This window comes from Petromyzon marinus, chromosome 4 (genome assembly GCF_048934315.1).
Source record: "Petromyzon marinus isolate PM22_M1 ecotype Great Lakes invasive population chromosome 4, UKy_Petmar_22M1.pri1.0, whole genome shotgun sequence".
NCBI lineage: Eukaryota > Metazoa > Chordata > Hyperoartia > Petromyzontiformes > Petromyzontidae > Petromyzon > Petromyzon marinus.
The window spans coordinates 6,179,161-6,244,237 of NC_133670.1; the positions used below are offsets into that span (position 1 = coordinate 6,179,161).

The 65,077-nt window shown below is 42.2% G+C and overlaps 2 protein-coding genes across 5 annotated transcripts in view; both read left to right on the forward strand.

The window, feature by feature from the left end:
* The window catches only part of LOC116938809 (cAMP-responsive element modulator-like), a 19,641-nt gene extending 17,274 nt beyond the window's left edge, over positions 1–2,367 (forward strand). For all 4 annotated transcript variants that reach the window (XM_032946482.2, XM_032946481.2, XM_032946484.2 and 1 more), the window contains one exon: positions 1–2,367. This exon is cut by the window's left edge and continues 286 nt beyond it. The gene's annotated coding sequence lies outside the window, so the exon portion shown is untranslated.
* Positions 2,368–6,284: 3,917 nt separating this feature from the next.
* Positions 6,285–60,726, forward strand: LOC116938808 (cyclin-Y-like protein 1). The gene is made up of 10 exons (XM_032946480.2): positions 6,285–6,655; positions 19,648–19,722; positions 23,668–23,714; positions 24,057–24,157; positions 30,775–30,810; positions 32,083–32,137; positions 34,350–34,469; positions 34,730–34,896; positions 38,158–38,320; positions 39,571–60,726. Exons 1-10 carry the CDS (start codon positions 6,484–6,486, stop codon positions 39,685–39,687), a joined length of 1,053 nt encoding a protein of 350 aa, XP_032802371.2. The 5' UTR covers positions 6,285–6,483; the 3' UTR covers positions 39,688–60,726.
* The last annotated feature ends 4,351 nt before the right edge of the window (positions 60,727–65,077 follow it).

Sequence of the window (65,077 nt, forward strand, 5' to 3'; positions counted from 1 at the left end):
TACACATAGCAACGCCACTGCCTACTGGCAGACCGTGTCCGTCTGAATCATAGCGCCTTCACGATTGCCCTGCTCTCATAAGAATTGCGCGAATTCCAAATTAAATTATGATTATTATTACCGCCGCACTATAACCCACACAACTATTAATTGACAATCCTTCACATTGGTAGGCTGACAATTATAGTAAAACCATCAGTCAAGTATTTTGTATTGATATTTATTTGAAATATATTGATTGTCAAAGTAAGAGACAGCTACGACAATGTTAAAGTGAGGTAGTGTGCCTCACGTAACCTTACTTAAAGGGTACACATTCACACAGTAAACTGTTTAAAGAGTTAAATGTTTTTAAAGAACCTGTTTATGCCAAGAGAGTTTATATTTATTAAAGAATTGTTACCGTATTTTTTATTTACATTTTTCTTACATTTATACTGATTGTAAAATCTAACATAGCAGCAAAAGATGTCTGTTTTTGTGGCGTCATTCAATATTATGCTTCTTCTGTCAGCATAGGTGTTAGGAAATCAATCACAAACTTCCTCTTGTCGTAGTTTTATGATTTATAAAAGGGATGTCTCGGCATTTCCCCACATTTCAAATACCATTTATATTTTGACTATTAAGCAATCTGTTCACATTCACACATTTAAAGTGTCTGTCCCAGTTATAACTTGTTAAACAGTATGAATATTTTTTTTTATTAAAACCTAATAACATTCATGGCTTTTACACATTTATAAAGAGCTGGGACAATAACTCAGGTTACTCAATTGTCTGCTGATATTGGATTAACTCACTCGCTAGGCTCACGCATTGTTACTCTGTACATTTTGACATCACTGTGCCAGCATGCAGTCCAAATTTAGCAACTACAAATGTCTCAAAAAGTGCAGAGTCGATTGTGACATCTTTGGAAGTCACTGCCCTTCATTTGATGGGGCGGGGGAGGGAAGTCAATGAGCAAGTTTGCACAATTTGGCCAAATATATATAATTCACACATTGTTTAAATAAACATTCGAATTTGACGTGAATTTCTTATAACCCTCATAGTTACAAGTCTCGTTAATATTGTGTAGTGTATCGTCAGGCAGGGTAAGAGGCTTACATGGGTGAAAGGCCTATTCGTCCTGGTGCTAACATATGGGGTGTTGAACTGCAAACACGATCGGCAGGTGCCGCGAGAAGAAGGTGCAAATCTGCACCTCAAACTAATTACGGCTGATGACATTTATGTTTGCACCAGGGCAAAAAAAAGGCATTAACCCTTGTAGACCTTTTGCCTCAACCTACCCGATATAGTATATCAAGAATATTTGCCAACTGTGCATACCTGCATTAAATACAGTACACGGTAGCTGAGTACTCTAATAATAATCCATGGAAATAATTTGCCTAGCTCTCATTTCATTAATCTGTACACGTTTTAAAGTTAAACAATCAGAATAATAAACATATTTTTTTATTTCGGAGGACATTGTGAACAGAATTGTTTAATTGTGATACTGGTGACGTTTCTGTGAAAAGCCAGCATTTCCACGCGGTGTGTTATTACTCTGGAGACGTTTGGTACTGGTTGTAAATGTTACTATGCGTGCACACAGGTCGAGTAGAAGTTTGTGTTTAGTTCTCATTGTGTAGATGAATAGCACTGAAACTGTCAACACCACCAATTATCTCAAAAAATGTTTATCCTAGAACTTAGTGCACAGTGAATGTTCCACATTTATTTTTACGAGGAATATACATATGCAGAACTGTCTTAATTGACCTTAAGTTACATGAGCTAACATTGTCTGATCGCATAATATCTTTGCGTATGGTGGTGCTAGTAAACACAACACACCAGTGGTTTATTAGAGACCCTAACTAAGCATAGTACAGAAATTTATTTAGATGTTTTCACGTTTGGACATATTTCGTCCATGAACATTCATACATACTAAACAGTGCTTTTCTAATCGCATTAATGAACACTTTGATTTGGTGTTTAAGAGGAAATATAGGCTTGAAAAAAATCTATTTTTACAAATGAGAAATGTGTTTTGCATTTCCTTTTGCGTAAACATACACAGCCAAGACGTTTTCCAAATTAAATTGTGTGCAGATTTATAAGGAAGAGAGAAGCGTCTTCAACTACTCAGGAAGTTAAACGTATTTTTTTAAGCAAATAGGGTTTCAATGTTAGCCTTGTTAATGTTTTCCTTTCATAGTTTTTTATTATTGTGTTACATCAGTCCGTTGTAATTGCTGCTGTGCTTTGTGATTCCATTTATATTTCACGCCGTGTTAAGCATCTACAAATTTGTGACTGCCGTAATTGTGTTCAATTACACACGTTGAGAATACCAAAGTAAAATAATCCGTTGGTCTCCTTTTTTTATATATATTGGATGCAATTGTGAACAACTGCCATATCAGACATGATTACATCTAATCGGCATAATCATTGGTTCACTGCAGCTCAAAGAATCGGTCATACAAGGCGTGTGGTGAAGCTCGGAAATGTCCATGTGTGTGCTCAGCATTTGAAGGTTTAAAGACCAGTATCGGTGAATTCGCCGACAATCTGTTAAGACAGGCAGTTCCAAATCCGGACAGCAGAGTGAAGAAGAAGGGAGCTTCTATCCAGGGAGCATGTTCTGGTAACTGGGTGGTGGGGGCAAGGGCCTGGTGGCTTGGCAGGGGTTGTTCATAATCGGGTGGCACGGCGTCTTTCATATGAGGGTGGTAGCATGCCCTGAAGGTCTGGGGCAGTGGTTGGTGCGCATTTTGTTCTACTTAATTCATAACTGATCAGTATTCTTTGCCAAATGAACGCTGTTATGGTGTAACGATGAGCACACTTTACTTAGAATTTATATGACGCCAGTTCGATCTCCTGGCGTGGCAGTTTAAATAATGGCCACATTTTAGTTTTAATCCTACCACATCTAGATGACGCCAGTTCGATCTCCTGGCGTGGCAGTTGAAATAATGGCCACATTTTAGTTTTCATCCTACCACCTCTGAGTTAACAATCCGCAGGTCATGTTTGATCGAGTACAGTCTGGATATTCTTCACCTCTCCTAAAAACATCTGGCCAGTGTTGAAGAGTAGATGAGAATATCTCTATAGAGCAGTGGTTCTCAGTGTGGTCCCCAGACCACCGCGACGGTCCTCCAGGTGGTCCTCCAGGTTATGCAAACGCAGGTTGATTCGGAAATAATTACAAGGTTTTTTTGTTTGTTTCGGACGTTAATTTATATGTTACTCACTATGTTCAATTAAAATAAATTAGGTAAATAACCCTGCTTACACCATCCTAACCCTAAGATCTAAATGTCCCATCTTAAAAAAAACAAACGTATAGCTGTGTAAATTATTTTGTATATTCTGGTTAAATGAATCATGTATGAGTGGAATTTAGTGAGAATTGTTTGCGTTTTGTCACAAGGGGTGGGGGGGCTGGGTAGTCCGCGCAAGTGTTTGCATCGGCTGAGTGGTTTGCAGGCCAATACAGTTTGAGAAACGCTCAACTCGTGACTCCCTAGAGCTCCTTCTCTTGGAGGTTCTTACATCAGCAGTGGCAAGAACAAACAATTGAAGGGCTGCACTTTTACCTTTTCGAGTATTCTGTTTTTTTCCATGGAAGAGCACATTGTGATTATTTCTACTGCAAGAGAGTCCCCGGTAATACAAAATGTAAAACGAAGTGGAAAAAATGTATATCCTGCAATACGCACTGGTTCTCACTTTAGTCATAACCAGAAAAATGTTAATCGGTACATAGCAACTGCAATGACAGATCAGAAATGGTGACATTCATAAATTAAATGGAACAGAAACATGCAACGAAGCATGGGGAGATGAATGCTTGGAAATACATTGAGAGAACATATGCAAGTAAGCACGTATTTTTTTGTGTAATTAAAAGTAAAACACTTGATGACGATCGCTTGTGTTGTGATGACGATCGCTTGTGTTCGAAACGTAGTTTTTTGTTATTTTCTTTGAACCATCTACGTGGCTTTACCGAAAGACTCAAATAATATGAATTTAAACGTTTCTCTTTTTTTATCTTTCGGCAGCAGCAGCAGCCTTCACGTAACCTAATTTGCCTGCACGTACAGTGTCAGGTTTATTCAGCTTATCTGTTGCTTCCCTGTAAACGCTATTCCTGATACGCGACTGCGCTTGCACGGTTCCTCGGTCTCGTGCGTGGACATGCATTTGGACGCAGAGGCAAGCGTGCGTGCATTGCGTGGACGCTGTGAGCGAGTGTGGAGATGCGGTTCATGCGTTGGCATGGGCGATCAGAATGCTGCCTTGCCTGGAGGGGAGAGGCCGATTGTGGCGCGTTATCTTGAAGTACCCCACCCACCCAGTTCAACATCCAGTGAGTTAGCAGATAAAATTTGTTTAAATGTATCTCCTAACACTCAGCGTCGCTGTCAACTCTGCTTGCCGTAATTATAATTATGACTTGCCAGGGAGAAGTGGACGAGTTAAATTTGGAATTTTCCAACAATGTGTGTGGATGTGTCTTTTTTGTCTTTGTTGTTGCATTGGGGAGCGGCAGTGCAGTGGCGATCAGTGGCGATTCCCACTTACGGCTAACATCAGTAACGAATAATTGCACTGATCCAGGGTCTCCTACGGGTCGACATAGCCTTGAATCGCGACCTGGTGCGGTGCTGAAACATCGGGACTTGGGAGACAAAGGTGGGTGGGCGTGGTTCTGACCACACGACTGACCCCCTTGTGTGTCAAGGTGGCCTCCATAAGTGCTTGCTAAGAGCGCTTGCTCCAACAGCCAGTGTCTGCTATATGGTGGGCCTTTTACTTTGTGTTGTTGAAATTCCGCTATACAGTACTCCCCTGACAATTAAACGTGTGCACTTTTAGCTTTAATTTGCACGTTGATCAGGAATTGCATATATTAGGTCCATACATGCCGCTGCATCTCAAAACGCCTTAAAATACGAACAAAAGGTGGAACGTTATGCCAACGTTGGTCCAACGGGTCCAACCACATGCCAACATTGGCTCAACCTTGCATGTGTTACAAGCCACAGTGTCCACGATGAAGAGTTAGGGAGGAGAGGGTGTGCTGGTCGTGGGAGAGATGGGGGCGGCACCGCGGTGGCAAGATGTTAACTACCTCGCCTGGTACACAGGAGGTCGTGGGTGCGATCCAGACCCTAACGCCTGCTGTATATTTGGAGATTGCATATTCTCCCCGTGGCCGCGTGGATTTTTCTCCGGGTCCTCTGGGTTTTCTCCTCCACATTTAGAATCGGCATGCGTTTAAGAGTATGTGGCTGCCATAAATGTCCACATGATAAGCCACTTCGTTGGGCTATCATTTGTGGCCAGGTCGTTTCTTCAAAAAGAAGCTCATAGCTCAGTGGGCATTACCTGGGGGAATTTTTTTTATTTTTTTTTGTGATTAGCTTACCTTTCCTATAATTTGCACTCCTATCGTGTTTTTTTGCATTGTCTGTTGGTGTAACTTTCTGACCCACCCCTTACTACACATCCGTGACAAAAAAGAGCTTCACAGCTCATCGGATTCCTCCTCAAGTCTAAATAAAGATTCTGATTGACGGGCCACGTTTTGATCTATAGGGACTCCTTTACTTACGAAAATGTTAGGTTCAAGAGGTCTGTTCGTAAGTCGATTTGTTTGTAAGTCCAACTTTACTCCTGTCGATTCCAAACACGTACGGCATGTACACTAAACATGGGGAATGGCTTCAAAAGGTGTGTAATCTCCTGTAGATATAGATGCCACTGGTTCTTCATGTTCTGTAGATGTAGATTCCACTGGTTCATAATGTTCTGTAGATGTAGATGCCACTGATTATTCAAGTTCTGCAGATGTAGATGCCCCTGGTTCTTCACGTTCTGCAAATGTAGATGCCACTGGTTCTTCACGTTCTGCAAATGTAGATGCCACTGGTTCTTCACGTTCTGCAGATGTAGATGCCACTGGTTCTTAATGTTCTGCAGATGTAGATGCCACTGGTTCTTCAAGTTCTGCAGATGTAGATGCCCCTGGTTCTTCACGTTCTGCAAATGTAGATGCCACTGGTTCTTCATGTTCTGCAGATGTAGATGCCACCACCGCCATCTATTGCGCGGCGGTTGAACTTACGACTCTCAGACCGAACGGGCAACTGGACATAGGGACAGGTTTGTTCGTATCTCTGAATGTTCGTAAGTCGAACGTTCGCAAGTAGAGGAGTGCCTGTATGGGCTGGAGATGAGGGGGAGTGTCTCCGTCGCCGCCACGTGACATGCGCCGAGCCAATGCGCGCGCAGGTGTAAAGCGTGAATTCGGGGCCCGGCTCTCGCAGCAAGCGGGCGGGTCAACAAGCACCGCCGAGAGATATCGACAACAACAACAGCAGCAGCCAGCCAGCCAAAACAAACAAACAACAACAACAAGCCGCTACCGCCACAGAGCGCGGGAGCAAGACGCATGGCGTAGGCATGGGGAACGTGGCGTCGTGCTGCGTGCCCGAGAGCCCTCGCGAGGGCCCCGGTGCGCGCAGCTTGGACCGCGTTCGCATCTTCGACGCCGAGACGCGGAGCGAGGACAGCGGTGGCGGCGGCGGCGGCGCGGCCTCGCTGCAGCACATCAGAGACCGCGAGGCGGGCAGCGGTGAGTGCGTGCGTCTTGGGCGCTGCGCTCGCGCGGGGTAGATTTCGGACTCGACTTGGACGTCTGTGGCGGCAAGTGGTGGTGGGGAGAAACGCAGAACCTCGGACTCGTCCAGGAATAAATATTCTGATTGTGACACGACAGCTGACCCGATGCCACGCTGACATCCGTTGGGTGCTCCGACGGACAACCCAGACGAAGCGACCGCCAGAGCGGGTGACTCTTGATCATGGTCATCACCTGTGTTATCGATATTTCGATGTGAATGTGCCGTTGTGTTGAAGGGGTGGGGGGGGGCTACTGGCGGTGTTCTTCATTGGAAGGCCACCGCGGGCCACAGTGTGACCCCTGGTGACCTTTAGTGTGACCCCTGGTGGCCTTTAGTGTGACCCCTGGTGACCTTTAGTGCGGCCGCTGGTGGCCTTTAGTGTGACCCCTGGTGGCCTTTAGTGTGACCCCTGGTGGCCTTTGGTGCGACCCCTGGTGGCCTTTGGTGCGACCCCTTGTGGCCTTTGGTGCGGCCCCTGGTGGCCTTTAGTGTGACCCCTGGTGGCCTTTGGTGCGACCCCTGGTGGCCTTTGGTGTGACCCCTGGTGGCCTTTAGTGTGACCCCTGGTGGCCTTTGGTGCGGCCCCTTGTGGCCTTTGGTGCGGCCCCTGGTGGCCTTTAGTGTGACCCCTGGTGGCCTTTGGTGCGGCCCCTGGTGGCCTTTAGTGTGACCCCTGGTGGCCTTTAGCGTGACCCCTGGTGGCCTTTGGTGCGACCCCTGGTGGCCTTTAGTGTGACCCCTGGTGGCCTTTAGTGTGACCCCTGGTGGCCTTTAGTGTGACCCCTGGTGGCCTTTGGTGCGGCCCCTTGTGGCCTTTGGTGCGGCCCCTGGTGACCTTTAGTGTGACCCCTGGTGGCCTTTGGTGCGGCCCCTGGTGGCCTTTAGTGTGACCCCTGGTGGCCTTTGGTGCGGCCCCTTGTGGCCTTTAGTGTGACCCCTGGTGGCCTTTGGTGCGGCCCCTGGTGGCCTTTAGTGTGACCCCTGGTGGCCTTTAGTGTGACCCCTGGTGGCCTTTGGTGCGACCCCTGGTGGCCTTTAGTGTGACCCCTGGTGGCCTTTGGTGCGGCCCCTGGTGGCCTTTAGTGTGACCCCTGGTGGCCTTTGGTGCGACCCCTGGTGGCCTTTAGTGTGACCCCTGGTGGCCTTCAGTGTGACCCCTTGTGGCCTTTAGTGTGACCCCTGGTGGCCTTTAGTGTGACCCCTTGTGGCCTTTGGTGCAGCCCCTCTGTTGCCCTTTAGTGCAGCCGCTGGCGATAAACGAAATAACTCGAAAACAACGCCCCCACCCCATTCCCCCCCTCCATCATCATCATGATCATCGTCCATAATAGAGGGGTTTTTTTGGGATGGGGGGGTTAGAGCGCGTAAATATATAAATGTTAGATCGTTAAAACCCACCACCACCCGACACAGCCAACTAGTAAGGGTTGTCACGTAAACGGAACATGCCAATTCGTCACTAGTACAGCACTAACCGGTGTGTTGGAGAGCCAAGTCATATCGTGCTGCTGCTGTCAAACCCCCAATGGTTTCAAATATGTGGTGGTGCCTCACACAGCTGGCGATGTCTTATCGGCCAAAGTGGTGCCCCCCCCACCCCCCCTCTAGAACACGAGGGAAAAACCCTGCGCTTACTGCCTGTTATCTTGGCGTGATCTGCTCGAACTGTTGTTGGTTTTTTTCTGCTTCTGCCTTGCCAAATCTGGATAAATTTGACGTATATAATGAATGCATTTATTACCTCTTCGTATTTAGTGACTTTCTTACCGTTTTCTTTTACGTTGCACTCCTATCAGGTTTTTTTTGTTATATCGTTTGCTGTTGTAACTTGCTGACACACCCCATACCGGACGTCTGTGAAAAGAAAAGCTTCACAGCTCATCGGGTTTCTCCTGCAGTCTCAATAAAGGTTCTGGTGACCGCACAGTCAGTTGCACTGTACAGGTGCTGCATGGATTTTTTGCTGCATCGCAAGGTCGTATGGGGCAGGGGTGGATGCAGATGTGGGGGAGACCTTCATCCAGCAGTGGATTTCTGGATGCTGCAGCTGCTGATTATCTGGATGCTGCAGCTGCTGAATTATTTGACACTACAGCATTATATGGTGCCACGGTGGCGAGATGTTAACTACCTCGCCTGGTATGCAGGAGGCCGTGGGTTCGATCCCGACACCCGTTTATTTGGAGTTTGCACGTCTCTCTCCCCGTGGTCGCGAGGATTTTTCTCCGGGTCCTCCGGGTTTTCCCTCCCCAGTTAAGGAACATGCATTTAGAGTTATTTGGCTGCTATACATTTGCACGTGATAAGTCACTTCGTTGACCTTAACCATTTATGGCCAGGTCGATTCTGAAAATGAGCTAGAACGCTCATTGGGCCTTACCTGGTGAAAAAAAATATATAGTTTAGGTTATATACCGCCTGTAACACTGCCATGCACGGTGCAGCGTATACTGAACATTAAGGCCAACAGCGGTTACGGTACATTACTACTGTAAGTATGTTGAACCTCTTTCGCACCGTTAGTAGCCAAACGTGATAGTCGGAGTACTACTGTCCTGTGTGTATATAGATAGTGCATCACGTTGTGCACTGGTATACGTGTATACCACATTGTGGGGAAGTCGACAGTGGTTTCCCAATGGAGAAAATCCGCCCCCCCGCCCCCACCACAGCAACGTGCAATTCCCACGACTAGCTCAGGACTTTAAACTTGAGAACTGGAGATGAGAGCACCCGTCTCGATGCTCAGATATTAGCAGAAAATCACTTGCAGGAGAATCATAAAGCACCCCGCACTCGCTGCAGCACAGCAGTGGTGTGATCGCATTAAAATTATAACACATACATTAAATCCTTCATAAAACGCCATAGGGCGCGTTAAATCGAGATCATATACGCTTTACAAACGCATGCAATATACTGCGTATGGCATAATACGCATGTGCGCAGTCCCGTTGCCAATTCACTGCTGAATGAGGACTTCCCTACACCGTGTGGGTCGTGGGGGTTATTTGACCATACTTCACCACGCTGGTCAGTGTGTGTGTGTGTTTGTGAAGTCGAGCAGGATGTGAGCATAGTACTGTACAACTATACATTTTGCCGCACTGGCCTCTGCTGACCGCTTAGTTGCACAGCAGCCGTTAACACGTTTATGAACGATGATCACTCATCAAAACACTGTCCAGGCTCGACCCGACTTAGCTTCCGAGATTCAAGGAGATCGGGCACATTCCGAGTCATAGACGAATGTAAGATGCGTAGCACTATACCTACTATAATGACCCAGGAATGTCTGTCCTTAACGCTCGTGACGTCACTCCACATCGAACCGCCCCCCTCATTAATATTCATGAGCAGGTGACGTCCTCCAAATGGACCCCCCCCCCCCCATTATTACCTACTATAATGAGCCGTAAATTCCTATGTGCATTGCTCGTGACGTCACTCCACGTCGACCAGCCCCCCTCATTAATAATCATGAACAGGTTACATTCTCCACATGAACCCCACCCCCCTCATTAATAATCATGAGTAGGTGACGTAACTCCACATCGAACAGCCCCCCTCATTAATAATCATGAACAGGTGACGTCCTCCAAATGGACACCCCACCCCCCATTCATAATAATAATTAGCGGGTGACGTCACTCCACATGGGGGGGGTGAGGCGCCTCCTCCCCCCTCCTCGGCGTCAACTGACAACCCTCACGTCACAGGCAGAACCCTCACGTCACGTGATCTCCATAATGCTGTTGTTGAGACATCAAAGTAAAAAGGACGTCGTGATGAACAAGGGATTATAACTTTACAATGAAATAAGTCTGTGTCACCGCGCCTTACAAATCGCGCACGCATTGATGCAGTGAAATACACCCGTCCTTGGACGGGCAAAAGGCTAGTTGTTCAATATTTACACTGCAGCAAATCAGGGACAGGGAGTGGGCACTCGGCTGTTAATACAGTACTCTGTATACACACGCACGCGTAAGATTCACACAACACGTATGTGACATAAATATAGCACTGGACAGAGGTGGCGCTGGGTGAGATTGCGGTGCAGAAACACCACTTAGAGCATGTGCTTCACATGCATAATGTATAAACGCCGCGTGTTGGCGTCAGGGAGACTGTCTACGCATGATTAACACACGTCATTCACACAAGACATACTGAATATACGCAACCCGGACCAACAAGAGGACAATAAATGCTGATTATTATTGAACACCTGAGGAAGACGGCACGCACGGGGTAACTGCTTGTACAGAGAAACACAATTTGTCCATAATAGAGGGTTTTTTTGGGTTAGATCGTGTAAATATATAAATGTGTCGTTAAAACCCGCCACCACCCGACACAGCCAACTAGTAAGGGTTGTCACGTAAACGGAACATGCCAATTCGTCACTAGTACAGCACACACCGGTGTGTTTGTTGGAGAGCCAAGCCACAACATTTACAATCTGAGTACGACGTTTCGCCAGTAATTACAACTAGCTTCGTCAGGCGACAGCCAGATTTGTAGAGAAGTCTAAATGTTTCGTTCCTTATATAGAGGCGTAGATGTGGTGACCACGCTTCTGCGCTCTTGTGCAAAGTGGGGGGGGATTACACTGGTGTGCTGTACTAGTGACGAATTGGCATGAACACAATCTGTTTTACAGAATCTCATTCGATACGTCATGGCATGGCAATGTTACTACTTATTCATAATCTGGTTAAGGATGCATTGAAGAAGCTTATTTTCGTTTGCGTGCACAGGCCTTCTTTAGCTCCGAAATATTTATTATGACTATACAAAGCGCTAAATTGGCCGAAGAGGTGTTGGTGCACCTTGTGTCTGCCTTGCTGCACTTGATAGAATTCAACTTAAGGCAGTCCAATGAAGTCCCCTCGTTAATTATTCCACCATTGTGGAGTCATCGAGACTAAACTAGAAACTTTTTTATTTCACCAGGTAAGTCGCACTGAGCTATGTAGCTCTTTTTCAGAAGCGACCTGGCTCACAAATGATAGCTCAACAAAGTGGCTTATATGGAAATTTATAGCAGGAGGACCTGGACAAAAAGACCACGCTACCACACCATTATTACAGACCAGAGCACTCGTTTTCTGTCTTACCTCGCACTCCACGACTTGGGAATTCCCTCTCATCTCTTTTTTTCCCCATGTCCCTTACGCAGTTCAAGATACGCGTTCACAACTTTGAGAATGCCGTTGTCGCTGATGGCTGCTTGGAGTTTTGGGCCTTTGGGGCTGTTGCCCAGCAAGCTCTTTAAAAACAGCTGCACATCTTGTACAATCCATTATCTCTTTCAGTGGCATGTGTTGTCCAAGCCCACTTTAAAAAAAAATGTCAGTAAAAGTAAATCTATAACTTGGTGTGTGAAAGCATGCATATGCCCCTGAAAGTGCGTACAGGATATTACACACGGCATACACAACGCATAGAGTACATTCATAGAATACAGACATGGAAGCATGCTGAGTAAACAGATGGGCACAGTAAACAGCAAACACGTTTCACCCTCTGATTTTACTACACATAGTTATCAGGAAAAGCACACAGGCGTTTAACATATAATGAAGAATTAACAACCTACACGGAATATCGTAACATTGGCAATGCGGTCTGGGTGAGGAACAGTCAACACAGAGTGCATTTGCGCACACAGTGCACACGTGTACATGGTGCAGAGCAAAAGGTGGATGTGGAGGAGATGGAATACAGCACAACCTGCATGACATTTTAAGCATGCTGCACAAATAAACAAAAAACTGAACACGTGGTAGGTGCACACTTTTTAGTGAAACCTTTTTGTGAAACTCCCTAGAGCCGTAACCTAGTGTCCTTCAGTTGTCTTGTCTTACTCCGACTACTTTGCAGACAAGTAGGTGGTGTTCATTCTGTTACTGTGCCAAATAAGCTTTCAGAGTTGGAAAAGGTATGTTTAGTGCAATTCTTGTTTTTCATGGATTTTATTTCGGTACAGTCATTAGTGAATGAGATGGAAAAATCAAACCTGCTGCCCTTTAGAGGCTGCTGTATTCACTGGTGGCATTCCAGATTCAAACTTAGGTATGTCAGTTTTTTGATACAAGCATTACCCCACTAAGCAGCTCAGCCACCTCAGTGACCATCATAGAGTCCACAAAAAGGAAAAGACCCGGGCCCTCTTCATGGACACTTTTCACTTTCGATTTGGTACTGTACAGCACTTCCAGACGGTAAAGCGCCCATGGCCAAGTTGTACAGTGACAAAAAGTGTTCAACTCACCATCAGAATGTTACGAACTCAAATCTTGTTTGGGATTGACTCAGCCTGCCCATCAAGCTTCTTGAGTTAATGATAGTAAATGCCACCTTTGAAAATAAACTGTGGTTGTCTGATAGAGATTCTGGCTCATGCTATGGGAATGTAAAATTTCCACTCCTGGCTCAGGAACAATAAGTGAGCTTTTTTTAAACTTGACATTAAATAATAGCCCCTTCGAATTGATACTTCCGCATACCAGTTCCTGTCTGCAATATGGTACTACTAACTCATCTTACGGATAAAGTGTATATGATTTTACCTTAAAAATTAGATGGGCCTTAACAGACACCTGGTTCAAGGAGAGTAATGTAATTTAGTGGAATGATATACCCAGTTACAAATAGAGCCGATCATGTAGGTTGTAAATGTGTGTTTAGTTGATGCACATGTTTGTATAGCCACACACACTTTTTCACTGAATGAGACTGTGTTTAAATATCAGATTTCAGTAGAACAGTGGGTGCATCAATTAAACTCGTAAATCAGTATTTGGTGCCTTGTGCCATCTTCCCTTCTCGACTGTGAATCAGTGTTGTGCTCTAATGAAACTAAACATTTGTTGGCCAGTCGAATTTAATGGATTTATATTAGGCAATACAGTGAGGGAAAAAAAGTATTTGATCCCCTGTTGATTTTGTACGTTTGCCCACTGACAAAGAAATGATCAGTCTATAATTTTAATAGTAGGTTTATTTGAACAGTGAGAGACAGAATAACAACAACAAAATCCAGAAAAAGCCATCCAGACTACCACTCTGCGCCCAACCTTATGCAAGAGGTACGTGGATGACACTTTTGTCATCTGGCCACATGGCCGGCCTACTCTAGACCAATTCCTCGACCACATCAATTCCATACACCCAGCCATGAGATTTACCATGGAAGTCGAAAACGATGGCAAGCTACCTTTTTTGGATGTCCTAATTAAAAAGAGACCTGATGGTTCAATGAGCCACTCTGTCTACAGGAAAGCTACCCATACGGATGCTTACCTGAAACCGGATTCCCACCACCATCCATCCCAGAAGAATTCCCTCATCAAGACTCTGCACCATAGAACCCAATGCATATCCGACCAGGAACACATAGCCAGTGAACTTAAGCACGTACACCAAGCTCTTAAGGCGAATGGTTACTCCGACCACAATCCGTAAAGCTATCACTCCAACCATGAAGAAGGACCCTCTTGAGGAGCCTTTCAAAACCATCACTTTACCATACATTACGGGGATCACAAAAAAGATCTCCAAAATCTTGAATAAACACAAGATCCAGGTCCATTCAACACATTACATAAAATCCATGATCTGGTTCCGTCTGTAAAAGATGTGATTCTGGACATACAGTACCCTGGCGTCTACAAACTAAGTTGCCTCTATGGTAGTAGTTACATTGGAGAAACCAAACGACATGTCTCGAACCACATTCGTGAACACAAAGCAGACCTAAAACACGGTAGGACCAGCACCTCGGCCGTGGCAGATCACTGTTATAATTCAGTAGGCTCACATGACATTGACTTCTCCAAGACAGAGGTTCTTTGCAAGCCATCTGGCAACCATGAGAGATTCGTTCATGAGGCTATCCACATATACAGAGACAATTTCAACAGAGAAGATGGATTCTGGCTTAGCAATCATTGGAAGGATTTGATAAAACATTTCGGGTCTTAATTGATTGTTCACGCTTATGGTGGCTTTCAGACTGCATCCATTATTTTCGTCTCCCCCCTCCTCTTTTCCGAACATAGATGGACTCGCCTATCTGAATAACTGCCAAATCGCTCTTCGTGGTGCTAACGTAAAAAAAACGCTATTTTTTTAAAAAAAAATCTTGCTGTGGTTTTCACACCTGATGATGATTGCTTGTGTTGCAGTCGAAACGTCGTGAGAATTTAACTGTTTTATATATTTATTTATTGTTTTATTGTTTCCCTTCTACGTGACTTTTCCGAAAGAACCAAGAATATGAATCCCTGCAGTCACGAAAGCTTTAAATCAAAATATAACTGCAGTTGTCAGAACTGCAGTTTTATTTAAAGCCAATGGAATTTTTAAAGCTGGTTTATTTGCTGTGCTTGGGTTCACACATTGGCTTAGAAGACATCAGATTACCTCCAGGACTCCACACTACAGAGACCACCCGCTATTCATTTGTTTTAGTTTTCTGCAAGATTTTCACGTAAAGAACCCTCTTGGCTGCATATAGCTTCAGAAAGAGTATTTATAAATGAATTTGGTAAGCCCTATAATTGCCACAGTATAGGACGGGCTTCATCGAACAGTGTGTTGACAAGGTCTGTACATTAATATATTGATTATTATGGGGAAGTGACATGTAATAATAGGGTTTTTTCCCCTTTTTTCTGGCAACAAAACTTACACCTTTTTACAAGGATTCATGTCTGTATTAACCACAATACCTGCAGTCAAAATGCAAACAAAAAACATACTATGATAATATATGCATTGTCCTTGAAACTGATTGGTCCACACCAAGGGACGGCTTTCTTTTGAGCCTCGACCCAATTGGTGCTCGACCAGATGACGCCAAAAGGCGTACAGCTCAAAGACAATGCACTATCAAAGTAATGAGGGCTCGGGGTGAGCATCTACATAAGTAGACCTTTGCCGGTACCAAAATGTAATAACAGGGTTTTTTCCCCTTTTTTTGGCAACAAAACTGAAACCTTTTTACAAGGATTCATGTCTGCATTAACCACAATACCGGCAGTCAAAATGCAAACAGAAAACATACTATGATAATATATGCATTGTCCTTGAAACTGATTGGTCCACACCAAGGGACGGCTTTCTTTTGAGCCTCGACCCAATTGGTGCTCGACCAGATGACGCCAAAAGGCGTACAGCTCAAAGACAATGCACTATCAAAGTAATGAGGGCTCGGGGTGAGCATCTACATAAGTAGACCTTTGCCGGTACCAAAATGTAATAACAGGGTTTTTTCCCCTTTTTTTGGCAACAAAACTGAAACCTTTTTACAAGGATTCATGTCTGCATTAACCACAATACCGGCAGTCAAAATGCAAACAGAAAACATACTTTGATAATATATGCATTGTCCTTGCAACTGATTGGTCCACACCAAGGGACGTCCCTTGATTGGTCCACACCAAGGGACGTCCCTTGGTGTGGACCATGCATATATTATCATAGTATGTTTTTTGTTTGCATTTTGACTGCAGGTATTGTGGTTGTTGCTCTGAATTTTATGCAGACATGAATCCTTGTAAAAGGGTTTCAGTTTTGTTGCCAGAAAAAAGGGGAAAAACCCTATTATTACATTTTGGTACTGGCAAAGGAGGTCTAATGATGAAGTCACATGTAGCCTGGCATAAGCAGATTCATTACATACCAGCTTGGTGACAGATACTTGTTGCACAAATGTAAAATTAAAAACTCTCCATTATGCGACTGTGATCATCCAGAACAGGCCGTACAACATATGAGACCGCAATTCCCGATCCACAAATACGAAGCAGACATCACAGCGATACACTCCACTACTCCTGACGCCGTTATCTGGCTTAACCACCTGAATGTGAAATTCTAGTTGTTGCTCTGAATTTACATCAGTCATACAGAAGAAGAAGCTTGGTGGCAAATTTCAATATGAATGGGCTTATCAAGATCAGATTTGAATTCGAGATAACAATATGTTACACGGAACTGTAAGGCAAATATTTACCGTGAATTCTATGAGAAAAGTGACAACTCCATGTTTCACTAAGTGTGTTAAAAGCAGCGTCTCAGGCAAGAAGCTGTAGCTGAGGGGTAGGACACCAGCTCCCTCAATTGGCACGTGGAATTTACAGGTTCAGTACCTGCCTTGGGGAAATTAGTCTATTTTTTGTTTTACAATTGAAGACAACTTTATTTTTGTAATTAAAATATTCCATGTTTATTAAACAGTGGTTATTAAGTGCCAAAAAGAAACTGCAATACCAAGTTAGATTTTGTAAGTATCAAATCAAAGACTGATATTTATACCCAAGCTAGGTTGCAAAACCTTAACTTTTGTGTTTCCAATGAGGCTCACTGGTGGCATACTTTAATATGTTCAGCATGCTTGCGTACATACTACTACTCATTGTTAAACCTAAAATACAGGCCCTGAGTTCAAGAGACCCATGCTAATGTATTTCCTATACGTGACAGGTTTGTTGCTTGACTAGGCAAGACATGTACCATCTTGTTTTGGTGCTTTCGTGACTGCAGGAATTATTCTTTGGTTCTTTCGGTAAAGTCACGTAGAAATAGAAAATAATAAATTACATAATATGTTAAATTACATAATATGTTATTATGTAATTTATTGTTTTCTATTTCTACGTGACTTTACCGAAAGAACCAAAGAATAATGTACCATCTTGTTACATAAACGTATCTATAGGTCTTTTGTGAGACTAAATATTATTATTCTTCTTTGGTTCTTTCGGTAAAGTTACGTAGAATGAGAATAAAATAGAATATTATTGTGTTATTTTATTTTATCAATTTATTATTTTATTCTCATTCTACGTGACTTTACCGAAAGAACCAAAGAAGATGAATCCTTGCAGTCACGAAAGCTTTAAATCGAAATATTATTATTTGAACGGATTTCAAGACCCTACCACTGGAACAGTCCGGAGCATTTCAGGGCTCCCTCCTCGGGTTTAAATTAAGGTAAGTGGATTCTATCAATCGGCTCTTCAGAGATGGTCCGATCAGCCGATCAAGATGTGAGCTGATTTTAATTGGGTCACAATTCAATGCTTGCATGATGAATTTGGTCATCCAATATGACCCTTTTACAAAAATCAGATTGAAGAGGCCAAAAATCAAACCCACCATTGCACCACAATCCCTCTGCTAGACCGCTACCTGCTGGTGCAAAGCAGCTTCTGGGCATTCTGCCACTTGCATGGATTTTAGGAATATATTTAAATGTTTTCATTCCCCATATAAGGGGGCCTATGAGTTATGCAATACAATACTGTATACGTTCCTGATATTTTTTGTCTATACCAGGTGATGTATATAAATATCGACCCAATAATGTAAATCGATTGTGATGGATTCCCAGTTTTCCTTTATTGGAATTTTTTGACTGTTTCTATATTATGTTGATTTCATTAGGGGGTAGCATTGGTGCAATAGTTAGCACACTACATTATGAATCCTGCGACCTGAGTTGTATTGTCAGCCAAGGGTGACAGTGTTTTTGCTTTGATTTCTGTTTACTTCATTCTGTTTATGTCATTGCTGGATTTACAAAAGGCTGTATATTTTAATTTTCCATGGAGAATATTTGTTTTGCTTTAGTTATTTTGGTGATCCAAGTCACTCTGGTCTTTTGAGTTCTCACCTGGTTAAACAAAATAATATTTTAACTTGATAATTGATCCGGTCCTGAGGACCTTCCTTCACTAGCAGCATTGTGCAATACGGTCACACAACCAACTAGTCAAATTCAACATGGGGAGACCTTCATCCAGCAGTGGATTTACAAAAGGCTGTATATGTTAATTTTTATTCCATAGATAAGCCAGTGTCAAGTTCAGCATGGCCATGTGAAACCGGGTAATTGTAGACAATATGACAAATTTTGACCGTGCCCTAATTTTTCATATATTGCTGGAAGGACTTTCAGCGACCACTTTGCAGAAGTTGTTGTGCACTTAATGTACTGTTTGTACATGCCTCTGTGCATTTTAATCGTATGCCGCCTCATGCAAGGCAACATTTTGAACATATCATTCATGTTTGTTGACTTCATGTTTCCATGAATGGGTCTGTGTGCCCCTGTCCATTTGCAAGCGAGTACAGTATCTGCTTATGTGCATGTATGTGCACATGGTTACAAGCCCTCATTCAAATAAATGCTGGCCTGCACAACTGACATTGACTCATGCTCGTGGAAATGTTTAGCAGTAACTTGCTACATAAAGAGGCCCAGGGTAAGCCACCAAACCTCACCATACTGGTCAGTGCGCATTATTAAAGGGCACTCAGATATCACTCGCCACTGATGTTAGCCGTGGTCGTGAATCTATAATACTAAACAGTTTTCATTTTACCAGGTAAGGCCCACTGAGCTTTATAGCTCTTTTTCAGAAGCGACCTGGCCACAAATGATAGCGTACCGAAGTGGCTTGTCATGTGGACATTTATAGCAGCCAAATACTCTTAAACGCATGTTTCTAAATGTGGAGGGAAAACCGCAGTACCCGGATAAATATTCCACGGGACCACGTGGAGAACATACAAACTCCAAATATATAGGCATCAGGGTTGGGATCGAACCCACGACCTCCTGTATACCTGGCAAGGTAGTTAACATCTCGCCACCATGGCGCCCCTTAAAACTCAGGTATCTGGGTTCATAGCACAATGTGCAAACCACTTCATCACCGCTGCACTGTAGAATAGCATACTGTTGAGAATAATTAGTCACGTGTTAAAAGCAACCACATGTTTAGTCAGTTTGCCAAAACTGTAAAGCACATCTCCATATTGCTGTAATATTTTCAGTCTCTGAACTAATACACATTTAATGTACTGCACCTGTTTTTAAACACCCACATGCCATCTATATGCTTGTTTTGAATATGCATTTCAGATAACGATTTGGAGCCAAACCCATCGGACCATCCTCGGGCCAACACCATATTCCTTAGTAAATCACAACCTGACGGTGAGTGGGCAAAGATATACGAGCTGGGTGGCCCCTAACCACATTCGATTCGTGATAAATATGGAGTGTTCTGATTTTTTGGTTTGTGTTTAGTTACAGCACTTAGCACATATCTAGTTCAGCCAGTTACGTATTAAAGTTAATGACATTCCTGATTCCTGTTAAAACGGTGTTGTTACAATGGGCGTGCTCGTCCTTTTTTCGGGTATTTTCAATTTCGGCATGACCGATAATAATCCTCGTGAAATTCAATGCATTTTCATCGGAAAACAATTCAGACAAAGTATTGGCCACTAGGTGGCATTGCACTACCACCCAGTGCCACTGTTAGTGGCCCAACTCCTTGTACCATATTGCCTGGCACCATACAAGGAATCCTTGTAACTTCGTGAAGGATACGTTACAGAGATGGTCGCAAATTTCGCGGATAATGATATTGCCTTATGGAATGAATTACCTCAGATAAATACATAAATAAGATATATAATACGTGAAAATTGTGTATCTCTCTCATGTCTTGATCTCATAACTCTACCTGGCATCACTTCATCTCTCATCACTTTTTCTCATCACTTTCTCGAATCACATTTTCATCGCTTTCTCTCTCGATGCAGAGTTCCAGATGCGATTCGAGGATAGCCAAAATCGCGGAGAGCAGAGTTCGTGAAAAGCGAAGCAATCCTATGCTGTATTATTTTTTGAAAAATAGAAAAGGGCTTTCAATTCCCTGTAGCTGTTATCCTTTGGAGCATACATTTTTTTTTTATTATTTTAATATGTACCACAGCAGCACCTGACTGATTCTGTAAACACAGCCTCAGACTTCCTGGATCGGTCATACACATCACTGACAGTTACAGCTCGGCAATTCCAGGCTTCGTAACTTATCCAGCCTTGCAGACCATGACTGCCATCAGTGCCCCTGGCGCCCCCGGGTGACCTTTTAGATGTTGACCTTAAGCACAAAGTCATAGTATTCTCCATCATCCCACTAGCCAGGTGATCATTGCTGTTTACCAGTACCAGGGCGATTTCCAAGAGTCTTAATTTCCCCATTTTGGACAGAGCTCAAGTCTGTAGGTGAGGCCTGGCGCCTGTAACGGGCCTCATCGGCGCACCACACCTCGGGCTAAAGCACTAGTGCAGGCCTCGTACGTGGCGATGTTCTAGTGCAGCCATTTAATCAGTTGCTCGTATTAATGTGCGTCGCCCAAGATTTGTGCAGAGGCTGGCCTTTTTACCTGTTCTTAAATTTCCTTCAGATATTGTTAAGCCACTGGAGCTATGCATTCCTTTAGAACTGCTTTTTGTGTCTTGTTCGTTGTTCTTCTCCCGCACCTCCGATTAGCATGGTTGGCTACGTACAGTGCGATAGAAGTTCAGCATACATGCGTTCATTACGATTCAGAGCACATGGCCATATGCTTCATACCCTAGTCCCAGCTGAATGTGATGACAAAATGTTAGCGTTGTCCTTCCCGTCAGATGACAAGTCCGATTAGTAGGGCCCACACTCCCACATTCTCTCGATACCACTTAAAGCTTCAAATTATCCACTGTGGCAAACCAACACCAGGATAAGGCAAATCACTATTATCTCGAGAATGTAACAGTGAGAATAGCAACTGACGAAGAGCGTGGAGGCCTTCATTCAGCAGTGGATTGACAAAATGCAATGTTTCTTGGCTGCTCTACTGAAAGGCAAAATGTTAAAAAAAAAATTAGAAAGCTACTCGCAAGAGGAACACACCTCCATTGAACAGGCAAACTGTCTCACTCAGTTTAACACGTAGGCTTTCGCGGCCAATATTATTCATAATAAATGTTTTTGGGTTAGATCGCGTTATTTATAAATGTGTCGTAACCCTCCACCACCCGACACGGCCAATCAGCAAAAAAGTGTCACGTTGACAAAAGACAAATAGTTCACTACTTTAGCCCACCAGTGTCTTGAAGAGTGAATCCACAACATTTACAGTTTGAGTACGACGTTTCGCTGGTAATTGCATCCAGCGTCATCGGGCAATTCGCCAGAATGGTATTCTGGCGAATTTTTGTCTCACTCAGTCCACATTGCCATCAGTTTACATATTAACCCATTACATTGAAATGTACCACACATGTCCAACAAATACCTGCATAAGTGCTTGGATCTTCACTTGAATGTCTTAGCCTAGCCCCAACCTTCATCCCCTCTGCTTATTGCTCAAAGTAGTCTGACACTGGTGTGGTTTGGGACTGTTAATGTTGTTTTGCCACCTTGCCCTAGCTTGCATTTAGTGTTGAAACATCGTCAGGAATTTATTTACTTATGGCATTTGTACTTATATTACGTAATATTTGTTTATTTTATGTTAACGTTTTTTCTATTTTGCACTCCTGTTGGGCTTTTTGGAGATCGTTTGTTGTAACTTGCTGAGCCGCCCCTACTGGACATCCGTGCAAAAGAGTTTCACAGCTCATCGGATTCCTCTGATTTTGATTCACACTGCCGTGAACAATCTTTAAGTCGACCCTAACATATGTGCCTTGTCATTTGCTGTGCAAATTAAGTTTCTGATTTTTTTGTGACTCTCGTGACGTGAATGCCCTTAAGCTGTGTGTGTGTGTGTGATGTCTGTCGTGTTAGCACAACAAACGTTTACGGGTGGATTGTGCCCAGAAAAATGTTACACTGTCACGTGCGGTGTTCATTGTCTTTCTGTTGTTGTACAATTTTATTGTAATCCCTTTTTTGCCAACATTTTTTTAATGCTATTATCAGGAATTAATCGTTTCATTGTCCGCACCTCTGAAAAGGACAGCCTCTTGTTTTGTGATTATGTCAACGTCAGCGATAAATATTCAAGACATTTAATAATTATTACGTTAAAAAAATGGTTTTCGTGTGCTGTGGAGTGATGTCCACAAGCAACGTGGCTGTCACTGTCGAGTTCTGCCGCTCTCTCGATCTCCCCCCTTCCTCCCCACCGCCGCTGGAGCGGAACGAATTTGTTTTGTTCGTCTTGCCCTGACGTGACCTTGTGCTTCAGCTGGCTGCTGGCACAATATACTCGTGTGGGGGCTTGCTTTCACTGAGCCTTTCATTTGTCCTGACAAAGATATCCCAATATAGGCGGCCCTGCTCGGAGGGCCACAGTCATGCTTTTGGTATCGGTGGTTGCGTCCAATGAAAGGCTGCGTTTTCACTCGTCAACATTTCCTCGGATTAAAAAATGAGAGGGTAAATTTTTTTAACATCTAAACTCACCTTTATGTTGGGACAGTTATCGCGTACCCATTTCCCGCTAATTGAAGTCGGCGTGTTTTGAAGGATCCTTGGGGCAGTGTTGAACATTTCCACGTTGTTGTGGCAGGGGCAAACCTTTCCATAGCGTAACTGCTGATGACTTATATTCTTAGCTCTTTCGGTAAAGTCACGTTGAAGGGAACCAATAAAATAATTAAATATATATGACTTATCACAAAGTCATACTTATATTTGGACTCTGGAGGATGTATTGAATTACTTTACTCGAAGTAAACTATCCAATGCCTTCATATACTGCTCTGCGAAATAAAAACTTATGAAATGTATAAGATTATTGTATATATTTTTGTTATTAGGCATTGATATTGCGAGGCTACCCTATCAGCTCCAGGTCAGTGCAGCAAAATACATCGTTATACCATAGTACGTTCCAACGTTTATGCATACGTCACCAAACCGTATTAACCAGTCTGGTGAAATATGGTAAAGTAACCACCCAAGCCCACTTGGTATGTGGAGGCCTTCATCCATCATTGGATTGGCAAAAGGGCTGTGCATGGTAATGTTCATTGAAACCTCACTTTTTAAATAGCTGTTTATTTGCCGTATCAACATGATAACATACTCATTTGCTTGTATGTGTGTAAACAAGGACGTGTATGTTTCCAACAATTTCCAAATTTGTTTTTTTACAGTGAGAGAGAAGAGAAAGAGTAATTATTCAAATAATGTGAGCGTCACGGTGAGTACCATGTCCAGTGCCTCCACCTTATTGTTGTTGCCTAGTTGTTCCCACCGGCATTCACTAATTGAAGGGAATATACTTGGAAAAAAATAATTGTTTAGAATGGAGCCAGCATAAATGTCAAGAGAAGAAAATGTTTTTTGATTTGCTTAAACCTTTCGGCTTTTTGGAAACCCTTTGCATAACAAGCGCCAATACCTTTGCAGCTTTGTGTAACCTGTGATTCATCAGGGAGTATTTAATTTTGTTTAAAAAAAAAAAGATGATTTATTGTCGTAACCTTTGTGCACCGCGTGAGTGATAAATTGCACTGCACTCTTATGGGATTGTGCCTTGTAGGTATCTCCTGCCCAAATTTCGAAGAAGTACAGCTCCTGCTCAACCATATTTCTCGATGACAGCACAGTGAGCCAACCCAACCTTAAATACACTATTAAATGGTGAGTCGGGGAAGTGAACGCACTTAAACCTGCGGCCGACAGAAAATGATGCCACCAACTGGAGCAGACGCGTTACGAAACAGAGCGAAATTCTTCCTTTGAAAAAAATGCAAACTTTTACGTACGTTTGTTTGAACTTCTTTCGCACCGTACAAAGCCAACCGTGCTAATTGGAGGTGCAGGAGAAGGACAACAAACTAAACACACAAACAGATTAACACGTACACGTTCGTGACCAATACCATCCATAATATAGTTTTTTGGGTTAGATCGCGTATAAATATATAATTGTGTCATTAAAACCCACCGCCATCCGAGTGAGATTTGGCACGGTACATAAAATACAGAATTGTATATCTGGTACTCAAAGATGTATTTCCGAAGCTATCAACAGAAGGTGTGTACAGGATTAACTACACGTTTGGTAAATGTTATGTTGGGCAAACAGGACGAATGATCAGCACGAGACTAAAAGAACATCAGATAAATATAAAATTCTCCCAAATGCAACTGTCAGCAGTAGCAGAATCTTGAAGTTTTTGTGCAAAACTAACTACTACTGGCCAAGACTAATTAGAGATTCTATCGAAATTGACATAAATGAAAAGAACTTTAACCGTTCGGATAGCTACCATCTTAGTGCTGCGTGGAAGCGAATAATCAATAATACATTATTTAAATGCATGCCTACACATGGCAGCGTACTTCAATAGGGATTACCGTTGGTAGGGCTATTTTAATAAACACAATAGACAGGAAGGACAAGTTCAAAGGGCTCGCGTAATGCACATGCATAATGTACGTTGCCTCGGTAACCCCACCCCCCCCATCATTGTGCAAGAGCGCAGAACGATGGTCACCACATCTACGCCTCTATATAAGGAACGAAACAGTAAGACTTCTCCACAAATCTGGCTGTCGCCTGATGAAGCTAGTTGTAATTACTGGCGAAACGTCGTACTCAGATTGTAAATGTTGTGGCTTGGCTCTCCAACACACCGGTGTGCTGTACTAGTGACGAATTGGCCACGTTCTGTTTACGTGACAACCCTTACTAGTTGGCTGTGTCGGGTGGTGGCGGGTTTTAACGACACATTTAGATATTTATGCGATCTAACCCACAAAAACACTTGACTTGGATTACGATGTTCAGTGAAACTTTTTTGACTTGTTTGCAATTTGAAATTAAACTTGATCACGTTGTCGTTCCGAGTGCTAAATATCAGCATGCAGTTCCTGCACTGGTGCCTGGGATTTGTACAGGGTTGTGGCGCTTGTGCCAAGCTAGGTGCACGTTGAGGCTACGTGTCATGTCGAATTCTGATAGCTTACGCGACAACAGTAGTCAAATCAGATCCACGCACATTCTCATTTGATTTGCAGTGGCGGCTTGTAACACGTGGACAATATGTAAACATTTTAAGCATTTGAAAATGAACATCCCACAACTGCATGCTGAATTTAAATTAGATGCTTTTTTGTTTGATTATTAGTTTTCAAGAAACGCGTGGCGTCGTTGGTGGATTACTCAGATTTCATTATCTGCATGTTATTCCCAACTCGGAGAACTTCTACAGCAGTGGTGGGCAACCTGCGGGCCTGCAGGCTGCATGCGTCCCTCGGAGTCTCTTGTGGTGGCCTGGTCTTAAGTGTGTCTCGAGCAGGGGTCTGCAACCAAAATGACAAGAAGAGCCTTTTATTTTATTAAGTAAAAAAGCACTCGTTATGTCAAGATGCACAATGCATGTGAATACGAGAGACGGTGGTTCTCAATAAATAATGTCACGAAACAGTCATTAAATAGCCGCATGCGGCTCTGGAGCAGCAGGTTGCTTGACCCCCCCCGGTCTAGGGTGATGCCTGGGGTCATGGTCGGCGCACAACCACGATGTCAAGCTTGCGGCCCACGGAGGTGAAAGAGGGCAGCTCATGTGACCCACCAACTCGTCTGGGTTGCCCACCGCCGCTCTAAGTGATTGGCAGTAGAACAAGTGGGTTGCTGATGAATCTCTGCACAGTTTTAGTATTGTCCTGCATTTGCATCGGTTTTGTCCGGGAACTTCAGTTTCATTTAAGATTTGGCTGTTCATTCAAGCATAGGTCCCTCTTCTAAATAACTTGGAGACAATGCGACGTTTTAATTGACATGTAAAAAAACATTTTAATTGGTACATTCAGTTGTGGTGTTTTTTTCCTGCAGAGTTAGTTCTGAAGGTTCTCACATGTGATTACTGTAATGCCTTTTTTAATAGGTTAAATTATAACAGTCGTGGTTACTTGAGCTTTTATTAAACTAGAATATCACGTCGCACAAGAGTAAAGGCTCAAATGTATTAAGACTCCGCATTTATAAGGTCAGAATGCCCTCTGTAGTCCTCTCAGACCTGCTCTCGTCAATATCTGCTTGCCCGGGCGCCCTGCATCCCGTGCTTTGTCTCTGTGCAACAGTCAGCTGGCTGCGGTCACACTGACACGCCGCTTCTCCCCGTCGGTGGGCCGTGGCGCTCCACACCGTTGGTTGTGTGTGGTATTGGGGATCGTGTGACCAGCAGTATCAGCCCTGGCAGAACTTTGCTCGTGTCCACGGAGCCAGCGTTATAAATGGCCACGGTGTACTCTGCCGTTTTGTGAGGTAGTAAAAAAGCAATGTGCAGCTCGAGTTCATGTTTGTAATTTAGAATGTAACCGTAATATGCACCTTACAGAGTTCTCTTTATAGACCACGCGCATTCACGATCTACATTACCACCAACATGTTGAGATTTAGATGATCTTTATTGGAAAGTAGGTGAGCGCTCATTGGAACTAAGTGTTTATTTTAAGGCAGACCTGAGGCTCTGAAGAATAAAGCATTAAAATGCAACACATCATCGTAACCAATTGTTGCATTGCAGCACACCAATGTTAAAGCCTCAGGCTAATACTCTATAATTTAGGATATGATTGTTAACTGCATCGCATACTTGAAAAAGATTGATAAAGATAGCTGAATTGTTTTATTAATAAAATAACCCATGTAAGGCATTTTATATATTATAAAAGTGGGAGTTTTATTAGAATTCCCAAGTCTTGAGTCCTGATTGCTTTTAGGTTACGATTTGATTAGCCTCCAGATACCATTATGCAAGTTATTTCTTCCAATTCCAATTGGTCATTGTCCATTCATATTCCTTCCTTTGCTTGACATGTCACCAGTTTAGTCCATGCCCATTCCTTCTGGGCGTCATGGTGGTGAGATGTTAACTATCTTGCCTGGTATACAGGAGGTCATGGGTTCAACCACGACCCTGACGCCTGTATATTTGGAGTTTGCATGTTCTCCCCGTTGTCACGTGGATTTTTCTCCTTGTCCTCTGGTTTTTTTCTCCACATTTAGAAACGTGCCTTAAGAGTATTTGGCTGCTTCTACATTTCCACATGATAAGCCACTTTTGTTGAGTTATCATTTGTGGCCAGGTCGCTTCTGAAAAAGAGCTATATAGCTCAGTGAGTCTTAACTGGTAAAATGAAAATAGTTTTAAATAGTTAGCTCTAGGAAGGTATCTTGTCTAAATCCTGTTTTATTTTGTAATTATTAATCGTGTTAGATAATTGAAAGTAATTTGGTTCCATGTTACTTCAAGCCTTTCTCTTATATTTTGGAACGGTTCATATTTGTTTACATTACATGTGTATATAAACGCACCTGAAATCAAACATGGCTCACACTTAAATGTTCACACCTTCTGCAATGTTTACAGAATTGCTGTTCAAAATTATGAAGGCAGCAACACTTGTGAATGCATATTTTTTCATGCGATACAATCTTTCTGACATGCACAACAACGGTGGGCTACGTGTATGAAACTGGATTTGGTCATCAAACCAGCGAAAATAAATATAGAGTGACTTTACTCTATCAGGCTTTGATGAAATTGGCACCATAAACATAAGCAAATAAAATTGAGTGAATAAAATGTGATTCCGTATCACCGTATATTATGACCCTGCCATCTCTCCTGGCCCTCAAACCACTTCACCGCCTGTGCCTGTTTTCTTCTGCCAATTTGATGAGTAGCCTTGCCATCTGACACCATGTAAATTTCATCAAAGTAAAGGCAATACTCCCCCTTTGAGCAGCTGTTGCCATGGTTGCTGTTGTACATGTGTTGGCTTGGCACTTGCACACAGAATTCCTCACAGCGCATACATGCCACTTTGTTGCTGTGGTGCAGGGCTCCGTGTCCTGGGTAAACACGCGTTTCTGTCAAGTGTCCCAGGACTCGTTTTGACAGAAGCAACAGGGGATGCAAAAAACAACTCTTCTGCAAGGTTTAAAAATGCTGTAAACCATCTCTATCCGCGAGTTCTGGATTTCTCGAGTTTCGCTTATTCGTGAGTTACTAAATGCACACTAATTCCCTATTCGCGACGCGCCAGACTCCAGTAATCGCGAGTGTGCGTCGTGCCAGGCCACCGACACCGGGGGAGGTGCGTGCAGACTTTTACATTTGAAACTGTCTGCGAAGATTAGGCCACGCCACCTCAGTCTCGCAGTTACCCTGCTCAGGAACTCGCTGTAGTGCATTTTTACTTTATACGTACTTACCTTCGACTCGTTTATACATTTTGGTATGAAGGAGTCGACTGTGAGGTCCGTTGAAAAGAACGCGAATGCAACCGAGGACAGTGTTGCGGCTAGCAATGTTATCAAACACCTGCATCTGCTGAGGAGTCATCCTCCCGAATTCCTCACCATCACCACCACCTCCATCGTCATCATCATCATCATCAAAGATAATTAAAAAATAAATAGTTCCTTATAATTTATTATTTGTTTTAAACATTTACTATTCCACCCCTCCCCCCCCCCCCTCGATGTTCACTCGTGCCTGGAACGTAACATACATTTTTCCCATTGGAACAAGGTTCCTGCATTCGCGAATTCTGCATTCGCGAGTGTTTTCAAGAACATAACCCTCGCGGATAGAGAGGGTTTTATTGTATTGCATGCCCCTTTCACTGACGGTAAAGAGGTCATCGGTGCCAAAGCTGTTAATGCCACCACATATCACAATCATCCTGCAAGAGTCGGCTCTTACGGTAATGCACCACCATCTTATTCTAGGTCCGTGAAATGCTGCACTACGGGTGTTTACTCTGTAGTCTGGTTGTATAACCGGCCTTCCTCCTCCCTTGCATATATCCTACACCCATTGCAACCCTTTAAAAATCCTGATTCCGACAATAAAACGTCTTGCCACGTTATTTTCAGAACTTCCGAGTGCAGTGCTGAACAAAGTGGTTGATAAATTCACCTCTACCAGACAGTGGTCCTCATCGTCCAGCCACACTCTTGTGTTTCTCTTGGTGTGCACATCTCAGATGTAACATCTTAAATCCCTTACACCTTTTTTAAGTAGACAGCTTTTCTTTATGGGAATGCCATAATAACCCAGAAGTTCCCCTGTACCTTCTGTCCAAACAGAATAATGCGCTTGCTTACAATCTGCAGAACAAATCCAAACATCCTCTTCACTTTGCAGCTCTACTCTTGTTATTTGCCTGGTAGTAAAATCTTTCATTGCTACATAACGGCCTCCCTGCTCAAATCCTCAATCGTGTTTTTTTAAGCACAGTTTGACGTGATTTTAGATGCTCCACAGAATAATTCTCACGAGCATCTTTTCCTGGAATGCTTATTAAACGCATCCGTGTAAAACTCTCACGCACTTTTATATTCTTATATAATGGTACGATATTGGAGTTATTTTCCGAGTCCTTTGACAACCTTTCCCTGCTCATGTGTCTTTGTTTATTTTATGCATTTCCTCCAGCACCTCTCTTAACCACCTTCCTGTAACATCCTCAGCAATACTGCCTTCGCACACTTTTGCTGCCTTATCCCAGGTTCTTTAAATGTAAACTCTTTAAGGGGCATTGACTCGCCCTATCTTATTTTTGCCTGTGTGGTTATGACAAGATTTGGACACTCAATGATAATTATTTTTATGATGTACCGTTGCGTCGGTTAAGTAATTCATATATTTGTCACCATTTAAGATTGTCTGCCAGTTCAGCGAAATATCTCGTGCCATGATGTAGAAATACTATTGGTGTTGTTCACTGACTTCACAAGGTTTTGTTGGCTTCTATTTTAAATGACACAACCAAAAAGTGAGTGCACACTTTGTACAAGTTAAAACATCATGGAATGTTTTGCACTGTAATTCTTGAGACAATGAAGTCGGCAGGAAATTAGGACAAGTAATTGGAATTCAACCTGAATTTTTAGGTAATTTGAACTTACCCACCCACAGTGAGCTTCTAATGTACTCATTCTGTGGGCTGTGTACATATACTGGCTATGACCCGATTTAAAACCAGACATGTATGTCTGTTGGCATCGTGTGACTAGTTCATTATGAACGTAAATAATTTTGCAATTGAATGTATATAACTTTATTGTATAAAATAACATTCTCTCCAAATTATACGAAGCTGCTTAAATTATTGTTATAAGTAATTTCCCGTAGGGTTCTTCAAATGTCAAAAATTATTCGTGCCTCTATGCATGTTGACTTAAATTTAAATCATGTAAGAAAATACTTTCAAATAATGTTGTCTTTTAATTGCAGCGTGGCACTTGCAATATACTACCACATTAAAAACAGGTAAGAGCAGATTTACATACGGCTGTTTATTCAAGGCATATTTTGTTATTCTCAAAACGCAGGACAATAACCACGTGATACAACCATTGAGATTCATTTTTTTTTATGAGATACACCTCTTTAACCATCGATTAATAGTATGCATGATTTAGTTGTGGATATTTTTTTAAAAGTTAATATTAAGACATTGATGCATGTATACAGTACATTATAGCTGCCAGTGTAACGTTGGTACGTTTTCACAAGGATTGGTGAATGGCTGTGAGAATTGTGTTATACTGAAAAATGGTTTAGTGGTTTCATATATATGCTTTGCACTTACCATCTCAGCGTTCCTGCTACTAAGTGGCACCGAAAAGTAACTGAAAATGTAAGAAAACACTTAGGGTTTTATCGCATTATGATTATCTTCCCATATTGTACCACCCTGCATAATGAACACCAATGTAATACGAAGTCAAGTGGAGTGAAGGGGTTTTTTTGGTATGAAGAATTCAAGTCAACGAGTTTCCATTGGGTGGTGGTCATCTCCATTTTTGTCCCTGAACCATTCGTGAAAATGTTACAAATGATAGGGGGCCATATTACCGTCCCAAAAGTTGTGCCTGATTACCATAGCCGTAGTTGCTGTACATTAGCTATTCATTTTATCTTCTTTGGTTCTTTCGGTAAAGTCACGTTGAATGAGAATAAAATAATAAATTGATAAAATAAAATAACACAATAATATTCTCACGACGTTTCGGCCACAACACAAGCGGCCTTCATCAGGTAGACAGTCTCGTCCCTTCACCTGTCTGGTAGACAGTCTCGTCCCTTCACCTGATGAAGGCCGCTTGTGTTGTGGCCGAAACGTCGTGAGAATATTGTGTTATTTTATTTTATCAATTTATTATTTTATTCTCATTCTACGTGACTTTACCGAAAGAACCAAAGAAGATGAATCCTTGCAGTCACGAAAGCTTTAAATCGATATTCATTTTATATTTGAACAATGTTTAGGGGCACGGCAAATATTAAATATTTCAGTGATGCACCTGAAACGGGGAAGCATGAGCATGAAGCTTTTGTGGCAACACAAAAGCCACCCACGTGGTGTTGTGCTTGTGTAGCATCGATATCCCGCAGAATACCGATGCCCAGATGGGGTCATTTTTTTGAACCCTTTCACTTTATCTAACGGTTGCATAATTTTGCCTTCAATAAAATGTCCTTATTATAAAATTGTATTTGTATCGATATTTTTTTATTGTAATTGTTTCTCATTCACAGGGATACTACTATCCGAACTCTTGATATATTTGATGAAAAACGTCATCCTTTAACCGTGAGTAAAGTAGATGGAGTAAATTTTACTCTTTACTGAATTATGATTCATACTTATGTTAAGTTGAAGCCAACACTTGTATTTTTTTAAATTACATTGTTGTTCAATAGATTTTAATTATCTGTATGTAGCCAGTCGGAAGTGAATAAGCGACTGATTGGGATGGTGTAAATGATGATTATGTTCTAGAAGGGCTAAATTAGCTTAAATTTGATATATTTACAGTTAGAATTAGTTGACCAATAAAGTATATGGAGATTTTCTAGGGTGCGTAATGCAAAAAAAACTGATCTAAATTCTGAAAAGATAAAGTGTATTACTTTATTATGTTTAAACCTATGCATTCAAAAAGGGGTATAATGAGATTGTAATATATGATCGATCTATATAGTATATAATATGTTCACTAAATTCAGTGTTTTGTGTACTTTGTTGAAGAGTATGACACGAAAGGTGTTAAACCCCAGGCAAAGTAGTTATATTTCGATTTAAAGCTTTCGTGACCACAAGAATAAGTAGTTACAGTTGAGGGTAAGTCACCCTTTGAATTAGACACCGTGGCATCATCGCCACACTGGTGGCAGGGACCCCACTGGATTTTAAATACAGGAAAGTTGCTCGAAATGCATTGACCACTGTCTTGTTGTAGGCTTTTAAAGGTAATGAATTGCGTCAAAACATAGACACGAAACGCGACACAGTTGTGTTTTGTGTTGAACAGGCCCTGCTGGGTTGTGTGGATGCAGTCCAGACTTTTTCCGATTTAATTAAGTGTTGATGGAAAGCGTTGCTCCAAGAAGCCCCATACACTCAATGGACTAACGTTTTTTTAAAATATTTCTACCTGAATAAACACACTCGTTTTACGATCAGTAAACCAGCACACAACGAGCGTTTGTACAATTATATAAAAAAAAAATCACTTATTGCCTTGTGTATCCCGTGTATCACCTCCAGTTATAATAAGTAGCTGCAGTGTTTTTGAGCTGGCATTTATACCCCATTACATTACAAGACACTTTAGAGCCTTCTACCAGATGCGCTGGGTACTGCACTTCACAGGCGATTACGAAGTAAGCGGTGCTGCGGTGTTTTGCACACTGCTCTTCACACACACACACACGAGTCCTGCGGCCTAAGTTTGAATCCCGTCCGCAGTTAATATCAGTGGTGAATGCTGTCTGAAAAAAGTCCGAGCCGCCCCTATCACCGACCCGCTCTGACCACCGTGGTGAAGTATGGTCAAGCAACTGCCATAACTGACTTGTTGTGACGAGGTTTTTGTCTAGGAGTCGGCGGGCAAAAATATACTCAGGCATTAGGACCAATGTTGGCTTGTTAACAAGAAGTTAATTAACCTATAACATGTGAAATGCGAGTATGTTAGCTCCTTGTGCACATTTTATTGAAGAATGTGCAGAAGCATAGCTTGAAGAAGGTTTATTTCACCACTGGAATTCCATCCATTTTCAGGGGATCGGTCCTTTGGGATGATCTATATGCAAACACACTCATCCTCGCAGCTTTCGTAGTTATCCTTGAGATTTTGCATGGCATGAGTGTAGTGAAATGAGGTCAGCCTACGTAAATATATATCTACATGACTGGGTAGTAATTGTGTGCTTTCCTGTCAGTGATGGTGCACTGCAAAGCCAGAGGAAATGTATTTATTCCATAACAATAATGGATTTTAGACAGGATTGGATGCGTGTAACATGCGTACTTGCTAATGTAAGCAATGCTTCTCTTGGCTGTACAAGTTACGTGAACTGACGACTCTGAGCCTGGCTCCGCGCCTCTGAGTTGCGGCCGTTACGTCCGCAAATTTGCGCGCGTTATAAAGTGCATTATTATTATTATAATAATTATGTTGACAAAGAACCTAATGTGCCCTTCCTCCCCCCCCCTCCCGCTGTGCCTTTGCTTCCCCCAATATGTTAGTTAGCTTACTCCCTTACCCCCTTTTCCCCCTCCCCATGTAAGCCTTCAAGCCTCCTGCACGTGGTCCCCGACCTGGGTGGGGCGGCGAGCACAATTCCCCCCCGCCTTCGTTGGGCACCTGTCATGCCGAAATCGTGCTGCCGTTCGCGGGAGTTGCTGTCCCAACCCCCACCATCCGTGCTGCGATCGGCATTTTGTGCCGGGGCACGCGTTGAGCTGTAATTTAAAAACATGGAAGAGAACCTAACGTGCACACTCCTCCTCGTTCCAGAAAGTGGAAGTGCCAGTGGACTACAGTGTTAACGACCCGGAGCACAGGCACATCTACCGCTTCCTGAGGAACCTTTTCAGCGCAGCCCAACTCACAGCTGAATGTGCCATTATCACTCTGGTAAGAAGGCATGCCGAGACCCACCTACAAGTTACCATTTGTCAAATTAATCATGTCATTTGTTAATTGTCATTAACTTGTTCCTTTACATCATCGTATTATGCATCACTCCACTCGTGCCGTCTGGCAGACGAGGACTTCTTTACGGAAATGCCTGTGAACAGGACTGTGCTCTTACCGCCTGTGGATTTTCGGTGAAAAGAAACTGATGCCAAGCTTTCTAAATTGAGACTTTTGCTTTCTGTGGACATGCCCTGCAGGTGTACCTTGAAAGGCTGATGACTTACGGCGAGATCGACATCTGCCCCAGCAACTGGAAGCGGATACTGTTGGGAGCCATCCTGCTGTCCTCCAAGGTGTGGGATGACCAAGCTGTGTGGAATGTCGACTACTGCCAGATCCTCAAGGACATCGCTGTCGATGACGTGTGCGTGCCTCCGCAGCTATCTATTTTTGCTGTGCCCTCGTGCATTGTGGGCGCCACGGTGGCGAGATGTTAACTACCTCGCCTGGTATGCAGGAGGACGTGGGTTCGATCCCGACCCTGACGCCTGTATATTTGGAGTTTGCATGTTCTCCCCGCGGTCGCGTGGATTTTTCTCCGGGTCCTCCGGTTTTTCCCTCCACATTTAGGAACATGTGTTTAGAGCATTTGGCTGCTATGCATTTCCATGTGATGCGCCACTTTGTTGAGCTGTCATTTGTGGCCAGGTCGCTTCTGAAAAAGAGCTACTTAGCTCAGTGGGCCTTACCTGGTAAAATATAAAAAAATTGTTTCGTTCATCGTCCCCTTTGCTTCCTTATAGATCTCTCAGTGGCCAAGTTTTCATGCAAACGTAAAGTACATAACATTGTATTGACACTGAATATTATACAAGTGATATTTGTTGGAGTAGAGGAAATGGTGCTTTAATCAAAAGGTATATTTACATTTTTTATAACGGATGTGTAACGTTTTGATGTAAAGCTTTCGTGACTGCAGGGATTCATATTCTTGGTTCTTTTGGTAAAGTTACGTGACTTTACCGAAAGAACCAAGAATATAGATGTGTAAAGTGTTATTTTAAGATTTTTTTTTTTAATAAACAATTTAAGGGAGACCTGCAACACGAAGCAATAGAGGATGCATGTAAACAGTGAAATAACATCACAAAACTCTACATCAGTTTTAATAAGATACAGTTACGCTATGTATGGAATAGTCCAAAGGCACTTTCATAGTGACCAAGTAACAAATCCAGTTGCACGTTGCAAAATGTACAATTCAGAATTGTTTTAAACATCATTAGAGATGCAGTATTATTCCACCTACGATATATGTGCTATGAAGTTGGGCCATCAGCCAAAGCGTCACCTTTTAAATATATGTTTTTTCTTTCATGGCGGAGTTACTGACTAATGTGTTAGTTCATGCTTCCTGGAGCTATGCACTTTCAAGTCTAGATTGAAAACTCATTCATTTGGAACTGATTTTTGTGTTTAGTTTGTTGTCCTTTCCCCGGACCTCTGCTTCGCGCGGTTGGATATGTATTGCGCAAAATAAGTTCAACAACATACAGTGAGGGAAAAAAGTATTTGATCCCCTGCTGATTTTGTACGTTTGCCCACTGACAAAGAAATGATCAGTCTATAATTTTAATGGTAGGTTTATTTGAACAGTGAGAGACAGAATAACAACAACAAAATCCAGAAAAATGCATGTAAAAAATGTTATAAATTGATTTGCATTTTAATGAGGGAAATAAGTATTTGACCCCTCTGCAAAACATGACTTGTTGGCAATCACAGAGGTCAGACATTTCTTGTAGTTGGCCACCAGGTTTGCACACATCTCAGGAGGGATTTTGTCCCACTCCTCTTTGCAGATCTTCTCCAAGTCATTAAGGTTTTGAGGCTGACGTTTGGCAACTCGAACCTTCAGCTCCCTCCACAGATTTTCTATGGGATTAAGGTCTGGAGACTGGCTAGGCCACTCCAGGACCTTAATGTGCTTCTTCTTGAGCCACTCCTTTGTTGCCTCGGCCGTGTGTTTTGGGTCATTGTCATGCTGGAATACCCATCCACGACCCATTTTCAATGCCCTAGCTGAGGGAAGGAGGTTCTCACCCAAGACTTTACGGTACATGGCCCCGTCCATCGTCCCTTTGATGCGGTGAAGTTGTCCTGTCCCCTTAGCAGAAAAACACCCCCAAAGCATAATGTTTCCACGTCCATGTTTGACGGTGGGGATGGTGTTCTTGGGGTCATAGGCAGCATTCCTCCTCCTCCAAACACGGCGTGTTGAGTTGATGCCAAAGAGCTCCATTTTGGTCTCATCTGACCACAACACTTTCACCCAGTTGTCCTCTGAATCATTCAGATGTTCATTGGCAAACTTCAAACGGGCATGTATATGTGCTTTCTTGAGCAGGGGGGGACCTTGCGGGCGCTGCAGGATTTCAGTCCTTCACGGCGTAGTGTGTTACCAATTGTTGGCTTGGTGACTATGGTCCCAGCTGCTTTGAGATCATTGACAAGATCCTCCCGTGTAGTTCTGGGATGATTCTCACCGTTCTCGTGATCATTGCAACTCCACGAGATGAGATCTTGCATGGAGCCCCAGGCCGAGACGGATTGACAGTTCTTTTGTGTTTCTTCCATTTGCGAATAATTGCACCAACTGTTGTCACCTTCTCACCAAGCTGCTTGGCAATGGTCTTGTAGCCCATTCCAGCCTTGTGTAGGTCTACAATCTTGTCCCTGACTTCCTTGGAGAGCTCTTTGGTCTTGGCCATGGTGGAGAGTTTGGAATCTGATTGATTGCTTCTGTGGACAGGTGTCTTTTATACAGGTAACAAGCTGAGATTAGTAGCCACTCCCTTTAAGAGTGTGCTCCTAAGCTCAGCTCGTTACCTGTATAAAAGACACCTGGGAGCCAGAAATCTTTCTGATTGAGAGGGGGTCACATACTTATTTCCCTCATTAAAATGCAAACCAATTTTTAACATTTTTGACATGCGATTTTTTGGATTTTCTTGTTGTTATTCTGTCTCTCACTGTTCAAATAAACCTACCATTAAAATTGTAGACTGATCATTTCTTTGTCAGTGGGCAAATGTACAAAATCAGCAGGGGATCAAATACTTTTTTCCCTCACTGTACATACACACATGCGCCTCCTGTCCCTTGCCAATGATGTCATTATTACGTGCAATGTTAACGTCTCCTCCCCATGCAGCATCATCCCCTACTTAGAATACTGGACATCTGTGAAAGAGTTTCATAGCTCATCGGAATACTTTAGTCTAAATTAAGGTTCTGCTTCTGAGAATAGTCTTTTCATTTTAATTATCTGAATTGCTACCAAACTTGGTTAATTTACACATAAGCAGATTCATTGCCTGTTATAACCATTAGATTGGATGTATAATAAGCTTTTTGCATATACACAATAATAAGATACTTAAGAGAAAACCATAAGTTTGACCATGTCCTTTCGTGTATTGACAACGTAACAGTTGCTCAAGTTGAATCATTTATTTTGTTCCACCTTTCGCAGAGCGAGGGGCGCCTCAACGTAGATGCCTCCAGATCGGAGGGCCCCTTACCGGGTTGGCGTTGTGCCCGTCAAACAAATACTTGGGTTGCTGCGTGATGATTTGTGCTCATGGGGGTCATATCTTTTTTCCTCCCCCCCCCCCCCCCACAGGAATGAACTGGAGAGGCAGTTTCTAGAGCTGCTGCAGTTTAACATCAACGTCCCAGCAAGTGTTTATGCCAAGTATTACTTTGACCTCCGTTCGCTGGCCGACTGCAACAATTTGAGCTTCCCTCTGGAGCCCCTCTGCAAGGAAAGGGCCCAGAGACTGGAGGTGAGGATGCGTGCATTCTCTCGCGCGTGTTACGACACAGCCAAACGTATTAAACACATTTAGTTTCCTTACAGGGTGATAATTACTGTTATTTTGTCTTGGACATGTATATACAGTAAAACCTTGGATTGCGGGTAACTTGGTCTGCGAGTGTTTTGCAAGACGAGCAATTTTTTTTAATAAATATAAATTTGATAAACGAGCGAGGGTCTTGCAATACGAGTGGCACGTATATACGCTTTGTCTGCCGAGCGTCACGTGATCACAACTGATATACGAGTGCTTTGATGTACGAGTGCTTTGGATTACAAACACGTTTCCGGAACGAATTATGCTCGCAATCCAAGGTTTTACTCTATATATTTTAAAACTTAGAGCAGAATTATTTAATTGGAAAGATCACGTAGCAATATTGCCTCCCCCCCTACTGACACACAAATGCCCAGTTGAAGGCTGATGCTGTGTGAACTTTGTGCTTACAGAGGCAGCTGCCTAGGCCAGACCTGCCGCAGGCCATTAAATGGTTAAGATCACGTGATGCCAAGCAAGTGCTTTGAGTAGTTGAAGTATTTAAACGCCCTGTAAATGCAAATCCTTATATACAAAGTGTGTACCATCATGGACTCTCTGCAACCTTAGGGGGCCTTCTGATATAACCTTGGATAATATGAGCATGTGCTTTCTTTTTAGAACTGCCAAAATGTAGAATTGATAACGTTTTAAAATCGTAATTTTACAAAAATAACGTCCCTGGGCTTTAAGGAAACTGGGTGAAATTAATTCAGGCATGTGCATGCACCTGCTGCTTCGTTCTAGGTGAAGCCAGGCTGCACACATTCCTGTTTTGTCTTGCACCATTTAAGCTTTGGACTTGGCTCACGAGCTCATTATCATCCCAGATGTTATGGGTATGCAATTTCCATATGCAGCTATTGTCTTGATTAACTTAAGATTATTAAGTGCCATTAGTGGTGTCTGAGGATTAAGAGATCCAAATAAAGATCGAATTATGCAGGAGAAGTGTGTAGGTTTATTTGGCTGCCTTGCTCACATTTAAACCCGTGTTATTGTAGCGTCTTGTCTGGTATTGATGTCTGGCATTGTTATCGTAAAGTATGACTTCAGCATTAATCTATTTTAAACGAGGCGTTTTTTATGCAGATATAAACTTGACGAAAAAAGGATGATAGTTCATTATAAATGTTTTAGATCTGTTGACGTTAACTCGAGAAAAAAACATCATTTTCCAGGCCATCTCCCGTCTCTGTGAAGACAAATACAGAGATTTATCGAAGGCTTCTCTGCGAAAGTCCGTCAGCGCTGACAATTTAATCGAAAAACGGACATTCGCCGCCATACTGCCGTAGTGGTTGTGAACGAGCACATCCGAGAACTTCAATTAATTCAACGTACATTGAGGCTGTGAAAATATTTTTTGCAAGGTAAAGTATGCGGTGCGATTCTGTGCATTGTCAGCTCTTTTGACATCCTTCTGTTTTACGTTACAAGTTTGGAAATTTAGAAACGCGCACACGCAAAAAAGGCGATTGCTTAAAAGTTATGATTTTGAAAAGTATTTTGCAGCATATTTTAAGGGCTTAAATGCCTTAAAATACATTTCTTTAAATCGCTTTTTTTCTAAGTGAAGGTAGTTTCATGTGCTCCCAAAGTAGAACTTTAATTCTTGCCAATAGCGTAAACATTTTTGTTAAAAATTACGGTAATGAATGAGTCATCACCAGACATCCCAAGTGACCGAAAATAATGGCTGACGAAAGGCATTTTGCAATGGAAAGTTTGGCAAGCGGCAGTGGAGCTATAACTGCAAAACTGTTATGTGAGCTCAGTTGGGGAAGGAGGCCTGGGGAGAGCTGAGAGCTTAGCTGCATTGTGATAATGTTTGCATCTTCAGCACTTGTAGCTGTGCAGTCGATGTTATGCTTATGGTACGTGCTGGTTTTTGAATAAGCACAGCCTAGCATGAATGGTGAAGCATTCAGAAGTTTTCTAAATGGTAATGCAAGTACTTCTGTAGACCTCATGTATACATTTTAATTGTCAGTGATTTAAGACGGTTTGTCATATGGAAAAGGAAGCATTGGACCAATCTCTTGAGTCGTTTGCGGATGGGGGCGGTTTAGGAAGCATGGTCGGAGTCTCTTTTCGAATAGAACTATCGAAAAGGGTATACTTTTTATAAACAACTCCTCTGTGTGTATGGTTTTATGGGTGCAGAAAACATTGAATACAATGGATAAACCAGTCGCAGTGCTATTCAACACTCCGTATCCAGAGTCTGCAGAAGATCGGACCTGGAGCTAGAATCCAATGAATCGGAACGAAATGTGTTTGTTTTCTTTTTTCCCGTCAAAAAAAATCGGGAGGGGCCTATTGTTTAAATTCTTAATTCTGCAGAATGTGAATTGTGTGAGTATCGCGTGCGTGCACTATCCGTGTGCCTTATGTTTACTCCAGTGCAAACCCTAAGATGTGCGTCGTGCACTTGCGTGCGCTTGTGCGCGCACACACACACACAACGCTAAGCGCAACAACCATTAATGTGAATAATGCAGAGGACCCTTTTAATGAATTGGCTTGGCCAAGCTGTATTTTTTTTTTTAAAGCAAGGCTATCCAGCTTGGATAGAAATGATGGAAAGAGAAAGTGAGCTGCCTGAATCCCCAAGAGACCGCCTCGCTCCAGGATTCCAGAATCCTTTTAGTGGCATTGTGCGTTGCTGTATCGGGGGTCATTGTAACGGGAGCTGTAGGAGTGGCTGGAGCACGGCGTCCGTAACTAGCGGGCCTGTGGGGTTTCTTGTGTGGGATGACGGCAGGGAACATTCTACCAAACAAAGAAAATGGAAATCAAGACCGTGTTATTGTAGTTAGAATTTTTTTTCTTCCCCTCCTCACTTTTTTTTTGCCTTATTCACTTGTCTTTTACTTTGCACGGTTTGTGATTATTATTTTTTGCGCCGTATATATATTTTTTTCATTTACAGCGGTATTCTTTGTTTACCGGCTCTTTTTGTGAGGATATCCGTCTGATTTGTTTATCCCGAGATGTTGTTCATTTTCTTAACGTCTGCGGCTTATGTGTAAATGTTTAAAAGTAATAATGCATTACTCTTCCCGAACATACATTTTTTTTTATTGACAGAAAATAATTTGGTGCCTATTACAGCATATATAATGACGAGTAAGTTTTATTTTACTTTACTAATTTCCTTTAATTAGCTCCGAGTTAATTGATGCTCATTATCACATTGTATAGAGGGCACCTGGCTAATGAAATTTATGGTGAGACATTCATGTTACCCGATTTAATTGTACGTAATTTTCAGATTTTAGCTTTGACACCTGCACGTAATGGGCTGCTTCTGCCAGTGTAACATCGTCAACAATGTCCACTTTGCAGCAGGTGTTTCAATTTTGTCGTAATTTCCAGCAGATGATGAGTTGGTTGCAGAATTATTTAAATATCAACTTCACGTGAACTAACAAAAGACTGCACTTTCGAGCCACTTCAGTTGTTTTCTGTATATAGCATACATGGCTATAATAATTCGACTTTAAAGCAGCATTTCTGCACATGAATACAAATTGCAAGTGAATGCGTTTTTTTATAAGCGTATTGTAGATAGTTTTTGAAAATGTAAATTTTTTTACCAAAAGAATACATGTGTTCATTTGGCAGGAATATGATAGCATTGTATTATCTTCTGTGCGGAACATAAATGGATACTAGCATGCGATTGACATGGAATCTTTTCTCATTCACCTTGTGTAGAGTGCGGTGCTAAAGATGGATATGATTCCTTATCGTTACTTCAACGCAAAGTTTGGTAAAATAACATATTGCAATATTGGGATGCTTGGGATTATACAAAAGTATAGAAGATGTAGCATCCATGTGACCATTGTAAAATTATGCGTTCATAGCATGCCATGTGTACTCCTTTGTGTTTGCTTTGATTGACACATGATAATCTCACATTCAACGATACTTGGTATTGTTGAAATTGTGTACGTAACGATGCACTCTTTACAGTGTTGACGATGATGATGACGATGATGATGAACTGTTATTTCTTGCTGTAGTAACTATCTGTGGGGGCTGCCGCGCACGTAACGCGCGCGACCCTGTTCCGGATTGCGCGCCGAAGATGTATTGCCGTATTCGAGTGGGCGTTGTGAAGTGGTGATCCACCAGGGGGGGCGGGGGGGGGGTAAGAAAGCGAAGCTTGTAAAGTTTGAAAATTACACCTGATGATGATTGCTTGTGTTGCAGTCGAAACGTCGTGAGAATTGTATTGTTTTATATTTTTATTATTTTATTGCTTCCCTTCTACGTGACTTTACCGAAAGAACCAAGAATATGAATCCCTGCAGTCACGAAAGCTTTAAATCAAAAATTTTATTTAAACCAGTGTAACATTGGCACTCGCGTTTATTTTTTAAATGGAGACGTTAAAAGGTTACACTTATACCTGGGAATAGTGAAAGGGATATGTAATTAATAATTAATCATTCGTGGAAGTACAATAAATATGTAAACATTTTATATTTGCAAGAACTGTTATAAAACGTAACACCAAAAAATGCCATTATCCTTTCAAAAATCAAGTATTACCATAATTGTTCTTGCATTCTGAATATGAGACTTGTAATTGTTATGAAGAAACCAGACAGGAAAAAAGGGAAATCCTTTACATACAAGTGTCCCCCTGACGAGAGTAATGCTTCACAACTACAAGGGAATCTTTGCCAGGCAGTGGTGTTCCACGCCGGCAGTCCGGCACCGTGGAGGCAGGGACCGTTGGTGGATGGCACAAATGTTTTGCGACTCCCGTCCCCCCCCCGTAGGGCGCCGGGGTGCTATCATCCTGACTGGCGCCACGGTGGCATAAATGTTTACTACGTCGCCCGGTATACGGGAGGTCGTGGGTTCGATCCCAACCCTGGCGATGCCTGCTGTATATTTGGAGTTTGCGTGTCTCTGTCCCTGTGGTCGCGTGGAGATTTCCCTGGGTGCTTTGGTTCCCCCCCCCCCCCCTCCCCCCTCCGCATTTAGAATCGACGTGCGTTTGATGGCATTCGACTGCTATACATTTCCACGTGAAAAACCCGCTTCATTGAGCTATCATTTTGTGGTCAGGTCGCTTCTAAAAAAAAAGAGCTCTAGGGCTCACTGGGCCCTTAACCTGTTAAAAAAAAGTTTTGTTTAGTTTAAAAGGGGTAGAGCCAGTGTGGACTAATATCGTCTGTCGCGTCCGTATGGCATTGAGTGTACCACGCAAGGATGGTTTTCTCTGGATGCTGCGGTTGCAGCCCACGTGCGTAAAACATTCATTACACAGCTGAAAATAGCTTAATATAAATACATACAATGCAGGGGCCCTCATGAAAAAGAGTCATTGGACCCTTAGTGTGGCTTCCCCTGGGTAAATAGTACTTGTAATGGTGGCCCGATTTAAGGTTTCTCTTTAACACTAATTTGAAAATAGTCGGTTCCATACTGGCTATTTTCATGTATTTGTCTTTGCCATGACAGGCAACCTTATTGAAATGCGCTCTCACGTACTTATATTTCGTAATGGTTGAGTAAAGTTGTACGTATGTGTAGATTGGCATTTTTCCTTGTTGGAGTTTTGCTTTGACAAATGTTACTCTGGTTATTTTTTTTGACGTTCCTTCGAAATGTTTTTTTTTTATATCTGCACTGGACACATAGGCCTAGATACCAAACATTCCAAGTTTTATTATTTCTTTAAACGTTTTGCCCAAATTCCACTGGTTACAGTTCCATAGCAAATTATAGGAAAATTGCTTTTCACATTTAGTGTGAAAACTGTATGTGAATCTTGGCATGAGATTACAGAATAGTATTGTGTTATGATTGTAAAGAATTCTGCTACTGAAGTGCATCTAAGTGAGTAAATTACAAATTTATTGTTGAGCCTCCATTAAATTTCTTGGCCCTAAATTATATGTTCACCTTTGTGCTCACTTTTTTTACTTTTATGTATAAGTAGTTATGTATAACGATGATGGGCCCAATTCTTAGAGTATTAAACGACATCACGGTTTTCTTTTGTTAAGGTGCAATGCTACTTGAATGCATTCTACCTTGCATACTACATTCCTCAAGCAGATTGGTTAAAACAGGGCCGGTGTGGTGCAAATCCTGAGCAGGGTGCCAAGGCTGTTAACCCTCTCCCGTTCCGAGAAGACTGCAAGTCGCAGGGCGACTGTCCTGTTCAACGCTGAATCTCACAACGTGCAAGCGGTTCAAGCGTACCCTGTATTTAGAGGGGCATAGCGCCACGGTTTTTAAAGAAATTTCACTCACCACAGAGAACTATACCCGACACGACTGTCCTCTGTAATAGCTCCCACATGGCCGTGCGGGAGCCTCGGTACCGATAAAGTAATTGTATCGGTTTTTCTTCTGATCTTGTTCTGATGACATACGTGTACGTGGAGTGCTTTAAATCTACACGATCACCCCTTTTGTGTACATCATTGGAACGGAATCGGAAGAAAGACTGAGCTTTCGAAGCGCAGTACTCTGCAGTCGAGTACGCCAGAGTTATTGCCAACGTCCGAAGTACGTTTGATGCTGCACGATCTACATGGAAGCTGATCGCTTAACTCCCGATTCACCAGCGAGTCTTTGAGATAACATCTTTTTTATATAATAGGGTTTTCCCCTTTTTTCTGGCAACAAAACTGAACCCTTTTTACGAAGATTCATGTCTGCATTAACCACAATACCTGCAGCCTTTTGGCGTCATCTGGTCGAGCACCAATTGGGTCGAGGCTCAAAAGAAAGCCGTCCCTTGGTGTGGACCAATCAGTTTCAAGGACAATGCATATATTATCATAGTATGTTTTTTGTTTACATTGTGACTGCAGGTATTGTGGTTAATGCAGACATGATTCCTTGAAAGAAAAGGGTTCAGTTTTGTTGCCAGAAAAAAGGGGAAAAACCATATTATTAAATTTTGGTACCGGCAAAGGAGGTCTAATGATGTACATCTTTTTTTTTTCTTCTAACGCCTTCATTCATCATTGCCATTGAGGTTACTTCACCTGCAGCCTCCCTTCCTATAGATGGTGCCGAGTCAGGCAGACTTGGCACACGCCAGGGGCGCTCAACTTCACCCGAGAATAGTGTGGTCTCATGGTGGCCGTGCCCGAGCTACTCCGAACTCGGAAGACGCTCCATGTGCTTGTGCCACTGTTGGCCACCTGAATGAGTTGCACCCATTTTGCCCATTGGGCTCGGTTCCAATCTAGATTTGAAGTTTTCGTGACTGCAGGGATCCATAACTCTTTGGTTCTTTCGGTAAAGTCACGTAGGTAGAAAATAGAATGAATTAAATCACGTGACGTTTCGGACGAAATGCAAGCGGTCCGTCATCAGGTGGGACAACCACAGCAAGAAACAATTGCTGAAGTGGGCAAAAGAGCTGCTGTGACAAGAGGCTTTATAGGCTCAGTTCCGTCAGTGAGAACGTTTTAATCAACAGAACTATCTACTGCACCACTTTGCGTGCAACTCCCGTCTTTTTTTATTTTTCAACCTTATCAGTGGTTGATCCCAAGCCATTGGGGACTACGAACTGTGCTTTTAGCATGCTGTGTTTGGGGAATGGATTAAAATACCTAATCCCATGGTCATTGTGCTTTAATGAAGGGAACGGTTCAGTTTTCAGTTTCTTTATTTTGGTATAGCCCTGTGAGCCATTCGGCTCTTGAATCGGGTGCAACCACAACAAACAAAAAAACACGAACAAGAAAACATCTTAAAGTGACGATGTGGTGACTGTGCAAACAGAAACTCCATGAAAAAACAGCAAACTATTCCTGAAAAAGCACCGTACACCAACGCTGTGTGCAAAAAATCCCAGTGGGATGCAAGTCAAACAACAACAACAACCACCACAAGAAAACTTAGATTAAGGCCATCAGTCTAACTCCTTACTACAACAAAACAAACATGTCCAAACCAAAAAAACGTTTTCGAAATCACCAAAAAATAAAGCCATAATTGCAACGTAACAGTGATCATAGGGACTGTGACCGAATTTTTACGATAAACTACATATATAACATGTAACACCAAATCCTAGAGCCATAGCTGGCTGCATCAGTTACTCCACAACAACAAGCATCAGTCGGAGTATCACATTTTTCAATGCACCTTTAAGATCAGCACACTAAATCAAAATACAGATAATACTTTGCAGCGTCATCCGGAGCGAAAACATTTTATTTTATTTTACACCAATGAATAGCAGTGGCAGCTAGGGGTGTACAACTCCTCTAGAGCAAATTTTGATGTAAAGCTTTCCTGACTGCAGGGATTCATATTCTTGGTTCTTTCGGTAAAGTCACATAGAAGGGAAACAATAAAATAATAAAAATATAAACAATACAATTCTCACGACGTTTCGAAACGTCGTGAGAATTTTATTGTTTTATATTTTTATTTTATTGTTTCCCTCACGTTGTTTTGAAACGTGAGAATTTTTTTGTTTTATATTTGTATTATTTTATTGTTTCCCTTCTACGTGACTTTACCGAAAGAACCAAGAATATAATATCCTCTAGAGCAGTTTTGAGAGAAGATCTCAATGGTAGCAATTCCAGTTGCAGTTTATTGGCAATAGCATTACAGACCCTGGGGGCATCAATAGCAAAGGCCCTTCCTCCAGTTTTTGTACGGCAATAGGGAATGTGAAGCTGGTAAATGAGCGAAGACCTGACGTCAAATTTGTTCTTTGAAACAGAGAGGAGCAGGTAGTCTGCGGATTTTTTTGTAAGTACATCGTGAATAAATAAGATCTGGTGCACAAGCCGTCGAACATTAAGAGATGTTAAGTTTGACCCAATGTAGAGATCACAGTGGTGAGTCCTATATGGGCAGTTCAATGTAAATCTTAAGGCCGAGTGATAGATGGAATCAAGCTTCTTCAGTACAGTACTTGGGGCTGATTTATACACGATGTCACAGTAGTCAAGTAGAGGCAGTATGGTAGCTTTCATCAATTCCAAACGGAACATTGGGGGGAAGCAGTGCTTGTGTCGATACAGAAAACCAATTTTTATTTTTGTCTTTTTACCAATATAATCAATGTGATCTTCAAAATTCAGTTTTGAATCCAGGATGACCCCAAGATACTTATAGATCTTGACTTGCTCTATTTGATAATTATTTAAGGAATGTAATTTGGGGAAAAATAACTTCCTGCTTTAGTCCTGGTGAGGAAGCATAACACCTTGGTTTTGGAGGTATTCAGGATTAGTTTAAGAGCAACTAGCTGATGTTGTAGTTTGTTGAAATCACCCTGTAGCTTAGCAATCACGTCATCCGGAGAGCGGCCAGCAGTAATCAGTATCGTGTCATCTGCAAAAAGATTTACCCTGGTTTGTAGCTGCTACCACCTGATCTGTAGCTGCTACCACCTGGTCTGCAGTGTATTGTACAAGCAATGGTGCGTCAATTCTTATTCATCAATAATCACGTTAAGACTTGAGTCTGCTTGTCTTACGTGTTCCGTTCAGTGACTTGAGATGTTTCATGCTCAAGTAAATCATTGTTTCGTATCGTGGTGTCACTTCTCGTAATTTTTCTTGTCTGCAATATGCATTGTTATGCACGTTTCATATACTGCAGAGATGCAACGACACGTCATTCAGCATCAGGATGATTTTAGTGATATTTCCAATCATATAATTACCAAATTAACAGTGTGGGTAATGAACAAGCAATTAAGATGGACACCCTGAGCTCTTGGAGCTGGGTTTTCACGAGGGACTCTAAGCTGTAGGTTGGCCTCTTGGAATTGGGTGGATTGAGGGTGAGGGCCTTTTGCGGCAAATGCTTGTAAGCAGTGAAACTTTCCGGCAGATGAGACTCGAGGTGGTAGCAGATGGAGGGTCACCTCAAGGATGGTGTTCCCCTAAATAATGCTGTCATCAATTTCCAGGAAGCTCTCGCCGAGAAAGCTGTGGTGGCTATAGAGGAAAAAAAAAGCCAACAAGCATGGCTTGTCCAGCTGAAGAAAATTTAGGAAATGGCCTTGTAATAGAACATAAATAATGTGGTGCAGGTGCGTAATGATGGCAGTGTGGTGATGGTTATATGGGTAATGGTGATTTGTAAGATTTTCGACTGAGAGATTTTCATGGATTACACATGAGTATGGAGCTGGATTACGGCTTAACAACATTCTTGTTGATTTAGTGTTGAAAGTGAGACTATGAATATGGAATTATAGAAAAGTTCCCGGATGTTGCATCCATAGCTAGGAAGTTAACTGGTTTATGTTCAAAGGAAATGTGGTGCTGCGAAGTCTTTGCACAGTTTCAGCAAGACGGAACATTGACGATGCACATGTCGAGATTGTATAAAGTGAGGAAGATGTCCGTTTTTCTCAGTTCCCATGTTGCTGGAGAACTCGGTCCAGGTGACTGTTCTTTACCCAGATAGTGGCTGTGAAGATAGATGACGCTTTGCTGTTCCTTCTCTGAGCACTTTTTTCCCCGATGATAGGTAAACCAAGGGGTTAGCTCAATAAAAAAAAGAATGTTCTTGGTTTGGAAAGTTATGTTTGTCGGTTGAAGCGTAAAATGAATATTCTACTTTTCTGGTCTTCAGTAAGGATATCAGCAAGGTTATCACTTTCCTGTGGCCAGACTACCAAGATAATGTATGTGCAGCTTTGCAGTAGGTGCCGCCACTTCCGTTATACATTCATCACGAAGATTGCAACCCATCAATGAGCTCGACTTGAGCACCTCCGATAACTTTGGCACCCTGCTCAATGATAATAACCGAAATTAGTTGGATCAGATAGTGCCACTCCAGATGAATAATAATAATTATTGTTGTTGTAGCTTCACTGGGGGTTATTTAACCGGGCATTTCACAAGGAATTGTCCCACCTTCGGTAAGACCTGGTATTAATCTTGGCTGTCAATTTATTTTAAATGTTCAGGGTATAGGGACCCACATACTGGTATATTTATTCACCTTTGCACTTATATGTGTGTAAGAGTATAAATGCATGTGCAATTTATATATATGTTGCATACACACTTTGACATGGTGTTTACGTATTATTGTAGCGTATGCATACATACGCTTCAATAATCGGTGTATACAGGAGTGTGCATGCACGGTGTGCATATGCATGTGGATGCATGCAAGGATATGCTATATATGAGATTGTGTATACAGTATATACTGTGATGTATATGCAGTATGGATGTTACCATACGTAGCCAACCGTGCTAATCGGAGGTGCAGTACGTGAATGTACGTGTGTGGATAATAATGTGTAGAGTGCAATATAGCGAGGAAATCCTGAATGTGTGCATGCATGCACGTGTGCCTTGACATACCGAGAGGTATCATTGAATCATGCTCTCATTTAAATGGCCAAAACATTGTCCAAAACCATTGAATCATCGTAAATCAACCATTGGGAGCAGTCGCCACCCCTCCCCGCCCCTCCCCCCTGTGCTTGCTGCTTGTGTTTAGAATCCTGTGTTAGTGGTGGAATTTCAAGCTCATTTGTTCTTCACTCTAACTCCTCTGCAGTTTTTTTTTACACATTTACTTTAAATATTTTGTCGAGGATAAACCGCGTTATTTGTGACTGAGAGAGCAAGAATCGCACTGCAATGTTGAGTACAGGCAGACCCCGCTTAGCGCTCAAGGTGTGTTCCTGGAGAAATAAGCGCGAATTTAACCGGGGACTAAAATGGGGTCTTTTCGATTTAAAACTTTCGTGACTGCAGGGATTCATCTTCTTGGTTCTTTCGGTAAAGTCACCACGTAGAAGGGAAACAATGAAATGATAAAAATATAAAACATAAAATAAAATTCTCACTGATAATTGTATTGTTTTATTTTTATTATTTTATTATTTCCCTTCTACGTGACTTCACCGAAAGAACCAAGAAGATAAAATGGGGTCGTCATAACATTGTATACACAGGCATACCTCTTACAACGCTGCCTCCTATAACGCTGTTTTCTTATAATGCTCTTTGTCCTGGAGGAAAATTCCTTTGCGGGTCAGCCCCCCATATATTGGGTAAAGTAGGCGTGGCGTTGACCATAGGGGCGTGTCTTTGCCCATATATGATTTGGTGGAACCTGAATCGAGGTGTCTTGTATTGATTCTGAGCGTAGTCGATCCGACAGCAACGTTAAGAGTATCGTTTCATCGAGGGTTAGTCACTGCATTGATTCATTGGCGACCCATGGATCGAGTAATCCCATTGATTAGTATAGCTTCCCACGGAACGTGTTTACGGCAGATGGTGGTTAGTTACTTAAGCTTCGACCACAAATGCACGAGTACAGAACTTATTGTTATGTCGTTAAAAGTTTTTTGTTAAACATTTTTATTAAATGCTTTCATACATTTACCATGTAATATCGTTATTAAAGCTATTACCGATACCCCAAGGAAGCCCTCATATATCTCTCATAAGTGTAAAAAAAATAGTGTCGGTAACACATCTCCATTGTAAACGTGTTATAATGGCCTCCAATAGCGCTGTTTTATATAGTGCTCCATTTACCAAGAACGCATCCTGAGCGCCATAAGAGGTGTGCCTGTATATGGGGATGAGCTCCCGGCATAATTATTCCGTTCGTATGAGCAATATGTGGGCTTCATTTGGGGCATCGGTAATAGCACTAATAATACAGATTGTGAACATTTCATGAATGAAATATATATGTAGTGTTCCATTTCACTCGGACAACTTCTGTCTTTTGAATTTGGAGCTTTCGTGACTGCAGGAATTATTCTTTGTTTTTTTTTTCGGTAAAGTCACGTAGAAATAAGAAATAATAAAATTACATAATAGCGTACGACGTTTCGATTGCAACACAAGCAATCATCATCAGGTACAGAAGAGCTAAATTTACGAGAGAGAGGAGACACATAACCGCATATATATACAGACACAGATACAACAGGGGATACAGAGAGAGATAGACGGGGGAGCACACTAACTCAAACAAATTTTGCTAAACCTTGTGATAATCAAATCGGTGGGGATCTGGTTGGCTGAGAGCATGCGTCGCTATAATTGGCTGAGCGAATCGTGGGGGGCGGGTACGTTTCCCCGGCCGACGTTGCTGCTACATGTTCTCGCTCGTAAGCGCTTTACAGACGTTTTAATTTCATTTTGTTTTGGTGAAAAAAAGCATTCCTGGACAATTTAGCACTATAACGAATCGGCGTTCTATGGGATCGCGCTAAGCGAGGTCTGCCCTGTACTATACATAACTGCACCCGCAGTGCACAGTCATCACGACAAAATATACGCGCTTTTGTGATCATTCTTTCGCCACCTTTTGAGGCATTTAGTGTAGAATAAATGCGTACAACATTCCGTGTGGATTTTAGTTGCACTTTCCATGTTAGGTGTAATTTTATCAGATAGTTATGTATGTATTTGAAACTTATTTCGCACCGTACGTAACCAGCAATACCTATATCACAAATGTTCCCATTGTTGTAGGAGCAGATGTCTGGACTAGTGCTTTCCCCTTTTAGTCCGGCTAGCTGAAGTCTTATCATTACCATTTTAGTTGATTGCAGTTATTTTCCAAACACATAACCAGTGTATCGACATTGTAGTCGGTTATATATGTGAACATGTTCCAATTTAACTCCCCAGATGTTCGCATAGAGTGTATACGGAGTAGGCTAAATGTATGTATAGTGAACTTCTTTCGGAACGCACGTAGCCAACCGTGCTCATCGGAGGCGCGGGGGAAGGACAACAAATTAAATACAAAAAGCATTTCTAAAGAAATTCGTTTTCAATTTAAAAGTGCAAAGCTCCGGTGGCTTCCAAATATCGGAAGTAAGAGTGTTCCAAACGGCCACAGAAGCTCATCTGAAGGTGTGCGATGCAGTGGCTGCCTTTGTTCGATGGTCAGCCAAAAGCCGCTGCGAGGATGACCGAAGTTTCGTGATGCTTCTAGACGAGATCGGCAAGGTATTGTGGTTCATTTGTGGCAAGCACTTTGTGTGCAATACATGTAAATGGTGGCGGTAGCAATATTAGTAAGAGACGGAAGAGAGTACTGATGATGTCAGATGTACACGTACAGACACGTACATGTGGATACGTGGGCCAATGGATACACACCAATAAACTAATGAAGCCAGATTATTGACATGTACAGACACACGTGTGCATGCGCAAACGTGTGTAAACAACAAGTGTATGGAACATCCGATGTTGTTTTTTTGCAGATGCACAGAAATACACATGAAACGCATGTGCACATAGAAGCACTTACACACTGACTGACACCTGTGGACGTGTGTATTCACGCACAAACATACACAACCATGCGTGTGTGGAATGCATGTATTCATGCAAACGCACGCAAATTTCGAAAGCACAATCGCAAAGTAATTGAAACCAAAGCAGTTACGTCACCAGCCTAGAGTAGAGGAAGATATTGATTTGGGGCTCTCAAATGACCAATGCGGTGATGTGTAATGTTGTGTTTTTATAAGTGAGCTATCAGTATCCACTATACTCTGTTTCCAAGGCTTAATTTATTTGAACTAAAACCCATATTATGCCCTTACAGATGGACCATTCTCTGAATCTCCACCTGAATATAATGTTACTTTCATAACCATTGCCATCTTCACCACGACCATTGACTTTACCACTGCATCATAACACCCACGTTATAATTTTAATCACCATGAACTTTACTATTAACCACCACAAACAATCACCACTGTCAGTACCACACCATCACAGTCATATGCATTAGCGCATAGTCATTTAACTCGTTCCATCACCACCACTATGATGACAGACCACCGATGTCATCACAATTACCACTACCATGACCACATTCATAATTTTCATCATCACCTCACTAGCTGCAATTCACCCATCATCACCTCTACCACATCATTTTTGGCCATGCCACAATCATTTATCAGCATAAGTATAACAATATTACTTGCATAAGTGACAAATAATTGGTGCTCACATACACGATTCGAAGTGTGGGATTGTGAGATTAAAGAATGTTAAGCAATGTATTGTCCCATGCCTGCTTTGGCATGTTGCATATTTAAATGCTATACTAAATCATCTGTCGGTAATCATTTTTGGTCTGTTCTGGCTGACAGGCATTTATACATACATGTACACATAGAGGACCACACATTTTGCTCTTTATCAAGGACTAGTCAGTCCTCTGTCATTAGTTTTTCTTGCAATTTAAACAGCAATTGTTAAATAGACAAATTGTTGTTATTTGTTTATTCCCTCAATTGTGAGAAGCAATGGGCTCATGACGTATCACCTTTTGTTCCCGTAGTCTTAAAAGCCAACTATTGATTTATTTAAGTATTTTGATCATTTACCTTCATTTCAGTCTATATAGATAGCATGTTATGTAAACATCTCTAAATATATTGTTATTTAAGCTTCCACTAGGTTCGGTGCTTTTTTTAATAATCTACAAAGGCTAGACATAATGGTACTTGATCTTAATTTGCCTATACCAGAATATAATTGATGGTACACGTGTGTCAATCGTAGAGAAACCTTTCTTAAACTGGACTTTGTCACGTGGTATGTATTTATTCTGTTCCCATAGATCTTTGTGAGCAAATTATATCCACGTGATTATCGTCTAATGGGTATGTAATAATTAAAGTTAGCTTTAAGACCATGTTGATTAGAAGAAGAGTTTAGGCATTGTTCCATGATTTCGATATTTCTTTTTAGATAAATATTTAGTAAACCTTTCTGATAATTTTCTTGAAGTTATTAATTTTTTTTTTCAAAAAAATAGACCAGCTGCATGAAGTTCGCTTGAAAAAGGGTAACAAAATTAATATCAGAAAGGGACTCGGACAAGGAGACTTGCTTTCACTCTACATTGTTATTCAAAGCAGAATTTGAATATGTTTTCCAAAACTTGGAATGGAGCTAATAAAGGCTTTACACATAAATGGAGAGACCATAAACCCTCGGGGTTTTCTTCTGACAGTGTCGTTATAACAATGAACGGGAATGATTAATAGAACATTATTTAAGAACTCGGAACATTGTGGGGCTTGATAAATGAGCGACACAAAAGTCACGTGCAACAAGTTCGATACACAAATTGAACATATCTGTCAGAGGAGGACATGTGTGTTCAATTTGGGAAAGGAGCAACTACATTAGACAGTACAGTGACATCTGATTAAAACATGTGTGGAAACCTTGTAGTCTCTTTTGTAATGTAATATGGAATGACAAATGTAATGCAATCTGGAATGACAAGTTAAATTAAAAGAAAATAATACAACAAGAAAACAGCAAAGTTAACAGCAAAAAAGAGTTGCATTTCACCTGTCACTCACGGTGGTTGTCACGTGTTGCTCTTTTAAGTTATTTCACGGTGGATAAGGGCGTCCCAATGTCGTGCTTGTGGGAGTTATTTGTCCATACTTCACCACGCCGGTCAGTGTGGGTTGGTGTAGGCAGGGAGAATAGACGTGGGAGCATAGACCTATAGTTCAGCAATGGATTTTGTTGAACTGCACCGTGCTACCCACAAACATAGCACAGCCCAACTGCAGCGTTCCATTCTTGCTGGCCTTTCCAACCAATATGGAATACCAATAAATTAATAAACTACGTAGAGTACAAGTCATTGATCTTAGGAGAGCCTTACTGCTTAGACTTAGATAATTATCTGAGTACACTGCCTTCTCGATAGGCTAAATCATCACGCATTACTTAGTTTCACATATTTTCATGCAATCGCATTCATTTGAGATGTCAATGTGAATGCATCAGCCACCCTTGCCGACCTCCCGAAGAAAACGCCGCCCAAACTGCGTCGGCCAAACCAACCCTCGTCAGTTTTTCGCGTCACAGCTTCGCGTCACAGTTTCGCGTCACAGTTCGCGTCACAGCCCGCGTCACAGTCCGCGTCACAGTGCGTGTTACTCCGCGCCGTTTACCAGCAGGGGGCGGCTGTGTTGCCTGTTGCAACGGAGCGCCGAGTCGGTTTCCACGGCGTTGCCGTCGACGATCACTGTGAACCACCGTATTCCATTGGGCTGAATCGCCATCCTGGCACTACGTAGGTAGAATTTACGTTGCGGTGGCGAGTAGAAATAACTACCGCAACTTTGCACGTTTATTTTCGGTACGTTTGTCAGAAATGTGTTAGATGTTATTCACGCAATAAATCTACTGTGGGTTTCTACAAAACATGCTATTCGTAACAAAAATATGTTCACACGAGGGATATTGTAGCAGAATTTTACTCTGTACACAAGTTGTAGACGTTGACTGTTAAGGAAAGTAAGTGGGCTTGGTTGGACAGGACATGTCATCCGAAGGGATTATGGCAAGTTCTCGAGACTAACCGTGGAGTGGTAGCCAAAGGATGGAATGCGCCTAAACACATCCACTGCGAAGATGGAGCAATGAAAACTGCTCTTGTACAGGAATTAGAGGGATTGGTGCTTTGCAAACACATGAGACATGGCGATAGCTTGGGAGAGATCTTCTTCCAACAGGTGTATCATGGTTTGATGGGTTTTTTTAACTAATCAAATCCTAATATCAATGTCATTAAAAGTTTCCCTTTACTCATACTGATGAAGTCCTCTTGTTCTGAATAATGGTAGGAATCTCCTTGCCTTTAGTCACCTCCGATATGAGTTTCACCAGAGCCATGTGACTATAGTCGTGGTTCTTTATTGGTTCTTCTCTCACCGTAACTTTTTTTTCTGGTGGCCGTGGTGAATAAGTGTTTGGAAAACTCAATATGAGTGGATTTAGAAGTTGTTTTCCTATGGTTGTGATGTCTCAATATAGAGGGATATCTTGTTTCTTGAGCTACTCTCGGGGTGTGCATGTGGTCATTGATGAATCAATAGTTTATATTCTCGTTGGATGAGGTTTAGGCCATTACATCTGAGTATATAGTATTTTATAAATATAACAAGGTACTTATTAGTTGCGTTCTGAAATAATCTATTTTCCTTTCACAAGTGCGAAATTAGATCATTGATAAGACGTTCGATGTCTTGTGTAGACGCTGCACGAAAATGTCAGCCGCTATTATGCTGATTCTTCACCTGAATAGCTCTGCAATTGTACCCTTCATCACAGCGTAAGCATTGTAGTCATGAGTATCATTCATACCGGTAGACAGTCCAGCTGAGGAAGGGTAGCTGCATACTGCTGCACCCGCTTTCTCCCCCCCCCACCCACCTTCCCCCTTTTCCTCTAAAATCAGAGTAAGCAACTGCATTTTAATGTATGGGAAGCCGTAAGCAGTGGAGCAGTGTCATTGAACAGGAGCCATGCGGCCTGCAGCCTGCATGGCTCCTGTTGCCATCTCACGCGTTCGCCGACCACCCGATAACAAACATTTTCATTGAATCACCTCTGCTTATGGGGGCGTTCGACTGAGTCAGGACTGTATGCCCGACCATGTATATAAATGTGTTCGTGAAATACGGTGCAAAAAAATAATAATAATAATAATATTTCGCCGAAAGTGTAAATCTTAGTTTGTTAAACGTCGGTGCTGATGATACGGCACGCGTGTGCGCCATTATTATTTATTGTTTTGAATTACAGTAACGCCGAGTGAATTTGTATGCAAATAAAACACAAACTCCGTACAGTAATCCACCAGCTTTACTGAAGCAATTTAATAGATGTGAAATTAAGGGGTGTTAGCCAATTGTGGTAGAATGAAACGAGTACAACTGATGTTACTTTTAATTTCTCCCTCTCGTTGCATATCTGTATATGTCAACATTCGTGTTCTCTGCTAATTTAGATACAAGCTAAATGAGAAGCCCCCAGACTCTGCTGTGACTTTGACCCATGTTCATCATGGTGTGTGTTTTGGTAAATTGGGCATCGAGTAAATCGTTTCCCTAAGCAGACATTTAAGTTGATATATAACACTCCCTGTGTTATATATAAACTGTTTAATACGCATACAGGAACATTACATGTTTAATATTCGTCGGCAAAAAGATCATGTGTCTACTGTCCGTCAGAATTTAATAATCTGCCCTGCCTTTGGCCAGTAGGTCAGTATAAATGTAGACACAAACATTTTTTTTTTATAAATGGCATATCAATATAAGCCAGTGTTTAAAAGTCGTCTAAACATCGTGAGCAGATAATTTCGGTGATACATTACATTCAAAGGCATGTGGACTTTCCCATATTATGTATGAATCTCCCTTTTCAATTTTAAGAGTAGGGCATATACGTATTGTACAACATGCATTCAGTATTGAAATGTCCAAATGTTGTTTATTTGGCATTGTTTGAATTCCATTGCATGCTGGGGTTTAAAAAAAAGCATTGCCATTAGTCTAAACAAATTAATGCACTTAAACTAAGAATTTAATATATACAAACGTCATTGCACCAAAAAACTACTCTGAAAGCATATTTCGTTTAACGTTCGGCTGTAATACCCCTCGTAAAACCATCCTTGATGTTTATATGTTGTAGATGTGCTCGTCATTTTTTAAAAAAATTGATGAAGCTCATCCACACGTGTTACTAGTACACTTCCTTTGCGTTGCACAACTACAGTAACTCAAATCGTATCGAATCCTCTAGTAACGTTGCTGTGATGATGTGCAGTGTGAGTGCATGTGGAAGGTCATATAAACAAAAACAACAATAACAAGGTCGTTTCCTATAACCATTTTTAACAAAAATAATAACTTGGTTAAGGTCAATGTGAATAAGTAGAGGTAAGAGACAGTGTGTTGCGTGCGGTGCCTCAAATGCACCACGTGACACGTCCATATGTTGGCTCATAAGTTAGCACGTTGAATGCAATAGCGTTGCATGGGTATTGTCGCTTATATTGTTTTGTTTGATAATTGTTCATGCATTTAAATATAAAAACAAGTTATGTAGTGTGACACACTACGTACTATATAAACAATGAGTAATATGAGCTTTTGATTAGTTTGTTTACACTTGGGATTATTGCATGTGTTGATTGCATCAGTATTACAGACATGGATAGGAGTATTGGTGTTTGAACATACATTAATTTGAACTTTTACTTATCTGAAGGTAACGTGGCAGTATTTGACTCCTCTTGCAATGTCTTCAAGCCAGTTCAGAATTTATAATGCATACAAAAAATATTATTGTTAGGTGGTGGACAGAATTATTTTAAATTGTGCCTATTTTCCTGGGCAATTAGACGGTGAATTTAATTTTAAAAATGCGTACAACTTAATGAGTTGTAAGCATTTTTTTGTCGTGTATACTTTGGTGAGGTTTACCATCTGATTATTTATCCTTTCTAAGTTTTTTTTTTAATGTCATCCGAACATATACCCATTCATTCGTATAAGATTTATTTTCCGAAATGGTTTGCGTAAATTATTATTCTTTATTGACTAGCAATAATTTACACCCCCCCCCCCCCCATGCTGAAGCAAGTCACGTCCACGTTACCGTGACTTTACAAGCCCCCCCCCATTGTGTAATGGTTCCTTCTGACCGAGTCACATGATGGGTGCATTGTTTTATTTTAAAGTTATGACTCGTACTGTAATGTTAAATATACCTGGAAAGAGTACTTTATGATCTGTCACGGTATTCACCGTAAATTATTGATGGGAGAAGAACACTGACGCTCTCAAGACGTTTCAGATTTACATATTTTGTTTGGCTCCTGACATTGTGTACTTTACAAGTAAAACATTACACTTCATAGTGTTGTCCATTTCTCTTTTAATCTGCACAGTTATTTGCTCCGTTTCACTTCGATTTCATCCTGACACACGTGCTGCGCCTCTTAAACATCTTCCACGAGTTCTCATTGTGATCGCTCGGTGCTGGGGTTTTTTTAAATTTATTTTTAGGCCTTGACACACAACGTCTAAATAACCTCTGATAGTTCCCCTCTTTTACGTTAAAACTATCCGACTCTCGTGCGTGTTTGGGGCATTGCCAGTAACAAGTCGTTACTTAGCACCCGTGCATTGCTTTGTGGTCTAATGACAATGCCTTGGACAACAATGTGCAGTGCCCCCGCCCCCCCCTTGATTCTAGGAATGGATGGAACATTCAAATGTTATATATAGGAGGATTGAAATAAGTTCGACAATGGTGCCCATAGAAATCACAAAAGAAAGTTTCGTTTCTGGAGTGCAAGTCGTCTGTGTATTGAGCAAAGTAATTGCCGTGATGAAATTGCCCGCTGATTCGATGTTTTGCCATCGCGTTACACGACAATCCCACTGTCGTGATTTTTATTAGCAAAATATGAATCGCCGTCGTATATTGCAATGTTTTAAAGTGCACGTCTAGGTTTATGAAACGATGTGAAATTTGCGAACGTAATTGCCACGCGAGTGAAACATGTTTTAAATCAGTCTCATCTGATTGTGGGTATATATATATTTTTAATTCATTTGAATCCCTTTTCAAAAGTCCTCGGAGTTTTCAGTTTAAAATTTGGGATAATAATAAGAATATGATCAATGGTCACAAATGATACAAGGCTCGACATGGTGGGTTTGGGATGAACCACGCTGGTGTGAGCACGTGGCCTGAAGCAGTCACCACCCCCACGACCACCCGGTGTCTCCTTTTCTTTTTTTGCGAACCGTTCTCGAATTATATTTAGCAATTTATTTCATCTGTTCTCTATTATACAAGATGTAATAACGTGCTAAAAAAAATATTATGTGTAGTGTTCATCTTATAGTACATGGCAAAATCAAAAATCCCTAACCGTTTTTAGTCACGATATCACTTCGGCTGATCCAAAAACGTATGTTGCCCAGCTAATGAACGCAAAATGTGTAGGTGCAGGTATTGGATGAACTTATACTTAGGCTGGTGAACATACGACAATACCTGTCACAGCATATGATTGTTGTTGTGGTGAACAAGAGTCTTATACCTTGCTTAATAAACTGACTAATAAATCGAATTACTTCCATGCTTTGCAGCAATAAAGGATGTTAACTTTATTTTATATTGATGGTTGTAAACATCCGAGTCACCTTGGAATGGTGCGAAATAATTGCCATCGTGTCTGTTCTCTTCTTTATACACTACAATGTACAGACAGCATGTTGTTCTTTTTAGATAATTTTAAACGTCTATTTTTATATTGTAATATACAAAAATATAGCAACCCGAATGTCATTGCAATGATGATGTTTGTACTACCCCTCTAGTATATACTACACGGTACAATACCGATGACGTGTTGAAGAAAAACGATGTTTTCATTTGGCTTGTTGTACTTGCTGTCTTTTAGCAAATCTTTTATTATCGTGTTTAATAAAAAAAACAATGTTTCAATATGGTTATTGCTTTCTATTGCACGTACAATCGATCGTAGCATTCGCATGGAACAGCTCCAGTTTAATTGCTCATTGTTTGAGTATTTAATTAACTTAATTAGATGCTTCTCTGTATTATGTATTTTTACGTGATTGTAAGCGTGTTTTTTTATGTCTGCTGCTGCTGCTTTAACGATTGTTCCAGCAAACTTCACAGGGTTATTTTTTTTTACGGCCGGTTTTTCAAACAAGCATAGAGGACAGACGTCATTGGAATTCCGTCAAGTTGTTAACATCATCAAATAAAGGAATAGGTTTTACCCTTTTTAACTGGCACAAAAAACTGACACCTTTATTCAAGGCATCATGTTGGCAATAACCACAACACAAGCAGTCAAAATGCAAACAAAAAAGACAACTCTGATAATAATATTGGCACTGTCCTTGAATTTGATTGGTCCACACCCAAGACGGCTTTTCTTAGAGCCTAGTCTCCATTGGTGTTGGACCAGAAGACGCCAAAAGGCGTGCAACTCAATGCCCCCCCCCCCTTCCCCCTTAGTCTTGAGTTATTCCTGTAGATCGTCATTTCTGATTCTACAGCAACCACCGTTGGCTTTCCATAGAGCGGCACCTGTTGTCACACTCGGGACTTTGACGGTCAGCCGATGAGGCCCATTGGAGCTCTGAAATTCTTTTACAATGACGGCCACAGCCCAGGACGATCGTCGGCAAATGGGCAACAGCGTTGTTACGCTGCGGGGTGGGAATGTTGCGAGGAATTATTGACTCAGCCATGCGTGCCACTTGACCAGGAATTTTTCAACTCGCGGATTTCCGTAATGCGAGGCGTGCAGGAATGCATCGGTCGTGCGGCCAGCCAGATGAATGATTTGATATCTAGGCCGCTCCAATGCCAGCCAGTAAGGGAGGATTGGTTCTCAAGCCAAGGGGGGTTTTTTTTATACCTCCACTTGTTCAGTCGTGGCTGCCTCCATTGAAACGTTAAGATGTCCCTAAGGGTAAACCAATGATCATGTCCCTAAGTGTCAGCTACCCACATCGCCATGCAAACGAACTCGGTAAAATACTTCATCCATTGTCATTAGTGTTCCTAATTTAAATGCACACTGCAAAGTTCAAGATTATTCTAACATGCGCCTCAGCAACAAGCCGGTGTAGTGAAGAAGACAATGTATAAAGATGTGACACCCAACTTCTGTGCGGGGAAAAAAAACACAAAGAAACCATTACAACTTCGTAATGGGTGACGTGAATATTAAATTAGGTAACAGGAGCAGAGATGAGAGGGTGTGAACGGTGATAGGTTTGGCAATTTGAGTGAGGAGAGGAGAACGCCTCTTACAGTTGATATCCCACCCCAGTACCTCCAGGTTAGCACGGCTGGCTCGACGTACGGTGCGAAAGAAGTTCAACACGCATCCGGGCTAAGGAAGATGGTGTTTACCATCCATGTAAAGGGCCGTGGGGCTCCTTCGAGTGGGAAACGCTGATGTGGCGCCAACTGTGATCGCATTCACACTGTCGAACAGGCACCCTTGTACAATGACGCAGTCCAATCGATCAATATGTTACGTGCCAATATCGCCCTCAATAAAGTAGGCATCCGTGCACGTTGCAGCAGAACGGCAACGGCACAGGCGCATCGAGCATTAGGAACGAAATGGGAAAACCCGTCACGCAGTTCAGATAACAGCGGCAAAGATTTCGATTTACAGCTTTCGTGACTGCAAGGATTCATTTTCTTTGGTTCTTTCGGCAAAGTCACGTAGAATGAGAATAAAATAATAAAATAAAACAATAGAAATCTCACGACGTTTCGGCCACACCACAAGTGGCCTTCTTCAGGTGAAAGGAACAGACCTGTCGGGACGACAGAGCTACAATGAACGCTGCTAAGATTCGCAGCGTCTTTTAAGCTGGTTGAGAGAAGTGAGGCACCTTGACAAAGGGGTTTACATATCAATGCTAAATTCTCCTGTTTGATATGTAAACCCCTTTGTCAAGGTGCCTCACTTCTCTCAACCAGCTTAAAAGACGCTGCGAATCTTAGCAGCGTTCATTGTATAACTCTGTCGTCCCGACAGGTTTGTTCCTTTCACCTGAAGAAGGCCACTTGTGTTGTGGCCGAAACGTCGTGAGAATTTTATTGTTTCATTTTATTATTATTTTTTCTCATTCTACGTGACTTTACCGACAGAACCAAAGAAGAACGGCAAAGATCCTCCACCATTGAGGCTTGACCAGACTGTTGGGGCAAGTGCTGTTGGCGAGCAGCAGCAGCAGCAGCGAAGGCCGGCCCAGCAACACGAAGGGTGGCCAGCACCACGGGTCGGTCGCCTTTGCCTCCCCAGTACTGATGTTTACACCGCACCTTAGTACTTATTTAAGGCCGAGTCGACCTAGGGGAGGTCCAGGACCGGCTCCAGTTAATCGTCACTGGTGTTGGTCGTGGGCGGGTATTGAACTCGGATGGCCGGGTTCGTATAGCGCAGCGCAGCGCTCACCGCAACACACACAAAGATCCCCCGAATAGCCACGACAGACGTTTGGGGCAAGTGCTGCTAGCGAGCACCTCTGAAAGCTGGAACGGCACGCGATGCAGGCGGGTGGCCTTTGTCTCTCCAGTGCTGATATTTACAAACGGCACCACTGTGGGTTGAACGAACTCTCGCCCGAGCCGTCGCCATCGCTGGTGATCTTCGGATGCAACAATCCACACAGCGCCCGCGCTTGAAGCGACTGCATCGCGCCATTTCCTCTGCGAAACGTCCTCTCGCACGCGTTCATTCCCTCGGTTGCCTCCCACTAGCACGACTGGCTGCGTACGGTGCGAAGGAAGTTCGGCGTACATGCGGGAACACCTTGCACTTTCGTCTGGGTTAGGGACCAGAGCATGGACGAGTGTCAAAGCAGAGCCTTTCTTGAGCTTGCACATTTATCTTGGCCGGCGAACAAACGTGCGTGCAAGTAAGTAACTGCAGTAAATATAATCGCAAAAGAATAAGCACAGTGTGAATACTGTACACGTGCTTTGTTACATCACGAAAATAACTATGGACACTGTAGTATTATACTGTTATCACAAAAAATAATCAGAAATAAGTGCGGTATTAATGATACGCGAATAAACACAAATGTAAGAGATGCTCACCGAACTACTTCTGTTCAAAAGACTCAACGAAAAAGATGGCGCGAACGTCGTGGAAGATTTGGGATGAAATCGGACGAAAGAGGAGAGAGCACGTGGACGAAATTCGAAATGCAATTATGATTGGAAACGGTCGAAAGAGCGAAGCGACGAAAGTCAAGCTATCGCTGTACATCCTCCTCGTGACGTGACCTGTCCGAATCCACTTTGCACACACGGGTAAGTGGATTCCGCAACGTTGAAGCAACATTGAGTGTTGACCGGGGATTTCTGCATCAGCGGCGCGACCACGTGTCGATGCGCTACGAATAAATAACGGGCATTGCTCGAAACGTCGCGAGATGTTAACGCCATCGTCCGATGTACAGGAGGTTGTGGGTTCGATCTTGACCCTGATGCCTGTATATTTGGAATTTGCACCACTCTGTTCGCGTGGTCTTAGATTTTTTCTCCGGGTCCTCCGGTTTCACCCCCTCCACATTTAGAATCAACACGCGTTTGGAGTAGTTGGCTTCTATAAATTTCCACATCATAAGGGGTCGTCCATAAATGACGTCACGCGATTTTGGCCAATTTTTTTACCCCCCCCTCCCTCCCCTCGTCACACGGCGTCACAAAAAAGTCAGACCCCTCCCTCAAATATGACGTCACAAAGCTCTGCCCCCCCCACCCCCCACAAAACCATATTTCCATTTTGAAAATAAAACATGCTTCAAATCGCTTTAAACTATTGTCATTGTAGTGCGTATTTAATGTGGCGCTGCACTCTGATGTTGTAGGAGAAAACATTTATTTAAAAGTCTTTAATTAAGTTAGAACGTGTTGTCTATATTTAAAGTTGCGCATTTTGATGTGACGTCACATTTCTCACCCCCCCCCCCCCTCGTCACATATCGTCACACACAAATGTCTGACTCCCCCTAGGTGCGTGACGTCATTTATGGACGGCCCCTAAGCCACTGAGATGAGCTATCCTTTGGGGCCAGGAACGTTTCTGAAAAAAAGCTCCGTCGCTAAATCGGGCCCATTTTAACTTTTGCGGCAGTATTAATGACGAATGTGTTGAATGTCCTGTTATTTATCCGCGCATAAACACTGCACCTACCAACACCCGGGGCTCATCTCTGCATGCAGATATGAAACGCGTCCGATCTGTTCACTCGTCAGGGTCTCGTGCGATAAAAAAATAAATATAAAC

Coding starts and splice junctions, on each gene's coding strand:
- LOC116938808 (XM_032946480.2), top strand. CDS start 6,484: ATGGGGAACGTGGCGTCGTGCTGCGTGCCCGAGAGCCCTCGCGAGGGC. Junction 30,811..32,082: donor TACTACCACATTAAAAACAG/GTAAGAGCAGAT, acceptor TCTCATTCACAG/GGATACTACTATCCGAACTC. Junction 34,897..38,157: donor GACATCGCTGTCGATGACGT/GTGCGTGCCTCC, acceptor CCCCCCCCACAG/GAATGAACTGGAGAGGCAGT.